We start from the raw sequence: 72,089 nt of genomic DNA, 5'->3' as shown, positions 1-72,089 counted from the left end.
CCTTAAAAGTATCACTAACATTATAATGAAGTCATTAATCAATGATTTCATCCTTATACCATATATTTATAACAACGAAATTAATCCACAACTTCAACTATCCTCAATTAGTAACTTTATTCACTAGTTCATATCTAGTCCATCTATTTAACTTAATCAACATCAAGATAACCTTAGGCACATGCAATAACACAATATATATACCTAATATAGTAGCTTTAAGTTAAAATACAAGTTATATTTATCTCACAACAGCCCTCAATGGCAATACAACTCCATAGAAGTGACTTAAGCTAATCCAAGTATTATCTTGTAGTATCTTGCTCAAATAATGCAACCAACATACAAAAAACTTCAACAGAATGTAGTAGAGTATTATACATGCCTAAAACAGCAGTAACAATGTGAAAATACAGCCAAACACCTCCCACAGCTATCCTCAAGGACAACACAACCTCAAAGAGGTGTTATTCTTCACTAGAACTAACTTTTGATGTTGAAATATGGTGTAATCCATTTGCAAGACTTGAAATAACCTAGGGTTGATATAAAAACCATGGGGGAGTATTTTACAGAACTTAAACCACTTAAAACAACCTCCCACATGAGCTGGAACCACCCAAAAATCAGCAACAATAAGAAGAACAAGAAACTTACTAGCGCGACAGGATTCCCGATACTTGATTTGCGTTGTTTGCCCTTTGTTTGGGTCTTGGATCTGAGAGAACCTTGAGAGAGTGTTTTTAGGTGTCTAGGGTCTGAATATACTGTAAAAGAATGAGTTAAAATGGGGTTGAGGCTTCTTATATATATCCATATATCTAAACTGCCTATGTGGGTCCCATAGGGAGCTGTTTGGCGCAGTCTCACAAAAACGCGAATATATCTCTACTCCGATGTCGTATTGACAAACGGTTTAATGCGTTAGAAGCTAGACTCGTAGATATTCAATTTGGTAGGTAGATCACCCCATAATTCCAAGTATATTTGGAGAAAAACTTAGCTATATTTGGCCTAATTTTCAGCACATTTATGAATATAACTTGTGATGACCTTTGCTAACTTTTGTTCCACGGCTTGCTTGCCTTCAAAACGTAGAAAATGACTATCATACGACTAAAATAACTCATAGAATAACCTCTTTATCATGTTAATAACCCTAGTCTTACCCCAAAGTACATGTTATAACATTCCAAACTTGTCGACTTTCGACGAAACTTATTTTCTTCAATTGGTTTAGCTTCTAAGTTTTCCAATCCTCCTGGTACTCGTTATTCATGATCTAAAATATTTGTAACCTCAAAGGTAACATAATTATCTTAATTTATTTGCTTCCAAATATAATCTTATTTCTGAGCTTACATCAATTGATTTATGGCATACTCTTACATACGAAAATATGGGGTATATCATCATTCTCCCCTCTGGAACATTCGTCCTCGAATATTGACTGATGCACTTATCGTCTCTTAAACAATATCTTTTACGAATACTTGAATATTGTATTTTCCATCTAGGAAGCTGTTTGGTGAATAAATCCAAAGGCTTGGGCATTCCCCCCTTTAGCCCTCTTTCTCACACCGTGACTTGTGGTCAAAATTCTTCCAATCTTGTAACTATTTCTACCTTTTTTCATGCATCCTGTACGATTCTGACCTTGTATGTGTGCCTATGCGACTCTTCTCTCCTTTTTCCTCCAGCTTTCAGCCAATTTCTAGGCCTCACTTCGGGAACATATATAGAACTTGACAAGCTGTCCCTCTGGACATCTATAGGTATACTGAAGTTCTTCGCTCGGTACTTTGTCGAACTTACGAATATTGATATATCTTGTTTGATAGCCTCGGTTATCTATCCTTATGGCTTTATTACGTCTAGGTGGGTCATACTACACCATAATACTTACTTCGGTTTATTATTACCGAGGTATCCCACCCAACTCCAGGTTACTCTCTCACCGCTTATCCTATATGTATAAATCTAAGCCATTTAATGCTTCCTTATTACTGTTCATCTAAAGAACGTCATCATAATCTCCTCTCAGGGAACATCTGAAGTGGTTTTCCTGATCCACATAGGGATAATATTATACTTCAATAACTATATTTCACAGCATCCCAATGTGATTCATCTTATGGGGGTATTCTAGTCCCGCCCAATTCATGAAATCCCTTTCTCGTTAAATCATTACTCAATCAAAAGCCTAAAGGTCATCCACTTATCTATCACAATTACACCCTTGTTCTACTACCAGGGCAGCATTTCATCTCTTCTAATTTCTCCTAGCAACTCCTCTGAGTTCATTCAGGATGTACCAAGCTTTCCATAACTTACGGAAACCATAAACTCTCTTGTTTGATGGGCTTAATCCCGAGGTCCTACCTATTCTTGTCCCCTTCTAACTCACCTTTTCGTATCCTTACTCCCATATACCTCAAACCTTGTCACTCTACCATACTTTAGCTTGCGACCTACACATATCTATTTATTCTACTCACAAACTTCCTTTAACTTGCTAGAACCATAGATTTTTGCTCGTTACTATCGCAAGCATACAACAACAACAATAACAACAACTCAGTATAATCCCACAAGTGGGGTTTGGGGAGGGTAATATGTACGCAAACCTTACCCCTACCCCAAAGGGTAGAGAGGCTGTTTCCAGGAGACCCTCGGCTCAAAAAAGCAACAGGAGCCGATATATTAGTACCATAAAAATGCATAATAAAATAAAAGCAATATAAGAGATATGAAATACAGAATACGAAATACGAAATAGATAGCTGGTATAGTAAAACTAGCAGGTAAAGCCCTGCATCAATAGACGACCAATGACATTCTTAGTCTAACTCCTAACTGGCTAGTCTCACTCTATTGTGCTGTAGAAATATTCACAAGTTTTCCCTAACCTACAACCTTAATGCTCGACCTCCATAATTCCCTGTCAAGGGCCATGTCCTCAGTAATCCTTAGTCACGCCATGTCCTGTCTGATCACCTCTCCCCAATACTTCTTAGGTCGCCCTCTACCTCTCCGTGTGCCCACTACAGCCAGTCGCTCACACCTCCTCACTAGTGCATCAGTTCTCCTCCTCTAAATGTGCCCGAACCATCTGAGTCTTACTTCCCGCATCTTGTCCTCCATGGGGGCCATGCCCACCTTCTCTAGAATATCTTCATTCCTAATCTTATCCATCCTTGTATGCCCGCACATCCACCTCAACATCATCATCTCTGCTACTTTCATCTTCTGGATGTGTGAGTTCTTTACCGGCCAACATTCAGTTCCATATAACATGGCAGGCCTAACCACTGCTCTATAAAACTTACCTTTCATGCCTTCTTAGTTGTCTTTAAATGTAAGCAATCACTTTTCCTGGTCGTTATGCCACTTGTTGCATGAATCCTTGGCTTATCTTATTGCCCACCAATACTTGAATTTCCTATAACTCATATGATCTCAAATATCACTTTTGACTTACTGTTCATTAGTCACGATAGGTGCCACTTTCTTATGGAGTGTATACCATATTCTAGTGAGACTGTTGTTACAAGACCATTTCTTCTTTATATCGTTATACTTAAGTTGAAGCCTTCTTCCTTATTTCCTCAGCTAGTCTATTTTTGTAGTCCTTAAGGAGACCTTCTGGATCTTCTAAAGTTACGATCTTGTTATACTGTATATCTGAAGGAACTTTCGATGTTCTTACTCACCTACAAACATCCTTAGTTACATACCTTTATGCCCTTGTGCTCGTAGGGTTACTTCTAAACTCAGATTTTGATTGTCTCATTAGTGGTACTCTCCATTATTTCCGTAACACTTATACGGTACCTTTAGTAACCTAACTCCTATCTGAATATTTCTCAAGGTTACGACGTCATATCTGCGAGACTGAATTCACTAGATTAGGATTCACTACGTTTATCTTGCATGATCTACTGATTTGTCTATATCATCTTGTCTAGCCATAACTAGGCTCTTCCTGAATCAACTACTAACTACTCGTTGGTCCATTTCATATCTATATTACTGCGTAATCTCTCTTTATTTATGTCCTTGTCTTAACTTGCCTCTCGCATTGGCTCCTTATGTATCAAGTGTTTATTCGCACTTATTTATCAATAACATTCCGAGCGGGAACCCTTACTTCCTCTCCCCGGTGTCGTTCTTGCATAATGTTCTGGAGTCGTAGTATATATGTATGATCTGAATAAATTCAATCTCATTCCTTTCGCCTTTTTACCGCATTACCCCTTTACTATTCCGTAGCTACCTGAACCACTTAAATCCGACTTAATACCATATCACCCCATCTTTCCCCCTTTAGGGGAGTAATAACATTAATGCTATGAAGATTCACCTACAAGTATTTTACCTCTTCATCTTCGGCGCCTTTTCACGTCCTCACTAACTCTTACTCGCCTTACGATAGCCCTTCTCTACCAGGGACAACTAAATTTCTTACGTGCGAGGGTGACACCTAATGTAACTGACATAGTTAGTCCCTTAAGCTTAACACTGTTCTCAGTGATTGTAGACATGTAATTTTTGACCCTCCCTAAGATTTTACACATTTTAGCATTTAAATACTTAGTTTAGGTCTAATATAGTTATTTCAACTAATTTTGACTCTCTTACTTTATTTTTATCACAAAAATAAAAATTACAAAAGAAACATAGTTTCATTAATATTTTGTAGTCATACTATTTTACTATGAATTGTTTTTTACATAATCTTGAAAAATACCAAAATAGTTTCATAATATAATAGTGTTTGTTTTAATTAATTAGGATTAGTTTATATTTTAATTATATAAATTTTATATCATTCAGAAGGAAGAGTGAGTTTTTGAGTTAGTTTATCACATTTTTAGTGAGAGAGGTCCATTTTTAGTCTTTTGGCCCAATTTTTAAGCCCAACAAGAACTAACCCATTACCCCTTCTTCTTTAACCCTTACACCCTAACATTTCTTCTTAACCAAGACATAAACCAAGAAAACCATAGACCTAAGGGCACCTTCCAGCCGTTACCCAAAACAACACCAATGAGATCCTCTTCTTCTTCAACCTAGAACACAAGAGACCTTCAGCCGCCCACCATACCGGTAGACCCCATCGCCAGACACACTTCTTCTTCTGCCTAATCTCAAAACACCTAGCTGAACCTTAATTGGAAGATACCCAAAAAGACTCCTAGCCGTCCCCTTCTTCTTCATATCTAACAGAGCCTCCCACCCCATCTCTGGACTTCCAATGCCACCAACAAGAGCAGTTGCACCGTCCTCCATACCTCTAGCAACCACTGCTCTGCCTCTCACCATCGTTCTCTCTCTCCCCCTCATTTCTCTCACTCCTTTTCTCAGTTGTTGTCGTGCGCCATATCCACCACAATAACCCGCCGAAAACCTCCCTTCACATGTCCGTCCACCACCACCCAAAACACCTCACCACACACACACACATATAAGAGCAGAAAAACGGTTAGAAAGAAAATAAAAAATTAAAGCTGAAAACAGAAAACAATCCAAAGCTCATTTAACATCCTTTTCCGGCAAGTTTCGAGTTTTCCAATTGAGTTTTGATGACTGTTTCTATTGGTTCCTTGTTGAAGTCCGTTTGAGGTTTAGTTTGAGATGGATTGAATCCATCGTCGCTGGCTATCCGAGGTTCTATTCCAGTTTTAGACAGTTCGTCGCTTATCAAGGTCCTATCTGTTTGATTCGAATTCACGAAATTGAGGTCAAAATTCTTTCCCAGTTTTGTTCCTTTAAAGCTTATGTTGGTTATATGATTCTGCGAATTCATCAATGTTTGACTATTGAATAGAACATTTGCCTTAATGTGAAACTGATTTTAGTTATGTAAGTTGAATGGCTAATCTGTTATTTGACCTCAATTTCGTGGAGAAGAAATTGCTATTGAATAGAAATAGAAACATTTGCTATTGAATAGAAATTGAACAGGGAGAAGAAATTGGACCTTAAACATCTAACTACTTTTATTTAATCATTTTTTGACATCGCTAGTATCATGTTTAGTCCGGCCACACTTGGGTAGGCAAGCCTTAGGATTTTCGTTAGTTTCGAGGCGAGAGGCGAGAGGTCGTTCCCTTAGTTAAATTTATCCGGGGAATGCCTTGAAGGACTTGTAGATATTTTATTCTGGGGAATGCCTCGAAGAACTTTGTAAATATTTTGGAGGTCTTGATGAGCATTGTGGAGAAATCATAGAATAGGCTAGTTTAGGATTTTTCTTTTGTTTTTTCGTTATACTTTCTTTTATTAGGTGGGGACGACCTCGAGCCTCTTTGATTGTTTATTTTATTTTTTTGCGTGTTTTTACCTCAATTTGAATATTTTAAAAGCCAACTAGATCGAGTACGCAACCGTGACCTTCACGGGACTTGGGGAGTGCCTAACACTTTATCCCCGGGTCAAATGAACCCCCTTACCCTAATCTCTGGTGCAGATTTAGTTTTGAAGTCCATGTATTTTGAAAGGAGAAATTGCTTTTGAACGGTTATCTGGCACACCGGAACCCAATGCTAGGTGGCGACTCAAGAAAAATCCTTTTTAACACAATTATTTTGTCACTTTCTAATTGGAAACCCTTTTGAGCTTCAAAAATCACTTTTATTATTTTAAGAGTTGTTAATGAGGTTTAAAAAAAGGGGTGTGACATCCCTGGCGACTCTGCTGGTAGTTGCAGGTTCAAGTTGATACTTGATCTTGTTGGCTTTTAGGATATTCGGTTGAGGTGTTTGTTTTCTTTATTTGCTTTGTTTAGTTGGTTTGTTTGTCTTATTCCTGTTTTGTTGGTTGTTTGGTTATCGTTTTTCCTTATGTGTTACTACTTTATAAATTGTCATCATTTGCATAACCATGGGTCTTCTTTCTGTAACAAGTCTTCTGGAGTACGTTTGAGCGTACACGGCCCTTTTGTGAGTCACCCGTGTCTTTAGGGGGGTGGCATGGGAGCATGGAGTAGGCGGACAGCTAGAGCAGCCACCATCTACCACGTGTTGCCCCGAATTTCCTTGTTAGTGAACCCCAAACTTAGGTTAGCATTTAGGTCATTTTTATTTGTATCATGTCATTTACATCTAGTAGGACTCGGCCCCAGGCACCGTGTCCCTTTGTAGGAAGCCTATCCAAATTTTGTCAAAAATGGGCCCGTGGACCAAAAAGACATTCAATCATCCCTATGTGATACATGTTGCATCTTTGAGGGTAAAAAGGTCATTTGGCGGACCGATGCTTGGGAAAGAAGGGTGAAAATGAAGCAAGTAGGGCCCAGTTATATTTTTCTTTCACAATTTTAAAAAAAAGACCAAAAAAAATTAAAATGAAAAAAATCCCAAAAAAAAAAAAGATTGACACTTTCCCATCATTTCCCAAAAAATCAAAAAAAGAAAGAAAAAGAAAATCCAAAAAGATTTTACACTTTACCATCATTTTCCGAAAATTCAAAGAAAAAGAGAAAAAGAAAATCCAAAAAGATTTTACAGTTTCCATCATTTTTCAAAAAGACAAAATATATTTTTTCCAAATTAGTGTCGTTTTTAAGCTTTCTCCCATATCCAATCTTCCCGAACTACGCGAACCTGATTCTTGTCTTTCGGAACGTGATACGTAGGCAACCCACATATGGTCCGGTCTTCCTAGTGAGTCTTAGGTTCTTGGCTTTGCGGGGTCTTAGCCAAATCTTGCATGTCTAGCTACTATTGGTCACATCGGCCATTCTTGCAAAATGGGATTATTTTCGCAAAAATGGTTCAATTACCCATGTCTTAGGATCTTAAGTCCACAACTAGGTGTCATATTACTTTAAGGTCCGTCCTTATTGAGTTTGCATCTTTAGCCACTTCTGGCCATATCAGTCGTTTCTGCAAAATGGGTCATTTCTGCAAATTAATTTTGGGCTATGATTATTGGGAGTTTGAATCCATACAAGCTTTAGTGATATATTTCCATATCTTTGAGGTCACCTTTGTAGAGTTTGCACTTCTAGCCACTCTTGGCCACGTAGATTAATTTTCAAAAATAGCCCAATCATGTCTTACATGTGTCTAATAGGAGGTGTTGTGGTGTCGCATAGTGTCTTGAGTCACTAATCTATTTGGTCTTATTTTTATCATTCAGGTATGGATTAGTGTATCAGAGCTCGAGCATGACAAATACCTCAGGACCACTACATTCAGAAGTTGCTTAAAGATAGTTTTATGTTTTGAGTCTGTCATTTATGTTGTCTTTTACTTTCTAGTCTTTACAGCAATATCGAGTCTTTTGTTATATTACTTCCCATTTTTTTATTTGAAAAAGCAAAAAAAAAATTAAATAAAAAATCCAAAAGATTTTTATTTTTTTTTAGTTTATTTTGTCCATTACTTTTCCAGAACTACGCTTGATCTGATTCATAAGGGACATGATACATAGGCAGCCTACATAGGGTTCGATCGAACCATCATTAAAAAAACAAAAAAAACAAGGAAAAAAAAGGAAAAAAGAGAGAATGAAGTTGTGGGACGTGAGGCATGAGAGAAAGAAAATAGTGACAATTAGAAAGAAAAGAGAGGAAGGAAAATGACCAAGCCAAGAACTGCTACAAAAGAAAGAAAAGAGAAGATTGAAATGAACAAAAATAGGATGATGCCAAATGACCTTGTGACCCTTGAAGTCATTCTAGAACCGTTAATTGTTGCTAGGTGCATTGCACGCAATATGATATTTCTATCTGATAAATGCCATAACGCTAACATGTTGGCTTTGTTTTGCTCCTTTTTGTTACTTTCATTGTTATCATAACAGAGGGTGGTTAGTTTTTGGTACTTTGGCGATTCATCCATACAACACAAGGTCAAAGAGCAAGGAAGCCATTGTTATCAAAGACTTGGATACAGGAGTTGTCGACCCCTCGAGGGAGATTGTGGAGTCAGAATCTGAATTGAACGAGGAGGTCCAAAGGCTGAAACAACAAATGTTTGAAATGTGTCAAGCATGGGCCAATGGTCAAGGACCACCTCTTTCTTATGCTTTCCCAGAGTTTACACCCATATTGGCTACTACCACTACGATTTCATTGTCTGATCAATTCTATCCATTTAGGTTCAGTCTTTATCCCAATTGCACGATTATAGCTAGAACTTCTGTTGCTCACTCCCAAAGTGTGTCATTGATAACCAATCAGAACACCACTATAGTTATACCTGTCTTCACCATCCCACAGCCAGCGGTGGTGTAGAGGAAAACTCATGAGTCATAATTTGCTACCCAGCAAGAACAATACCACTCTCCTGAGTACCACTCGTACCTATTTGATCTTCCTGCAAAGATTGAGAAGCCTACCTGAAAGATAGCACCAGAAGAAATAACCGAAAGACCAAAAATATTAGAATAAGTTGAAAAATATACAAGGGTTGGCAAGTCTGAAAAGTATTGCCTTCAAGGATCTATGTATGTTCCCGATGTTCGTTTGCCACTTGGTTTCAAGACTTCCAAATTTGAAAAGTATAATGGACATGGAGACCCCATAGCCCACCTGAAAAGGTATTGCAATCAACTAAGAGGTGTGGGAGGAAATGAAGAATTACTGATGGTTTATTTTGGGGAAAGCCTTACAGGTATAGCCTCTGAATGGTTTATGTCAAGATACATCTTGCTGGTATCTCTGGGATGACATGGCCTAGGACTTTGTCAAACGGTTCCAATATAACATTGACATCGCCCGGACCGTAATTCTCTTTCAAATCTGAAGAAGAAACCAACTGAATGTTTCAGGGAATATGCCATTAAATGGAGAGAACAAGCAGCTAGAGTTAAGCCACCCATGGATGACCACGAGCTAATCGTTGTCTTCCTTCAGGCTCAAGAGCCCGATTACTTTCAAAACATGATGTCCGCAGTTGGCAAATCATTCTGGGAAGCAATCAAAATGGGATAAATGGTAGAGAATGGCCTTAAGACAGGCAAAATTGTTAGTCAAGCAGCTCTCAAAGTTGCAACTCAGGTTGTCCAAATTGAATTTGGTAATTTTCGTGGCACGAGTGAGAAGGTTGAAGAAATCATGATGACATCAAGGCCGAGAAGAGGTCCTAGAAGAACATCTCGAAGGCATGACCAGCCTCGTTTATTTTTTGATGATTCTCTTAAGAACCCACAATACTTTGTTGATCCACCCCAGTATGTTGTCCAGCCACCAAGACATCCCAGAAGGCGAGCACCAGCACCGCAAAATCTCCACCAGCCTCCACAAAATTTTCAGGTGTCTCATAACCCACATCCAAGCCAGGGGTATATAGGTAAACAAATATTGAAAGACAATTTTACACCGATAGGAGAGTCCTATGCAAGCTTGTTTGAGAAATTAAAGCATTATGACCTGATTGCACTTATTCCTTCGAATCATGTGGACCTGTGTGCAAGAAGCTTTGACCCTTCTAAAAGGTCTGAATACCATTCCAATGCTTAGGGGCACAATGTCGAAAGTTGTTGGGATTTGAAAAGATAAATAGAAAGAATAATTCAAGAGGGGATAATTGTGATCCAGGATAGTGACACCCAGAACATCGCGCAGAATTCTTTACCTGCACATGATGATGTACGCTTTGTGGGGGAGGATGCATGTTGATAAGGAGTATGAGAATCCTCTTGGAAACTTGCTGACTGAAGTTAATGATATTGAGATTGGTGAAGGTCCCAGTAATTTCGATGTGCAACCCAGCGGCTAAGATGTAAAGCTTAATTAATGGAAAGACACTCCTTTCCTAGCTAGCCAGGGAGGAGTTTTGGTAGTTTATTTTATTGTCATTTTTGTTTGTCCGGGTTATTTTAGGGTCATAATCCGAACATTGTCTTGTTGGCTCAAACCTTTCTGCTTCTTATTTTCCTAGTTCTTTTAGTGGTAGTAACTCGTCTAGTGTTATCTAGGATTGTTCCAGGGTTGTAACCCATGTCTATTTTGCTTGTTTTTTCAAACCCTTTCCACCATCTGTCTAATGCAATCTCATGTTTTCTTTTAGTTTTGGTCAGTTTTTGTTTAGGTTACTTTTCCTTTTTTATAGTTCTTTTTATCCTGATTCTAGTGACATGACACACACACATAATTCTCAGCATGGTTTTGAAAGTTAGTCTAATCATGAAGCAATGACACAGTTTTGAATATGATAAAAAGATGCATTTGAGGAAACAAGTAAAGATTCACGCATTCTGAGATAAACTGAAGATTGAATTGAGTGAAACTGAGGCAATTAGTTTAGAAAATTAAGAGGTTGATGAGAGCATACAACAAGGGAATATCTCTCAAGCAGTTTGAGGTAGACCAGTCAGTGTTGAAATGTATTCTTCCACATCAAGATAAGGTTGAGTCAAGTCTGCTTCGAACTGGCAAGGGTCATTCATTGGGACAACGGTATTGCCCATTGGCACTTTTTGTTTGTGTTGATGCCATCAATAGATATTATGTATGATTTCTTTATCTTCAATTGCATGTTTGTACTTGGCATTTTTAAAATTTGGTATGACGAATGCATTTTATTCTGCTACCTAAACACTTTCATCTTTTGCTACCCCTTTTGAGCCCTAATTTATTTTATTTCAAATCCCTCTTTTGGAATTAGAGGTAAAGTCAGGAATTAGAAAAAAGAGGAAAAGAAGAAAAAGAAAGGAAAAGAGAAAACAAAAAAAGAAAGAAAAAAAAGGGAAAAAAGAAGACAAGAAAGAAGAAAAAAACACAACAACAACTTTGTTTGAACTACGTTCGACCTGATTCTTGTCACCTCAAGATACGTAGGCAGCCTTACGGTTCGGTCACACCAAATAAAATATTTCATAATCCCTCTAAGTTAAGAGTGGGGCAGTCTTTCTTAGAAATTCCCATCAAAGCAAAAATCCAAAAAAAAAGTAGTTCCTCAGACCCCAGGAAACTGGGGTAGAAGTTTTAATTTTGCCAAAAGGCCTAATTCCAAAAGTTATAATTTTGAACTATTTCATCTTAAATTATTTTGAGCGTTCATGCCACTCTTTCTTTCCAACCCTGTCCAAAAGCCTACATTATGGTCCAAAGAAAGACCTTCCGACCAATATTTGAGGATGTCAAATCAAATGTGTGGTGAAAGTATGATATTCTTGCATCATGGTTAATACTTTGTTCTTCAGCACAAAGAGAGAAAATGGTTAAATGAGAGAGTCTTATCGGTGAAAACCCTCATGGGAACCGTAAGGCAACGGTGAGTTGAGAAAAGAACAAAATGAGAGAGGCTTGATGGTGAAAACCTTCAGGGCACTATAAGTCGATTGAGAATTGTGGATCAGATGAGACAATTGAAGCGCTGAAACCCAGTTTCACAGCAAAGAGGTACAACAAGAGTTGAATATTAGACTTGCTTGAGAGATTAGGACACTTAATCCAAATGTTCATGTCATGGTCATTAGAGTTGGTATCCACATTTGATAAGTTTCTACTTTGTAATTTTCTTGTTAGGTATCATCTCTTTTCATTGTCCCTTATTTTGTTCCTCTTGATTTGTTTGAGTCCCTTCTTGAACCTATTTGGTCAGAACAAGTGAGAAATGACTTCAAAATTTGCTACCAGCTTTCCAATTGCACAAAATGGATTTGGCTAGCACATCAAAGTGGCATAAGTCAGGGAAAAGTCGTATGCGTACTGAGTTGGTAACAATCAATATGCTTTGGGATTCATGTGAAATGCAAAGGTTCGGTAAATGTCAATTCATGAGCAAATGCAACAAATAGAGGATATTGTGATCGAATGGAGCCGAGGTGTTTTTTGTGATAAGGGTTGAAAGAAAATGGGTAGTCGATAACAGGCAGGGTCTTCCAAGTTGAAATCAAAGTTATCTTGGCAAGTGCAGAAGCAACCGCCTTCAAGGTCAAGGCCACAAACTAACCACCACATTTAAACTCACAAGTTTTCTTTGTTTGAAATAGGAACAAAGCAGTGCAAGCAAGTTGGTTCAAAAATAAGAAAAAAAAGAAAGAAAAGAAAAGAAAGAAAAAGGAAAATAAGAAGAAGAGAAGAGTCGACAAAGGGAAATTTCTCAAATCTTTTCCCTTACCTATCTTGCTAGTGTGCATAAAATGTTGTCATTGCTCTTCACATTTTTCCTCTTAGGATAAAAGTCCTAGTCTGATGGATATTCTCCTAATCAAATCTTAGTCTGATGAACTCCTAAGATAGAAAACCTAGTCCGATGAATTTTCTCCTAGGATCAACGTCTTAGTCTGATAAATTTTTCTCCTAAGATAGAAGACCTAGTCTAATGAACTTTTTCCTAGGATCAAAATCTTAGTAAGATGAATCTTTCTTCTAAGATAGAAGACCTAGTCCGATGAACTCTCTCCTAGGATCAAAATCTTAGTCTGACGAATCTTTCTCCTAAGATAAGAGACCTAGTCTGATGAACTTTCTTCTAGGATCAAAATCTTAGTCTGATGAATTTTTCTCCTAAAATAGAAGACCTAGTTTGATGAACTTTCTCCTAGGATCAAAATCTTAGTCTGATGAATCTTTCTCCTAAGATAGAAGACCTAGTCTGATGAACTTTCTCCTAGGATCAAAATCTTAGTCTGATGAATTTTTCTCCTAAGATAGAAGACCTAGTCTGATGAACTTTCTCCTAGGATAGAAATCTTAGTTGGATGAATCTTTCTCCTAAGATAACAAAAGGGATCTAGTCGATGAACTTTCTCCTAGGATCAATCTTTAGTTTTCTTAAGTTATTAATCTTTAGTTTTCTTGAAATTAGGGGTCCCTCCTGAAGAATAGGGTCAGTTTTTACTTTAGTCAAGCTTAGTTTATAGTTTTCCTCAAGCTCAATCTTAAATCTAGGAGATGCACTTCCTAGTCTGGGTCATTCAGGTTTTATTCTTAGCAGAAGCACTTGCTAGTCAAATATTCTTGGTTTTATTCACAGGAGACGCACATCCCAGTCAAATCTTTAGTTTTACTCTCATCATTGCATCAATAGCATAGGTGATTTACAGTTTTGCGAGCAACTCACAAATTTTTCTAGTGCAAACTGGGGCAGAAAATTTTATTTGTTTTGTTGTTTTGATTGCAGGCACCCACCTGGAGAATGAGGGAATTCGTTTTGGAATTATTTCGAGTTTCGGCAATCAGGCACCCACCTGGAGAACAAGGGGATACAGTTCAAGTTTTAGCAATCAGGCGCCCACCTGGAGAACAAGGGAATACAGTTCAAGTTTTGACAATCAGGCGCCCACCTGGAGAACAAGGGAACACAATTCAAGTTTTTGCAATCAAGCGTCCACCTGGAGAACAAGGGAATACAGTTCAAGTTTTAGAAATCAGGCGTCCACCTGGAGAACAAAGGAAGTCATTTCAGAATCCAATTCAAGTTAGAAGTAGCAGAAGCTCATAGCAAGAATGCGAGTCAACAGTCTGAGATGATCAACAGAAGTAATCTCAATCCAGAATAAAAAAACAAAAAGAAAAGAAAAAAAAAGGGAAGTGAATCCAAAATGCAGAAGCTGAGACAAGAGGTGGATTGCTCAAGACATGACTAAAGTCACAAGCATGGTGTGTCCCGTTTTGATCCGAAAAGCTGAAGAAGAACAAACTTGCACCTGCAACTAGCAAGCGTCAAGGTTCAAATCTAAAGTCTGCATGAAGAACCATTCAAGACTCAAGATCAAGCTTCAGAAGACTTATAGATAGGAATCTTGTAACTCATAGTTGACAGGCTTAGGTAGTCTTTTTTATTTTTTGATTTTGATGTAATAACAGGATCGCAGACCGGAACCTCGATAGAATGGCACCTCGACTGTCTCTCCACCTCAGTATACTTCATCACCTCATTCACTTCTAAACTACACGTGGCTTGATTCCTTTATTCCCAAGGATATGTAGGCAGCTCAGATACCAGGGCTCGGTCACATTCTCTTCCTTTCTTTTAGTTTTTGGTCTCTTTAAATAACGGTCGGGTCAAAAAACCTGTCTTGTCGTTCTTTGTCTGAAAACTCTTCGTGTTTTCAGTCAAAGAGGGGCAGCTGTAGACATGTAATTTTGACCCTCCCCAAGATTTTACATATTTTAACATTTAAATACTTAGTTTAGGTCTAATATACTTATTTCAGCTAATTTTGACTCTCTTACTTTATTTTTATCACAAAAATAAAAATTACAAAAGAAACATAGTTTCATTAATATTTTGTAATCATACTATTTTACTAGAATTTTTATTTTTACATAATCTTGAAAAATACCAAAATAGTTTTATAATATAATATTGTTTGTTTTATTTAATTAGGATTAGTTTTATATTTTTATTTTATAAATTTTAATTTTTAGAAGGAAGAGTGAGTTTTTGGGTTAGTTTATCACATTTTTAATGAAAGAGGTCCATTTTTAGTCATTTGGCCCAATTTTTAAGCCCAACAAGACCTAACCCATTATCCCTTCTTCTTTAACCTTTCTTCTTAACCAACCCCTAAACCAAGAAAACCCTAGACTTAAGGGCACCTTCCAGCCGTCACCCAAAACAACACCCATGAGATCCTTTTCTTCTTCAACCTAGAACACAAGAGACCTTCAGCCGCCCACCACATCAGCAGGCCTCATCGCTAGACACCCTTCTTCTTCTTCCTAATCTCAAAACACCTAGCTGAACCCTAATTGAAAGACACCCAAAAAGACTCCTAGCCGTCCCCTTCTTCTTCACATCTAACCGAGCCGCCCACCCCATCTTTGGACTTCCAACGCCACCAACAAGAGCAACTACACCATCCTCCACACCTCTAGCAACCACTACTCCGCCTCTCACCCTTGTTCTCTCTCTCCCCCTCGTTTCTCTCACTCCTTTTCTTAGTTGCTGTCGTGCACCGTACCAACCACAATAACCCGCCAAAAACCTCCCTTCACATGTCCCTCCACCACCACCCTAAACATCTCACCACACACACACATACAAGATCAGAAAAATGGTCAGAAAGAAAACAAAAAATAAAAGCTGAAAATAGTAAAGAATCCAAAGCTCGTTTAGCATCTTTTTCCGGTGAGTTTCGAGTTTTCCAATTGAATTTCGATGACTGTTTCTATTGGTTCCTTGTTGAAGGCTGTCCGAGGTTCTGTTCCAGTTCTAGCCAGTCCGTCGCTTATCAAGGTCCTATCCGTTTGATTCGAATTCACGAAATTGAGGACAAACTTTCCCAGTTTTGTTCCTTTAAAGCTTATGTGTGGTTATTGTAAGCACGTGATTTTTGCCCTATATGAGAATTACTCCCAAAAATTCAAAAATAAAATAATTTTTCTTGGTGTGCAATTTTGTGATATTTTTGTGATATTTTGAATATTTATTTGTATTTGTCTGTGCATGTTTATTTGCTAAATTAATAAAAAATACAAAAATATGTCACATTTTGCATGTGTGATTTAATTACACAATTGTTAGTAATTAAGTTTGTTTTACAAAAAAATAAAAAATTACAAAAATAGGCATCGTTTGCATTTTTAGCATTTAATGTCCAAATATACAATTTTATGCTTAATTACTACTTAATTATGCGTTAATTGTTATTGGGAATTAATTTGCGCTTTTATAACTTAATTTAGTTCTTAATAATAATTTAAGTATTTTTATAATTTAGTTTTAGAAAATAAAAGAAGAAAAGAGAACAAAAATACAAAGAAAAATCGGATTGGGCCACTTCTTCAATTTTCAAACCATAGGCCCAAATAATTGCCCAATCTTCCCATGACCCAGTCCACTTCAGACCAGGTCGACCCGGTCCGCCCCATTAACCCAACACCCACTCTTCATTTTTGTCCTAACACAAAACAAAAAAAGGAAAAACAAGACAAAAAACCCTAAAAACTAAAAAAAGTCATCCGCCTCCCTAAGCTTGGCTCCTTCTTCTCCAAGCATCCATGGCTGCCCTCCCTTACGACCAACTGCTGCTCCTCCTCCTTCGTTCTTGTCCATCAAACTACCAAACAATGCAACCACCTTCGCGTTCAAACGACCCCCCTTCATCCGCCATTAAAGCCAAACAAGCATCTTCAAGCCTCATCGACCATGACCACCTAACCATCGACCAACTCGTCACCACCAGTTGCTTCTGCTTGCTGCGTCGACCAGCTTTACTGCTTCATCTTCCCCATCCAAACGACCTCCATTACTGCTTCGTCTTCGACTGCGAACAGCTCGAACAACCACTGCCTGTTTCGCGAGCTGCTGCCCCACTGCGTCGTCTGCTCCGAGCTGCTGCTGCTTCACTCCGTCTTCCTCCTCGACGGACTGCTGCTGCTCATGTTTCTGGTAGTTTAATCTGCTGACCAGGGCAGCATCGTCGTTAGTTGCTCCTGCTTCATCGTTGTCATTCTACGTCAAGCTCAAATTCGAGCTCGACGTCCATGGATGACCCTATGGCCGCTGCCGTATCGACGAGTTCTGCTTCTGTCTTCCACTTCATCTTCTTCGTCGAAACACCCGAACGCACCCCAGCTGCTTCTGTTTCCTTCCAGGATCCAGCCACTGACTTTGCTCGAGGCTGTCCATCGCTGCTTCTGCTCTATCACGTCCAAACAGTTGCTACGTCCATGGCGTTTGATGCCTTTTCCTCGACGATCTTTCCTCGTCCAGCTTCTACCTTCATCTGCTTCAGTTACTTCTTAATCGTGTTCGTCATCATTGGTTCGAGCTTTGGTCGATGGTCGTCAAAACAGTCCCCACCTAGTCGAGTTCGTCGTTGGTTAGTACGTATTTCGTTTCAATCCGGTTAGTAGTTTTTGAGTTTTATTTTTGTCCGTATTTCGTTTGGATATTTTTTGAATCTAAAATCGGCGAATGTTTGTTTTGTTCATGTCTATGGTTAGATATTTGATTTTTTGTTTTGTTCATGTTCATATGTTTTGTTAAATTAATTTTCAGATTTCAAAATGGAAGTTTAATTAGTTGTTTTTCATGTTTATTTCATGTTTGTATTATTGTTTAGATAAATATTTGTTAGTTTAATGTTTGTTAGATTCAAATTGAAATTTAATTAATTATTTCTTCAATTTGTTTCATGTGTTATGTATTTTCCAAAAATTATTAATGTTGTTTGAATCATATGAATCCGTCATGTTTGTTGTTTAAAAAATAGATTTAGTTCGTGTTCATCTTTGTTTGAAGTTCATGTTTAATCCAGTGATTTAATGTGAGTTTATGTTTGTTTGTGATTTGTTGATTTAATTTGAATCATGCATATTGTTGTTTGTATTGTTGTCTCTTTGTTCATCCATTGATGGTCTAAATTAACCAGGATTGGTTCCCGATATGGTTGATTTATTCCCATTAATTTGGAGTTGTGTTGTTCATCGTGTTCATATAATTTGTTGTTGAAGATTGTTGAGAAATTGGTCATCTTGGCTATATTTTGGTTGAGTTATGATTAATTGAATGTTTAGAGCTGATGGGGGTAATTTGGTAAATCGTAGTACATTTGGGGATAAAATAGTAATTGCAATAAGGTCGGAGGATTAGTTTAGGAATTGTACATTTTGTAATTTTTTATGTGAAGCATGGGGGACGAAATGAAATGAGGTGGGTTGTGATATAATTGTTTAATATAAAGGGGGGACAAGACAAAATTTAGTGGGGGGAATCTTGTATTTGTTTATGTTAGGCATGAGGGACAAAATATAATGGGGTGGTGTGATATATTTATTTAATGTAATGGGGATGAGTGGGAAGATAATGAGTTTGGTAGAGAAAATATGTTGATTTTAATTGATTAAAAGATTTATGGGATGTGATATATATAGGAGGTCTTGGACAGATATAAAAGAGGAGAGATAGAGAATAGGAGAGAAAACACAGAAGAAAATAACAGAGAGAGAGGAAAAAATCTGACAGAAAGAGAATAAGAGAGAGAAAAAAAGGGCTGAACATTTAAGAGAGAGAAAATTCCGAAAAAATATTTAAACTTTCAAATAAAAAAAACTAAAAAAAACATTCTGCTTTCTTTCATTGTTTGAAATTAACATTAATTGTTGTTGTGTCATCAAAGCTTGAAGTTTTTGTTTTGGGATTAATACTTCACCGGTTTGCAAACTCTGTTCCTGGGTTGTTACTGTTGCTGGATTGTTGCTGTTGTGCTGTATTGTTATTACTGCTGTTGATTCTCATCTTCATTTTCTTTTGCTTCCAAATCAGGTACACAACTGACACGCTGGTTATTGTAATCCGAAATATGAAACATGAATACGAAAAATGAAGAGTTGAAATTCTGAATTATATTTAATTATATTCTGAATTTTATTTGTATGTATAAATTATTTAGCTTGCAAAAAATCAGAATCATGTAGATATTTAATACATATAGTGAAACATCGGATGATAGCTTAACGGACGAACTGCCTATATATTGCCTAAAAATAAATAAATGGTGTAGTAACTTCGTCTAGTTAAGTCGCTATTGTTGGATGATTATCATGTCTCAAAAAGCACGTTAGTTTATCAAAATAGACCATTTTGGAACTTGGAAGAATGTTGTTTAATTAAATAATATTGGTTAATTTCAGCATGTAAATGGTCTAGGATTAAAATTAGATTGCTATATTTTTTTTAATTTGATAAACTGAGAACATGCCTAGTATAATGTAACTAGGTAATAACATGTAAATAAATTAAAACATTTTCTCTTTTATTTTGTAGAGACAAAGTTAATAGAAGAAATGTAGGCACTTTAGGATTATCCTTTTAAAATAAATGAGACGAGCCTCGCCAAATAAAACACACAAATTGCGGGGCCCTCGATAAAAATTTAATTGATTACTTAAACTTCGGGATGGGCCGTTTAGCAAATTTCACGGCCTTCCCCAAGGTAATAAAGCGCTAATCGCTTTAAGCGCGATATAATAATAATACATTCTTAAACACGGGTACGCATTTATGCGACCCAAATTCAAATCCCAAAACATTGAATAAAAATATGTTCCGGATCATGGATGCATTTTATGTGACGCAATCCAAAGACATCTTTTTAAACAATGTTCACATTCTTGTAAAAATAAAAAAAAAATAATGATAAAAGCGGTAAAAAGATAAAACTTGCACATAAGTTCATATTTGTATAAAAATCAGACAATCAAGCCGAATATAACAGTTGAGCGACCGTGCTAGAACCACGGAACTCGGGAATGACTAACACCTTCTCCCGGGTTAACAGAATTCCTTATCCGGATTTCTGGTGCGCAGACTGTTAAACAGAGTCATTCTTTTCCTCGATTCGGGATTAAAATTGGTGACTTGGGACACCCTAAATCTCCCAAGTGGCGACTCTGAAATAAATAAATAAATCCCGTTTCGATTGTCCTTTAATTGGAAAAAACTCCCTTGTACCCCCGCGGGGGCGGAAAAAAGAGGTGTGACAGCTCTGGCGACTCTGCTGGGGAATTCTGACCCAGAACCACTGGTTCAGGGTTCAAGAATTCGAGCTTAGAATAATTGTTATATTTGGCTTTATTATCTGATATATATTGCATGTTCTGACATAACATACTAAATGTTGTCTTTTACCGCTTTGATATTATCTGAACTGTATATAAACTGTGCCGAAACCCTTCTCTTCTTACCTCCGGGGAGAAGCTCGCCGGTCGAGGCTCCCTATTCTGTTAGTGTCAATACCTGAAATAAGAAAGAGGACGGATAAGTTACGAAGCCGGATGGTCTTTTGGTTCCCGGTAAGTTGCCCCCTCCTCGACTCGAGTTGTCCGCTCGGGTACACAGTCTAGAACATATACCCAGGTTATAAACCTAGTATAACGAAACCTCATGCTGGATCCCTAGTAGGAACGCTTATTTGCATCACGTTGCATTTGACTTAGGGGACTCAACATAGGGGTTGGGTCCGTCTAGGACTAGCAACCTGAAATGAAAAGACCATTCTGATGCATCCTACTTGCTCTGTACATATATTTGTTTCGAACTTGCATGTTGACCGGTTTCTGAATCTCGGGAATGTTGGAAAATTGAAGAAAAAAAAAAGAAAAAAAGGGAAAAAGAATATATCAGTTAGGGAGTTAATTGATAATTTTAGAAAAAATCAATGACCAATTACTGGCGAAACTCTGAAAAAAAAGGAATATTTTATTTTGTTTTACTAAAAAATATAGAAAAAAAAAAGAGAGTTTTTTATTTTTTGGAAAAATAGATTGTTGTATTGTTTGTTGAAAATGGAAAAAATCGTTATTTTGTCTTTTTCAAAAATAGAAAAGGAAAATAGATTGTCTTGCCAGGAAAAAATAAAATGGAAAAGAGTCATGTTAATAGTTCGGTTAATTTGCCCGAACTACGCGGATTTGATACTCACCGGATGTGAGATACGTAGGCAACCCTCATCGGGTCCAACCCCTTTTTTTGCTAAAAATAGCCAAAACCAATAAATAAATAAATAAATAAATAAAAAACGTGTCAAAATTTTAATTTTTGTCATAAATAAGTCGGGCGGTGTCCAACCTCCCCTTTTGCTAAAAAATAGCCAAAAAAAATATGTCAAATTTTAATTTTGTCATAAAGAAGTCGGGTGACGCTGTTTTATCAAAACATAGCCGAATATTCCTGAAAGGGACGCCGGAAGGCTGACTTTGCATAAACAACCACCTTTGGGTCATTTTATAAGATTTGGTCCAGTTGACCCACACAGCCTTAAAAATCTTCGTCCCCGAGATGTTGAAAGGTTGTGTTTGCAATATTGAGTTTTTTAATTTGAAAAATGATAAAAAAAAAAGTCATAAATAAGTCAGGTGATGTTATTTTGTCATAAATAGCCGAATGTTCACAAAAGGAACGCCGAAAGGCTGACTTTGCATAAACAGCCACCTTCGGGTCATTTTGTAGATTTGGTTCAGTTGACCCTCACAACCTTAAAAATATTCGTCCCCGAGGCGCTGAAGGGCCGTGTTTGCAACACCACGTTTTCATTGAAATTTGAAAAAAAAAGAGTCAGCGGTCAGGTGAATACCGTTTGAATTTTTAGTCCAAAAATAAGTCGAGCCAGCTTCGGCCGCGTCTTAAACCGTTCTTGCCGAAATAGCTTTAACGTATCTTTCAGTTGTCGAAAGGCTATTTTCGTAAAAGAACGGACAAGTTTGTAAAGTATCAAAATAATCCTCCCCGACCTCAAAATTCATGTGAGATTTGGAAGGGACTACATTTGCAAAAATAGCCGTCTGGTTGCATTTGTCAAACGGGGAAAGGAAGCTGGTTTTTTTTTTCAAGGTTATAAATCTGTAATTAGAATATGTGGGTTGTTTGATTTTCTAGTTTGTAGGTCATCTTCAAACCTTTAAAACCCTGTTTATTTTAATATGAAAATTGAAAAAAAATGATTAGGATTGTTTATCTTTATTGGTCACAAATTACGCTCGGTCTGATTCATGCGGGGTCATGATACGTAGGCAATCTCCATAAGATTCAACCACGACAAAAAAAATGAAAAAAAATCGAAAAAAAAGAAGAAGAAAAAAAAAGAAATCGAAAAAAAAGAAAAAAAATGTTGCTAATAATGAGGACCGACTGAGTCCATTCTAACCTGTTTTGTTTCGCAGAGAAAGTTAAGGTGGTTGGTTTGTGGTAAGCCGGACAATGACACCCAGAATCCTTTACTTGCATCTCATGATACACACTCTGCGGGGATCAGGCCTGATAACAGAAGCACTCGAATCCTATTGGGAACTTGTTGACGGAGGTTGATGATATTGAAGCTGGTAATGGTCTTGGCAGTATTGATGCGAAGCTCAGTGGCTAAGATGCCAGTTTTGATAAAGTGGGAGGACGCTCCGTTCCTTGGTTAGCAAGAGAGAAGTTTGTGGTGGCTTATTTTGTTGTCATTTCTGTTGTCCGGATTATTCTTAGGGTTGTATTCCGAATATGGTCTTGTGTCAAACCTTCCTATCTTTCCATTTTGTCATATCAGTTTGTTTAAGTTTTGTCGAGGCTGTGTTAGGATTTTATCCTGGTTGTTTTGTTTGTTTTATTATTCAAACCATTTTGCCGGTAGTCTAACACAAAAGCCGGTCTTTCATTATTTCCAGTCATCTTTTTGTTTAGTCCTTTTATCATTTTGTTCAATGTCGATTCTAGGGACATGACATGCACACACAATTTGGGCCTAATCTTAAAGTTAATCATAAAACCCTAGGAAGGTGATCAAAGCATTTAAAGGAAATAAGAACGGTTTGAGTTTATTTGAAGCCCGAGTCATGTGGAACTGGGGCAAGTAAAACATAAAGAAAACTGTTAAATTCAAGATTCGCCAAATTGGCATGAGGGTCGTGCATGAGAGTGAGAGTGTCGCCCGACAGTGCTTTAGAAAATGACAAATGAAAAAGCAGGTGTTTTAACACAATTGTCAAGTCCAGCACCATCGGAAGAGACTATAAATCTATGTTCAATTGTGTTGTTTGCACTTGGCATGTTTTGAAGACTGGAATGACGAAGGCATTTTGTTTTGCTACCTAAACACTTTATCCTTCGTTACCCCTTTTGAGCCTTATTTATTTTCTTTCATACCCCTCGTTTGGAATCAATAATAATGACTAGGAAATACGAGCCTGGAAGGTAAAGAAAAAAAAACAAAAGAAAGTCAGAAGAAAACAGAGGAATTGGGAACTACGTTTGACCTGATTCCTCAAAGAGGATACGTAGGCGCTTCACGGCTCGGTCATAGTTTTGAAAAATGAAAAAAAATCAATTAAAATATCCCCAAGCAAGAAACTGGGGAAAATATTGCGTTTGTTGTAAACAAATCTAGTTCCGAAGGTTGTAATTAATAACCCAAAATCGATGCATTTTTGAGCTTTTAATACCCGTTCTTTCTAGCCTGTCCAAAAACCCACATTACGGTCCAAGAGAAAGACCTTCTGACCAGTCTGCAAAAGTTGCCAAGTCAGACAAATGAGAGTCTTACAGGCGAACATAACATTCTGTTCCACAGCAGAAAGGACTCTAATCTCCAGCAGAGAGAGTCATACCGGCAACACTCCAAATCCCCAGCTGGAAAGTGATACAAATGAGACAGTCTTATCGGTGAAAATCTTCACGGACACCATAAGGCGATGAAAGCTGAGAGAAAAACCAAAATGAGGGAGACTTGATAGTGAAAACCCTTCGGGCACTACAAGTCGAATAAGATTAAGAATCAGATGGGGAATTGCCAATTGAAGGTCTTGAAAGATGATTGACGACGGAGAATAGGCCACATATGCATGTCCTGGCCATTAGAGTCGGTGTCTGCGTTTGATAGGTTTTTATTTATAGTTTCTTTTGTTACAGAGTCATCTTTTTCATTTGTCTTTTATTCTGTTCCCTTTTATCTTTTCCTTTCATAGAAAATTCCCCAGTAGAGTCTGTTTGGTCAGAACCAGTGGGAAATGATTTCAAAATAGGCCATCAGCTTTCCAATCATGCAAGATGAGATCTGGCTAGTACATCCAAGTGGTATAGTCAGCAAGGAACAAGCGCAAGGGCAGTGTCAAGAAAGATATCCCCAACAAAAGGGAATTGTCAAAAGGATCGACGAGTGTCAAGAGGGATACCCTTGCCGAAATCAAAGGTTATAAACCTCAAGGCCAAGGCCTGTGGACAAATTAAGGAGAGCAATGAGCATGATTTGGGAAATTCATACGATACTAAAAGATCGGTGAAGTGTAAGTTTCCAGGCTATGTCACAAAAGAAGAGAGATATCCTCAGCAGAAAGGGATTATCCCCAGCAAATAATATCATCCCCAACAAGTTGTGGAGCGCAAAGCAAGGAAGGAGAAAGGGAAAACCATCCCAGTAGGAGTATCACAACCAACCACCATGTTTTAAACTAACAAATTTTGTTTGATTTGAAACAGGTAAAGGAATGGGCATTGACGCCAGAAATGCATGCCACAAGGGATATTATCCATTTAGAAAATTTTCTGGAAGTCAGGTACCCATTTGGGGAAGAATAAATATAACACCAGTCTCAAGGGAAGTGGTCTTTGAACCAGTGTTGCCCCCAACATAATAAGTTTCAATGGAGGAAGTTGTTCCCCAGCAAAGGGATGAAACTTGAGCTCAGAAAAAGCAAGAGGCCAGCATCATTCCCAACAACCTTCCGAAGAGTGAAGCACTAGTTCTGAAGGAATCAGAATCCCTCAGCAGTGTTATCCTTGACAGCGTTATCCCCAGCTGATAACATTTTACCCCCCAACAGGTAAGTAAATAATTCCCCAACAGTGTTATCCCCAGCAGTTTCGAGGAGTCCAACACAAGTTTGGTGAAAATCGGTGTCCTCAGCGGTTCCTTTCGGGGAAAGGGAAAACGAGTCTTAAGGGACTTAGTCTTCGAAGGAAGAAGCTAAAAAAAAGAGAAAAAAAAAAGAAAAGAAAAATAAGGGAAGTAGTTTGCAGAGGAATGAAGCATCCTACTTAAAAGGAGGTAATTTTGGAAGGAGTAAAATAACATATTTACTCAGCAGAGTTATCCACAGCAGTGTTATCCCCAGTGGATCATCGAGATGTAGAAGCATCCTCGACAGAGGGTCCGACAACCCAAAGTGGGTAAGGAAGAAAAGGAAAAGTCATCCCCATCAAAATAATCCCCAGCAGTTTCGAGGGAAGACAACACAGGTAAGTAAATAATTCAGGAAGAAGGAAATGGTTCGCGTATAGGAGATGCATTTCCTCCTAAGTTTAGTTTCACGCATAGGAGATGCATTTCCTCCTAAGTTCAGTTTCCCCCATAGGAGATGCATTTCCTCCTAAGTTTGTTTTACCCATAGGAGAGGCATTTCCTCTTAAGTTTGTATTACTCATAGGAGATGCATTTCCTCCTAAGTTTAGTTTCACCCATAGGAGATGCATTTCCTCCTAAGTTTGTTTCACCCATAGAACAGAGACATACATTTCAGTCTTTATATTTCAAGTGTTGAAGTTGGGAGCCCGCCCATATAACAGAGGAATACATTTCAGTCTTTTCATTTCAAATGTTGAAGTTGGGAGCCCGCCCATAGAACAGAGGCATACATTTCAGTCTTTACATTTCAGAGTTGAAGTTGGGAGCCCGCCCATATAACAGAGGAATACATTTCAGTCTTTTCATTTCAAGTGTTGAAGTTGGGAGTCCGCCCATAGAACAGAGGCATACATTTCAGTCTTTACATTTCAGAGTTGAAGTTGGGAGCCCGCCCATAGAACAGAGGCATACATTTCAGTCTTTACATTTCAGTGTTGAAGTTGGGAGCCCGCCCATAGAACAGAGGCATACATTCAGTCTTTAATTTCAAGTGTTGAAGTTGGGAGCCCGCCCATAGAACAGAGGCATACATTCAGTCTTTACATTTCAAGTGTTGAAGTTGGGAGCCCGCCCATATAACAGAGGAATACATTTCAGTCTTTTCATTTCAAGTGTTGAAGTTGGGAGCCCGCCCATAGATCAGAGGCATACATTTCAGTCTTTTCATTTCAAGCGTTGAAGTTGGGAGCCCGCCCATATAACAGAGGAATACATTCAGCATTAATTTTCAAATATTGAAGTTGGGAGCCCGCCCATACAACAGAGGCATACATTTCAAGATCAAGTCATAGGACAATAAAACAGAGGGTTACAACAGAAATCCCCAGCAGGAAACAATAAAAATCCCCAGCATCAGGAAGCAGAAGGTTGCAACAAGAGGTCCCAGCACAAACTCAAGTGCATGTGTCAAAAGGTAGAAAAATATCGGAAGAAAAGCACCGTAAGAAATGCAAGCAGACAAGAAAACAAGGCAACAAGAACCAATTGCAGTCTAGCCTAGCTTCTTGTTTTCTCTTAAGCACGGTGTAACAAGGAGATCGGTAAGCAGTGGTAATAGCATGCAACAACAGTAACATTGCAGTTCGACGGTAGTCCCAGCTACCAAAACTTCCCGAACTACATTGACCTGATTCCTGTTTAGCCCAGGATATGTAGGAAACCTTTGAAGCAAAGGTTCGGTCAAATCTTTTTAAAAAAAATGCTTCACACGGAGTACTCGGATGGGCAAAAAATCGCTCGCTTTATCTTTGCACGAAAACCCTTCGTGTCTTCGGGCAAAGAGGGGCAGCTGTAAGCACGTGATTTTTGCACTATATGAGAATTACTCCCAAAAATTCAAAAATAAAATAATTTTTCTTGGTGTGCAATTTTGTGATATTTTTGTGATATTTTGAATATTTATTTGTATTTGTCTGTGCATGTTTATTTGCTAAATTAATAAAAAATACAAAAATATGTCACATTTTGCATGTGTGATTTAATTACACAATTGTTAGTAATTAAGTTTGTTTTACAAAAAACAAAAATTACAAAAATAGGCATCGTTTGCATTTTTAGCATTTAATGTCCAAATATACAATTTTATGCTTAATTACTACTTAATTATGCGTTAATTGTTATTGGGAATTAATTTGCGCTTTTATAACTTAATTTAGTTCTTAATAATAATTTAAGTATTTTTATAATTTAGTTTTAGAAAATAAAAGAAGAAAAGAGAACAAAAATACAAAGAAAAATCGGATTGGGCCACTTCTTCAATTTTCAAACCATAGGCCCAAATAATTGCCCAATCTTCCCATGACCCAGTCCACTTTAGACCAGGTCGACCCGGTCCGCCCCATTAACCCAACACCCACTCTTCATTTTTGTCCTAACACAAAACAAAAAAAAAAGGAAAAACAAGACAAAAAACCCTAAAAACTAAAAAAAGTCATCCGCCTCCCTAAGCTTGGCTCCTTCTTCTCCAAGCATCCATGGCTGCCCTCCCTTCCGACCAACTGCTGCTCCTCCTCCTTCGTTCTTGTCCATCAATCCACCAAACGATGCAACCACCTTCGCGTTCAAACGACCCCCCTTCATCCGCCATTAAAGCCAAACAAGCATCTTCAAGCCTCGTCGACCATGACCACCTAACCATCGACCAGCCCGTCACCACCAGTTGCTTCTGCTTGCTGCGTCGACCATCTTTACTGCTTCATATTCCCCATCCGAACGACCTCCATTACTGCTTCGTCTTCGACTGCGAACAGCTCGAACAACCACTGCCTGTTTCGCGAGCTGCTGCCCTACTGCGTCGTCTGCTCCGAGCTGCTGCTGCTTCACTCCATCTTCCTCCTTGACGGACTGCTGCTGCTCACGTTTCTGGTAGTTTAATCTGCTGGCCAGGGCAGCATCATCGTTAGTTGCTCCTGCTTCATCGTTGTCATTCTACGTCAAGCTCAAATTCGAGCTCGACGTCCATGGATGACCCTATGGCCGCTGCCGTATCGACGAGTTCTGCTTCTGCCTTCCACTTCATCTTCTTCGTCCAAACACCCGAACGCACCCCAGCTGCTTCTGTTTCCTTCCAAGATCCAGCCACTGACTTTTCTCGACGTTGTCCATCGCTGCTTCTGCTCTATCACGTCCAAACAGTTGCTACGTCCATGGCGTTTGATTCCTTTTCCTCGACGATCTTTCCTCGTCCAGCTTCTGCCTTCATCTGCTTCAGTTACTTCTTAATCGTGTTCGTCATCGTTGGTTCGAGCTTTGGTCGAGCTTTGGTCGATGGTCGTCAAAACAGTCCCCACCTAGTCGAGTTCGTCGTTGGTTAGTACGTATTTCGTTTCAATCCGGTTAGTAGTTTTTGAGTTTTATTTTTGTCCGTATTTCGTTTGGATATTTTTCGAATCTAAAATCGGCGAATGTTTGTTTTGTTCATGTCTATGGTTAGATATTTGATTTTTTGTTTTGTTCATGTTCATATGTTTTGTTAGATTAATTTTCAGATTTCAAAATGGAAGTTTAATTAGTTGTTTTTCATGTTTATTTCATGTTTGTATTATTGTTTAGGTAAATATTTGTTAGTTTAATGTTTGTTAGATTCAAATTGAAATTTAATTAATTATTTCTTCAATTTGTTTCATGTGTTATGTATTTTCCAAAAATTATTAATGTTGTTTGAATCATATGAATCCGTCATGTTTGTTGTTTAAAAAATAGATTTAGTTCGTGTTCATCTTTGTTTGAAGTTCATGTTTAATCCAGTGATTTAATGTGAGTTTATGTTTGTTTGTGATTTGTTGATTTAATTTGAATCATGCATATTGTTGTTTGTATTGTTGTCTCTTTGTTCATCCATTGATGGTCTAATTAACCAGGATTGGTTCCCGATATGGTTGATTTATTCCCATTAATTTGGAGTTGTGTTGTTCATCGTGTTCATATAATTTGTTGTTGAAGATTGTTGAGAAATTGGTCATCTTGGCTATATTTTGGTTGAGTTATGATTAATTGAATGTTTAGAGCTGATGGGGGTAATTTGGTAAATCGTAGTACATTTGGGGATAAAATAGTAATTGCAATAAGGTCGGAGGATTAGTTTAGGAATTGTACATTTTGTAATTTTTTATGTGAAGCATGGGGGACGAAATGAAATGAGGTGGGTTGTGATATAATTGTTTAATATAAAGGGGGACAAGACAAAATTTAGTGGGGGGAATCTTGTATTTGTTTATGTTAGGCATGAGGGACAAAATATAATGGGGTGGTGTGATATATTTATTTAATGTAATGGGGATGAGTGGGAAGATAATGAGTTTGGTAGAGAAAATATGTTGATTTTAATTGATTAAAAGATTTATGGGATGTGATATATGTAGGAGGTCTTGGACAGATATAAAAGAGGAGAGATAGAGAATAGGAGAGAAAACACAGAAGAAAATAACAGAGAGAGAGGAAAAAATCTGACAGAAAGAGAATAAGAGAGAGAAAAAAAGGGCTGAACATTTAAGAGAGAGAAAATTCCGAAAAAATATTTAAACTTTCAAATAAAAAAAACTAAAAAAAACATTCTGCTTTCTTTCATTGTTTGAAATTAACATTAATTATTGTTGTGTCATCAAAGCTTGAAGTTTTTGTTTTGGGATTAATACTTCACCGGTTTGCAAACTCTGTTCCTGGGTTGTTACTGTTGCTGGATTGTTGCTGCTGTGCTGTATTGTTATTACTGCTGTTGATTCTCATCTTCATTTTCTTTTGCTTCCAAATCAGGTACACAACTGACACGCTGGTTATTGTAATCCGAAATATGAAACATGAATACGAAAAATGAAGAGTTGAAATTCTGAATTATATTTAATTATATTCTGAATTTTATTTGTATGTATAAATTATTTAGCTTGCAAAAATCAGAATCATGTAGATATTTAATACATATAGTGAAACATCGGATGATAGCTTAACGGACGAACTACCTATATATTGGTTAAAAATAAATAAATGGTGTAGTAACTTCGTCTAGTTAATTCGCTATTGTTGGATGATTATCATGTCTCAAAAAGCACGTTAGTTTATCAAAATAGACCATTTTGGAACTTGGAAGAATGTTGTTTAATTAAATAATATTGGTTAATTTCAGCATGTAAATGGTCTAGGATTAAAATTAGATTGCTATATTTTTTTTTAATTTGATAAACTGAGAACATGCCTAGTATAATGTAACTAGGTAATAACATGTAAATAAATTAAAACATTTTCTCTTTTATTTTGTAGAGACAAAGTTAATAGAAGAAATGTAGGCACTTTAGGATTATCCTTTTAAAATAAATGAGACGAGCCTCGCTAAATAAAACACACAAATTGCGGGGCCCTCGATAAAAATTTAATTGATTACTTAAACTTCGGGATGGGCCGTTTAGCAAATTTCACGGCCTTCCCCAAGGTAATAAAACGCTAATCGCTTTAGGCGCGATATAATAATAATACATTCTTAAACACGGGTACGCATTTATGCGACCCAAATTCAAATCCCAAAACATTGAATAAAAATATGTTCCGGATCGTGGATGCATTTTATGTGACGCAATCCAAAGACATGTTTTTAAACAATGTTCACATTCTTGTAAAAATAAAAAAAAATAATGATAAAAGCGGTAAAAAGATAAAATTTGCACATAAGTTCATATTTGTATAAAAATCAGATAATCAAGCCGAATATAACAGTTGAGCGACCGTGCTAGAACCACGGAACTCGGGAATGACTAACACCTTCTCCCGGGTTAACAGAATTCCTTATCCGGATTTCTGGTGCGCAGACTGTTAAACAGAGTCATTCTTTTCCTCGATTCGGGATTAAAATTGGTGACTTGGGACACCCTAAATCTCCCAAGTGGCGACTCTGAAATAAATAAATAAATCCCGTTTCGATTGTCCTTTAATTGGAAAAAACTCCCTTGTACCCCCTCGGGTATGTAAAAAGGAGCTGTGACACTTTCTATTTCAGGAATCAACGTGTCAAACTCTCAGGAAGTACCTCACATTAATACCGGCCTTGGTCTTCATGTAAGTTGAATGGCTAATCTGTTGTTTGACCTCAATTTCGTGGAGAAGAAATTGCTATTGAATAGAAATAGAAATAGAAACATTTGCTATTATATAGAAATTGAACAGGGAGAAAAAATTGGACCTTAAACATCTAACTACTTTATTTAATCATTTTTTAAGATCGCTAGTATCATGTTTAGGCCGGCCACACTTGGGTAGGCAAGCCTTAAGATTTTCGTTAGTTTCGAGGCGAGAGGTTGTTCCATTAGTTAAATTTATTCGGGGAATGACCTGAAGGATTTGTAGATATTTTATTCCGGGGAATGCCCCCGAAGAACTTTGTAAATATTTTGGAGGTCTTGATGAGCATTGTGGAGAAATCATAGAATAGGCTAGTTTAGGATTTTTCTTTTCTTTTTTCGTTATACTTTCTTTTATTAGGTGGGGACGACCTCGAGCCTCTTTGATTGTTTATTTTCTTTTTTGTGTATTTTTACCTCAATTTGAATGTTTTAAAATCCAAATAGATCGAGTACGCAATTGTGACCTTCACGGAACTTGGGGAGTGACTAACACCTTCTCCCCGGGTCAAATGAACCCCCTTACTCGAGTCTCTGGTGCAGACTTAGTTTTGAAGTCCATGTGTTTTGAAAGGAGAAATTGCTTTTGAACGGTGACCTGGCACACCGGAACCTAATGCTAGGTGGAGACTCTAGAAAAATCCTTTTTAACACAATCATTTTGTCACTTTCTAATTGGAAAACCCTTTTGAGCTTCAAAAATCACTTTTATTATTTTGAGAGGGGTTAATGAGGTTTAAAAAAAGGGTGTGATAGTGATTGCTTTAGGGAAGCGTCTTCCTAAATGACCTTTAAAGGTTATTCTTCTATTGTCCATTCTATTATTGCCGGAATGTGATATCTAAAATTCTCACGATGTCGACTATTATCAAATCTTCCGATCCCTAATTCATGTTTAGTGTATCTTGTTCACTAGCCTATACCGATTTCTATTACTCCGAGGTCTACCTTTTCCTTCTGGTAATCACGTTGGAGTTGCCAACTTATTTCTTGAAATGAAGATATGACTTTATGGCTTATATTCTTTTATTGTTTCAACGCATGTCTCCTCTTGTCTTTCCCTTCACTTGACTGTAGACTCTGTCGTCCTGCCATAATTTTATTTACCATTATCACCCTTTTATCGCATTTTACTCCTAATGCTTCATTTATACTCTTCTTATTCTCCGGCTAATATTTCTGTCTATCACGTTATTATGAAAGCTTCAACAAAACATTCTTTCATTTTTTAGCTCCCATTGCTTCATATCACTGGCTCTTCGGGATGCCTAACTTTTTCTCTTTACTAGGAACGGGAGCCATACAAAAGTAAATATTTATCTCTTCTAGCATTCCAGTGCCAATCTTCTAAAATTTTTCGGACATTCTAGTATTTATATCTAAATGCACTATTCTAGATTACACCATCGGGGTGTCTCGCAAGGAGAACTATTACCACATTTGCAATATCCTTCGAAAATTTCATCTAATGCTAACAATCATTCCACCATTTTGGGTTACTCTAACCCCATCTTAATCCTGATATCCTATATTCCCTTAAACTATATCTGTTAGCTCCCATAGGGCATAACTGAGATGGGTGTGGCCAGTTGGATATATCTCTATTACTATTGAAAGTTATTTAGAATGCTTATATTTCTCTGCCTGAATGGTAAATACCGATAATCTTCACTAGTTGGGTACCTCGTATCCATCTTACCTTGCTTCTTTTACTTGTTAAAACTTGTATCTACCTTCTGATTCTCTCCTTGCTTTTTACCATATGGGTGGATTGACATTCATTCCTTAGGGCTCCTTATCAAGAAGCTTATACGTCTTAGTACACACATGATCTACTGAAGACTTTACATTTACTCATCGTAAGCATGATGCAAAATCGAGTTCCTCTGACTCAACTCTTCCATAGTCACATTCAATCTCTTATAAATCGTCTTTCTGGATGTAGGTATCATTTTATTACGAATAAAATACAATTTAGGAGTTTGAATTCTTATAATTGAGCTTTACAACACGGTCTAAAGTAAGAAGAAAGAGTGACAGTCCTAAATGCCCTGTAGCCTCCTACTTATAAGTATGGTGCATAACACACCCATAAACAAGACTCTACTAGACATGGCTTATAGACTCCCTTAGATAGAACTGCTCTGATACCACTTCTGTCACGACCCAAATTGGAGGGCCACAACGGGCACCCATTGCCTTACCTAACCGAGTACCGACGTAATGTATCTTTCTTATCATACCATCATGGGTAAATGGGCTGGAAGGGCCGTCATGATATAAGCAGAATAAAACATAAGGGAACACTTGACATAGGACAACCCAACATGTAATACAAACTTATACATGTGACATACGGTCCTATAAGACCAAAATGAACACTCGTACACTGAACATTGGCCGACAAGGCCATACAATCTTTCATATATATGACATTTGTCTACAAGCCTCTAAGAGTACATAAACGTCATAAAGGTCGGGACAGGGCCCCGCCATACCAATCAATACATGTCCAAATTATACTGACCAAATAGGCAACTCCGGAGCAAGTGGAGTGCACCAACACCTTCCACTGAGCTGATAGCCTACTAGGAGGAATGTCAACCTGTCTATCGGGACCTGCGGGCATGAAATGCATTGTCCCCAGGCAAAAGGGACGTCAATATGAATATAGTATCGAGTAAGTAAGGCAGGAAAGCATAAACAAGAATAGTAATGTAAAAAGAGATAGGGGAGATACAACCTGTAACATCTGAGTGCCTCTGGAGGCTACTGACATGAAATGCATAATACATATATATACATAAACTTTTAAAAACACATGCCTCAAACATACGCCTTTATGGGCATCATCATCATTATATCGTACACGGCCTAAAAGAAGACTCGGTAAAAATGTACACGGCCATCATAAGGCTCAGTAGAATCGTACCCGGCCACGTGGAGCTTGCTAAAACCCAACTGATCAATGGTTGCATAATAGGTTTCGTACCCGGCCGACTATAGCGCGGCTCGGTAGAGTAAAATAGATATTATATATAATGCATGCTAGACTTATGGAATCACATTCTAAACCTTTCGGAGTGACTTAAGGTCGTTGCACCTTCAATTAACATTATGGACATCCACACCCTCAATATGAACCTCAGTAGGATTCAAGGATCATACACACTTGCTTAAAATAATTTATAAGGAAAGAACAACATGGACAACCTTAGTTGCTAGGAGTAGATCCGTTATGAAATAGCGTATTCATTTCACTTTAGATCATGTCAAAAGAAAGAAGGAAGTGCCTTAGCATACCTTAACTCCTTTGAGTCCTTAATACATTCCAAGCTATTCTTCAAACAACTCAACTCAATCTACCATAGCATACGGAGATTCAAAATCATTTTTGAGTAAAGGCTAAGTCTGCAACTTAAACTAGTAGTTTGTTTATGTAAATCTGGACAGCATCTCCCCTGTAACAAGAGCCTCCTCCAATACAATATACCAACAACAACAACAACCAGAGAAATCCAGCAACATATAAATATCAATAACAAGACACCATATAGCAACAACAAGTCACAACTACTTCACGACGAGCGGCAAGCTCCGATTGGAATCCGTATACCCTATATCACCCCTTATAGACTTCTTAATTTGCCTTAACAGTATCATTAACATGATAATAAAGTCATTAATCAATGATTTCTGCCTTATACCATATATTTATAACAATGAAATTAATCTACAACCTCAACTATCCTCAATTAGCAACTTTATTCACTAGTTCATATCTAGTCCATACATTTAACTTAATCAACATCAAGATAACCTTAGGCACATGCAAGAACACAATATATATACCTCCTACAGTAGCTTCAAGTTAAAATCCAAGTTAAATTTAGCTCACAACAGCCCTCAATGGCAATACAACACCATAAAAGTGACTTAAGCTAATCCAAGTATTATCTTTTAGTATCTTGCTCAAATAATAAAACCAACATACAAACAACTTCAAGAGCATGTAGTAGAGTATTATACATGCCTAAACCAACATCAACCACGTGAAAATACAGCCAAACACCTCCCACAGCTATCCTCAAGGACAACACAACCTCAAAGAGGTGTTATTCTTCACTAGAACTAACTTTTGATGTTGAAATATGGTGTAATCCATTTGCAAGACTTGAAATAACCTAGGGTTGATATAAAAACCATGGGGGAGTATTTTACAGAACTTAAACCACTTAAAAAAACCTCCCACATGAGCTGGAACCACCCAAAAATCAGCAACAATAAGAAGAACAAGAAACTTACTAGCGCGACAGGATTCCCGATACTTGATTTGCGTTGTTTGCCCTTTGTTTGGGTCTTGGATCTGAGAGAACCTTGAGAGAGTGTTTTTAGGTGTCTAGGGTTTGAATATACTGTAAAAGAATGAGTTAAAATGGGGTTGAGGCTTCTTATATATACATATATCTAAACTGCCTATGTGGGTCCCATAGGGAGCTGTTTGGCGCAGTCTCACAAAAACGCGAATATATCTCTACTCCGATGTCGTATTGACAAACGGTTTAATGCGTTAGAAGCTAGACTCGTAGATATTCAATTTGGTAGGTAGATCACCCCATAATTCCAAGTATATTTGGAGAAAAACTTAGCTATATTTGGCCTAATTTTCAGCACATTTATGAATATAACTTGTGATGACCTTTGCTAACTTTTGTTCCACGGCTTGCTTGCCTTCAAAAAGTAGAAAATGACTATCATATGACTAAAATAACTCATAGTATAACCTACTTATCATGTTAATAACCCTAGTCTCACCCCAAAATACATGTTATAACATTCCAAACTTGTCGACTTTCGACGAAACTTATTTTCTTCAATTGGTTTAGCTTCTAAGTTTTTCAATCATCCTGGTACTCGCTATTTATGATCTTAAATATTTGTAACCTCCAAGGTAACATGATTAACTTAATTTATTTGCTTCCAAATATAATCTTATTTCTGAGCTTACATCAATTGACTTATGACGTACTCTCACGTACGAATATATGGGGTGTAATAGGAGGGTCGTGTCACAACCCAAACTGGAGGGCCATGACTAGCACCCGACCACACTTGCCGAGCACCAACGTACATTTCATCTAACCTTCATTATTATCTTTTAGGGCTGACGAGATCAATATAAATGGTAGACCTGGATCATGGACAACCAACAATAAAATATGACAGCATGAAATACATAGCAGGGGATGACCAGACAATCAAGAAACTACATATAATGTATGAGCTACCATGCTACTATGAAAAACTATACAACAAAAACTAGCCGACAAGGCATACCAAACTATACATGAGTCGACACCTCTCTATGAGCCTCTAAAGGAACATAAGGGCTGCAACATAGCCGAAACAGGGCCCCGACATACCCATAATATCTATAACAAAAATGCATACCAAGACCAAGGCAAGTCCGGAGAAGGGATCTCGCCAATCGCCGCTGAACTGGACAGACTACTGTGGTGGGGGAGCTGCACCTGCCTGTCTATCAGGACCTGCAACACGACATGCAGCGTCCATAAATGTAAGGTAGGGAACCATAAATACGATCAGTAATGTAAGCAAGGATAGAGAATATACAACCTGTAACATCTTAGTACCTTTGAGGGCTACTGACATGAAATGCATGATACATATGTATAAATACATAAACCTTTAAAACATTCGCCTCTGTGGGCATCATCATCATCATATCGTACCCGGCCATAATAGGCTCGGTAAAAAAACATACCCGGCCATCATAAGGCTCGGTAGAATCGTACCCGGCCACGTGGAGCTCGGTAAAACCCAACTGATCAGTGGTTGCACAATAGGTGCCGTACCCGGACAACTATAGCGTGGCTCGGTAGAGTAAAATAGATACATATATATAATGCATGCTCGACTCATGGAATCACATTCTAAACCTTTCGGAGTGACGTAAGGTCGGTATCCTCTGTACACGTTATTAGGACTAACTCTTCACTATGAACCTTATAAGAATTAGGAAGTACCAACAACATTGATAACATAAGAATAAGAGAAGCAACATTAACATCAATCATTCCATAAGAGGGAAAACAATGTAAGTACTGCTAGCTTCTAAGAGTAGAGTATCTTGGAAGCTCGTTCATTACATTATGTACAATCAGAGTCGTGCAAAAGAAGGAAAGGGATAGCCTCACATACCTTGTATATACTGCCCCAATCTCAAGCTATGCAATTGTCAAAACTCCTTAGTCTACAATAAGAGAAACGATACTATCGTTATCATTTAAGCGTCATAACTATTATGTATCGACCACAACCTATTTTATGATGAAACGGACAGCACCTCCCCTATATATATGACCTCACACCATTCAAAACAGTCACCAAATAGCCCAAAACAACATCAATAATAAACATATTGAGCCTCCCAAAATAGTCCACACACAGCCTAATCACTCCATACATACGACGACCACCGTAGTCGTGTCAAACAACCTGGAAATGTTACGAATAACTATCAGCCCATAACCCTACATATATATATGGTGTTTCTCCACACCCTTCCTCCTACAAAACTCCACAAGATAGTAGTAAAATATGCAGCCCAACAACAACGCAAAATAGTCCACAAAACAATAACATTACTACCAAGCCTTTCGATATATATTTCACAAGTTCTAGCTTCAATGGCTTAGCCGCAACTTGGGTAATCTTAAATACATATAGAGTAAGAGGTTCCTTACCTTTATACAGAAACAACAACTCCAATTTGACCTTAAATTTCCATGAAATATCCCTCCAATGCTGCCACAACAACAAAAAAGCGAAACTAGCGATCAATTAGTGTTTTTCGGCACTAGAATCACTTTAGAAGGCTTGAAATCACCTAGGATTGATATTAAGATCATGAGGGAGTATTTACAGAACATAAACCCTTTAAAACAACCTCCCACACGAGCTGGAACGACACAAAAATGAGCAACAACAAGAAGAACAAGAGACTTACTAGCGCCACGGAATTCCCGACACTTGATTTGTGTTGTTTGCCCCTTTTTTGGGTCTTGAATCTTGAGAGAACCTTGAGATGATGTTCCTAGGGTTCTAAGATCTGAAAATAGTGAGAAGAAATGACTTAAAATGGGTTGGAGGCATCCTATATAGGTCCAAATATCTTAAACCGCCTTAGTGGGCCCCATAGAGAGGTGTTTGGCGCAGTCTCGCGAAAAACGCGAATATCTCTCTACTCCGAGATCGTATCGATGAACGGTTTAATGCATTGGAATCTAGACTCATAGATATTTAATTAGGTTGGTAGATCACCCTGTAATTCCTTGTAAATTATGAGAAAAGATTAGAAACATTTGACCTAATGTTTAAGTAAAATTATGAACCTAAGTTGCGACAACTTTTGTCGACTTTTGTTTCATAACTCGTTTGACTTCAAGACTTATGATACGGATATTATATGATTAAAATACCTTAATAAATGACCTCTTGAGTGTATTAAGCACCGCTAGATTACCTGAAAATATGAGTTACAACATCCTTGATTCATTTAACTTCTAATACTTGTTAATCACCCTTATACACTCTTGTATCACTTAAGACCAATAGGATTGACTTCTTATCATCTCAAAGATAATTCCTTATTGGATTTATGTTAACTAATATATGGCATGAACTAACACATGTGGATATGGGTTGAAACACCCTCCCCCCCTTAGGAACATTCGTCCTCGAATGTAAGGGTTTATAGGGAGTTTAAATCATCGTGGATTCCAATGGAAATTTCCGATCAATTTTCCCCTATAAAATGGTCACTAGCAAAACTTGCAAGTAATTAAGCCCAACATATGGCTTCACAAGGCTACACAAAGCATTATGCGTATTTACATTATCTACATATCACCATTTTGTATTAAGGAGGAGTATTCTCAAATTATTGCTTACCTTATAGAGCCGTTTCACCTTCCAATGTATCCTTTCTTCCACCAGCATCCTTGTTATCTTCATTCTGGAATAAGTAAGGGTATTTAGACTTCATCTCCTCTTCTGTTTCCCATGTCATTTCTTCCATATTTTTGTTCCTCCACAATACTTTGACAGAAGCTACATCTTTTGTTCTCAGCTTGCGGACTTGCCGATCTAATATAGCCACTGGCACTTCTTCATATGATAGGTCCTCTGTAACTTGTACATCTTTGATAGGGACGACTCGAGAAGGGTCTCCAATACATTTTCTCAACATAGATACATGGAATACCGGGTGGACAAATTCCAATTCGAATGGCAATTCTAACTTATAAGCAACCTGTCCAATTCGCCGAAGAATTTTATACGGCCCGATATACCTTGGACTCAGCTTACGTTTCTTCCCAAAACGCATAATACCCTTCATTGGTGAGATCCTCAGGAAAACCCAATCACCAACCTCAAACTCTAGATCACGACATCGGACATCAGAATAAGATTTTTGCCTGCTTTGTGCCGTCCTCAATCGCTCCTGTATCACTTTCACCTTCTCAATAGCTTGGTGAATCAAATCTGGCCCATATAATTCTGTTTCACCGACTTCGAACCATCCAACTGGTGATCTACATCTCCTCCTGTATAGTGCCTCGTATGGGGCCATTTTAATACTGGAATGGTAGCTATTATTGTAGGCGAATTCTATGAGTGGAAGATGATCATCCCAATTCCCCTTAAAATCTAGAACACATGCTCGTAGCATATCTTCCAGTGTCTGAATGGTACGTTCAGCCTGTTCGTCAGTCTGCGGATGAAATGCAGTGCTGAGATTTACTTGTGTGCCTAAACCCTTCTGGAAAGACCTCCAAAAGTTAGCCTTAAATTGAGCTCCTCGGTCTGATATAATAGATACGGGCACACCATGAAGCCTAACAATCTCCTTGATATACAACTTCGCATAATCTTCAGCCGTGTAAGTTGTCTTCACTGGTAGAAAATGGGCACATTTTGTAAGTCGATCAATTATCACCCAGATGGAGTCAAACTTATGATAAGAGCGAGGTAATCCAATAATGAAGTCCATATTAATCACCTCCCACTTCCAGGTCGGAATCTCTATATTTTGAAGCAATCCACCGGGTTTCTGATGTTCTATCTTTACTTGTTGACAATTGGGACACTGGTCTATAAATTCTGCAATAGACTTCTTCATATTATCCCACCAATACTGCTCCTTGACATCATGATACATCTTTGTCGAGCCGGGATGGATGGAATATCGGGATTGATGAATCTCATTCATAATCTTCTCTCGCAACCCTGCCACATTAGGCACACACAATCGACTCTGGTATCTCAGTGCCCCGTCTTTTCCGATCCAAAAAGCCATACGTTTACACTGTTGAATGCTTTCTCTTAATCGTACTAAGATAGGATCTTCATATTGTCGTGCTTTTACCTCGGCTACCAAAGATGATTCTGATGTATTCTGTACAGTAACACCTCTGTCATCAGAGTCTAACAATCTGATTCTCATATTGCTAGCTGATGAAGCTCTTTAATCAACCCCCATCTACCTGCCTCAATATGTACTAAGCTTCCCATTGATTTACGGCTGAGAGCGTCTGCCACAACATTGGCTTTACCGGGATGATACAATATCTCGACGTCGTAGTCTTTCAATAATTCAAGCCACCTACGCTGCCTCAAATTCAACTCTTTCTGCTTGAAGATGTATTGTAAACTCTTGTGATCTGTGTAGATGTCAACATAGACGCCGTATAAGTAGTGCCGCCATATCTTCAAAGCATATATTACTGCAGCCAATTCCAAATCATGGGTTGGATAATTCTTTTCATGCTTCTTCAATTGTCTTGATGCATAAGCAATCACATTCCCACACTGCATCAATACGCACCCCAAACCTATACCTGAGGCATCACAATATACCACATAACCTTCTGTTCCTTCAGGAAGAGTGAGCACTGGTGCAGATGTCAATCTATTTTTCAGCTTCTGAAAACTACGTTCACAAGTGTCAGACCACTGGAATTTGGTAGCTTTCTGTGTTAACGTAGTAAATGGTGATGATATAGAGGAAAATCCTTCTACAAACCGCCTATAATATCCTGCTAGCCCTAGGAAGCTGCGGACTTCTGATGGTGCTGTAGGTCTCGGCCAATTCTTTACTGCATCGATCTTCTGAGTGTCGACACTAATACCCTCATCAGATATCACATGGCCAAGGAATGCTACTGAGTTCAGCCAGAATTCACATTTGGAGAGCTTAGCATATAACTTACGATCTTGAAGCATCTGTAATACTATCCGCAAGTGGCCCGCATGTTCCGCCTCCGAATGAGAATACACTAGAATGTCATCAATGAATACAATCACGAACACATCAAGATAGGGCATGAATATAGTATTCATGAGATCCATAAAAGCTGTTGGGGCATTTGTTAGCCCAAACGACATCACCAAGAACTCAAAGTGCCCATATCTTGTCCGGAAGGCCGTCTTTGGAATATCCTTCTCCCTAACCCTCACCTGATGATACCCTGAACGTAAATCAATCTTGGAGAAATACTTGGCACCCTAGAGTTGGTCAAACAGGTCATCAATTCTTGGAAGTGGATACTTGTTCTTTATAGTAGACTTATTCAACTGTCGATAGTCGATACACATCCGTAACGACCCGTCTTTCTTCCGCACGAATAGGACTGGTGCACCCCAAGGTGAAGTGCTAGGCCTAATAAAGCCCTTATCCAGCAAGTCCTTCAACTGCACCTTCAACTCTCGCAACTCTGCCGGGGCCATTCTGTATGGAGGAATAGAGATCGGTTGAGTGTCAGGCAATACATCAATGCTAAACTCAATCTCCCTTTCAGGAGGAAGGCCTAGGAGTTCATCTGGGAAAATATCTGGGAATTCGTTGACCACAGGGATTGATTGTAAAGTAGGCGATTTCGCCTCCACATCCCTAACGCGAACGAGATGATAAATGTAACCTTTTGAGATCATTTTCCTTGCCTTAATATAGGAAATAAATCTACCTTTCGGTGTAGCAATGTTCCCTTTCCATTCAATGACGGGTTCACCCAGAAATTGGAACCTAACCATCTTCTTACGATAGTCAACATTTGCATAGCATGAGGCCAACCAGTCCATTCTCATTATCACATCAAAATCAACCATTTCTAACTCAAATAAATTTGCCGAGGTTTGACGACTACAAATCATCACAGTGCAACCTCTATATACCCTTCTAGCAATCACAGAATCTCCTATCGGAGTAGATACCACAAGGGGTTTACTTATCAATTCAGGTTCAATGCCAAACTTATTAGCCACAAAGGGTGTAACATATGATAATGTAGATCCCGGATCAATCAGCGCATATACATCATAAGAAAACACAGATATAATACCTGTAACAACATCTGGAGACGACTCGAGATCCTATCGACCTACTAGAGCATAGGTTTGATTTTGAGCACCACTCGAACTCGGCACTGCACCTCTACCCCTACCATGACATGTCGACTGCTGAAAACCCCGTGCTGGAGGTCGAACTGATGAGGAAAAACCAGACACAGATCCAGTCGGCTGAACCATACCATCACCTCCTCTATTAGGACAATCCTGCATCATATGGCCAGGTTGCCCGCACGAATAGCATGCATCAGAACCTCGACGACACAGTCCAAAGTGGGCCTTGCCGCACTGATCACAATGTGGTGTTGGGGGTCTCATCTGACTAGTATCCCTGTGATGTTGCGAGCCAGATGCCCGCAAACTCTGACCTGGACCAGAATAGGATCGATCATATCGAGGCCTCTGAAACTGTGGAGGAGCACTAGCTACAGGTGGCGCCGAACTCCTCAAAAACTGTGGCCTGATGCTGCCTCTGAAGTCATCAGAATACCCTGCAAATCTCGCCCTCTTATGCTAGCCCCTATCCTGCTCCCTAACTGCCCTCTGCTGGCACTTACGATCCTTTAGGGTCTGGGCATAAGCTTGAATACGGGAAATATCCATGCCCTCCACCAAGGAGGCTGTCGTACACTCATTTATCAGATGTGGTCCCAACCCATTCACGAACATATGCACCCTATCACTCATCTAGGCCACCATATGGGGAGCATACCTTGCCAAAGAATCAAACTGCATACTGTACTCTCGCACACTCATATTACCTTGTCTAAGGTTCAAGAACTTATCAGCTCTAGCTCGTCGTATCTCAACTGGAAAGTAGTGACGAAGAAAGGCCTCAGAAAATTCTTTCCACACAGCTGGAGGAGGGTTCGGACCCCTGGATCTCTCCCAACTATCATACCAGAGAACCGCTAAATCCCGTAGCCGATAAGAAGCCAACTCTACTGCCTCTGTATCACTAACATGCATAACCGGAAGTGTACGATGAACCTGGTCAATAAAAGTCTGTGGGTCCTCCTTGGGGTCTGATCCGGTAAATACTGGAGGGTCTAAATTAATAAAATCACGAACTCTTGTACTAACTGGTTTCTCAGCAGCACCTGTATTCTGCCTCTGAGCCTGAGCAGCTACCAAGCTAGTCAATAACTACAAAGCACTCCGCATATCCTGGTCTGGAGTGCCAGACGGAGGAACTGGAGGCGCTGGGTGCCTTCTAATATCCTCTGGAGGAGATGGAGTAGATGAGGTATGAGAGGGCATCTCACTCTGAGCCTCACTTTGTCCTGCTCTGACTTGGGGCACCTGACTGATACCCTCTCCCGCTGCTGTATCAAGTCGTCTACTAATCGTTTGCTTCCTAGTTGAAGGCATCACTGAAAAAACAAGGTGAATATTAGAGACGAACACTTACGACTCAACTCTATGGCACGATCTAGATTCAGGAAGAAGGTAACAACCCTAGATGTCATGTAGCCTCCTGATTATAAATGTGGCGCGCTACACATCCATAATCAAGAATCTACTAGACACGGCTCATAGAAAACCCCTAGAACAGACTTGCTCTGATACCAAGTTTGTCACGACCCAAACTGGAGGGCCATGACTAGCACCCGACCACACTTGCCGAGCACCAACGTACATTTCATCTAACCTTCATTATTATCTTTTAGGGCTGACGAGATCAATATAAATGGTAGACCTGGATCATGGACAACCAGCAATAAAATATGACAGCATGAACATACATAGCAGGGGATGACCAGACAATCAAGAAACTACATATAAGGTATGAGCTACCACGCTACTATGAAAGACTATACAACAAAAACTAGCCGACAAGGCATACCAAACTATACATGAGTCGACACCTGTCTATGAGCCTCTAAAGGAACATAAGGGCTGCAACATAGCCGGAACAGGGCCCCGACATACCCATAATGTCTATAACAAAAATGCATACCAAGACCAAGGCAAGTCCGGAGAAGGTATCTCGCCAATCACCGCTAAACTGGACAGCCTACTGTGGTGGGGGAGCTGCACCTGCCTGACTATCAGGACCTGCAGCACGACATGCAGCGTCCACAAATAAAAGGACGTCAATACGAATAAAGTACTGAGTATGTAAGGTAGGGAACCATAAATACGATCAGTAATGTAAGCAAGGATAGAGAATATACAACCTGTAACATCTTAGTACCTTTGAGGGCTACTGACATGAAATGCATGATACATATGTATATATACATAAACCTTTAAAACATTCGCCTCTGTGGGCATCATCATCATCATATCGTACCCGGCCATAATAGGCTCGGTAAAAAAATGTACCCGGCCATCATAAGGCTTGGTAGAATCGTACCCGGCCACGTGGAGCTCGGTAAAACCCAACTGATCAGTAGTTGCACAATAGGTGTCGTACCCGGCCAACTATAGCATGGCTCGGTAGAGTAAAATAGATACATATATATAATGCATGCTCGACTCATGGAATCACATTCTAAACCTTTCGGAGTGACGTAAGGTCGGCATCCTCTGTACACGTTATTAGGACTAACTCTTCACTATGAACCTTATAAGAATTAGGAAGTACAAACAACATTGATAACACAAGAATAAGAGAAAAAACATTAACATCAATCGTTCCATATGAGGGAAAACAATGTAAGTATTGCTAGCTTCTAAGAGTAGAGTATCTTGGAAGCTCGTTCATTACATTATGTACAATCGGAGTCGTGAAAAAAAAGGAAAGGGATAGCCTCACATACCTTGTATATACTGCCCCAATCTCAAGCTATGCAATTGTCAAAACTCCTTAGTCTACAATAAGAGAAACGATACTATCGTTATCATTTAAGCGTCATAACTACTATGTATCGACCACAACCTATTTTACGATGAAACGGACAGCACCTCCCCTATATATATGACCTCACACCATTCAAAACAGTCACCAAACAGCCCAAACAACATCAATAATAAATATATTGAGCCTCCCAAAATAGTCCACACACAGCCTAATCACTCCATACATACGACGACCACCGTAGTCGTGTCAAACAACCTGGAAATGTTACGAATAACTATCAGCCCATAACCCTACATATATATGGTGTTTCTCCACACCCTTCCTCCTCCAAAACTCCACAAGATAGTAGTAAAATACGCAGCCCAACAGCAACGCAAAACAGTCCACAAAACAATAACATTACTACCAAGCCTTTCGATATATATTTCACAAGTTCTAGCTTCAATGGCTTAGCCGCAACTTGGATAATCTTAAATACATATAGAGTAAGAGGTTCCTTACCTTTATACAGAAAGAAAAACTCCAATTTGACCTTAAATTTCCATGAAATATCCCTCCAATGCTGCCACAACAACAAAAAGCGAAACTAGCGATCAATTAGTGTTTTTCGGCACTAGAATCACTTTAGAAGGCTTGAAATCACCTAGGATTGATATTAAGAACATGAGGGAGTATTTACAGAACATAAACCCTTTAAAACAACCTCCCACACGAGCTGGAACGACACAAAAATGAGCAACAACAAGAAGAACAAGAGACTTACTAGCGCCACGGAATTCCCGACACTTGATTTGTGTTGTTTGCCCTTTTTTTGGGTCTTGAATCTTGAGAGAACCTTGAAAGGATGTTCCTAGGGTTCTAAGGTCTGAAAATAGTGAGAAGAAATGACTTAAATGGGTTGGAGGCATCCTATATAGGTCCAAATATCTTAAACCGCCTTAGTGGGCCCCATAGAGAGGTGTTTGGCGCAGTCTCGCGAAAACGCGAATATCTCTCTACTCAGAGATCGTATCGATGAACGGTTTAATGCGTTGGAAACTAGACTCATAGATCTTTAATTTTGTTGGTAGATCACCCCGTAATTCCTTGTAAATTATGAGAAAAGATTAGAAATATTTGACCTAATGTTTAAGTAAAATTATGAACCTAAGTTGCGACAACTTTTGTCGACTTTTGTTTCATAACTCGTTTGACTTCAAGACTTATGATACGGATATTATATGATTAAAATACCTTAATAAATGACCTCTTGAGTGTATTAAGCACCGCTAGATTACCTGAAAATACGAGTTACAACATCTTTGATTCGTTTAACTTCTAATACTTGTTAATCACCCTTATACACTCTTGTATCACTTAAGACCAATATGATAGACTTCTTATCATCTCAAAGATAATTCCTTCTTGGATTTATGTTAACTAATATATGGCATGAACTAACACATGTGGATATGGGTTGTAACAAGTGAGCGTGGAATATTGTTGAGGGATGGATTTCCCTGGACATGGATTGTCTGAAGTTTTGATATATATGGAGAGGGAAATTGAAACATTATTTGTTCATGAAAATTGATTAGTTTTTGAAACAAAATTGATTTCTTTTTTCAAGTTTCAAAAATTCTTTTACTTATAAAACTTTAATATCTTTTCATGGAAAATTCATGTCCGAATACAACTTTAAACTTTTAAAAATTATTTTTCAACATAACCGTTAGGATTCTCTTTCCCCTAATTTCAACCAAATCTATATACTCTATAAATCTTCCAAGAATAACATTTCAATGTTACGTCACTTTATAAGGTTACCCATCATTGTAAAAAAACATAGTATCTTTTACACGGTACATTGAACTTAAACATAGATAAATGATGCTTGCTCAATTGGTAAAAGTACAACCACCCATGACCATTAAATCTTATATTTGAGTCACATCGGAGGGAAAGTGTGAAAACACGATATATCTTTTGGAGAGGTTTAAAAAAAAGGATAATGCATAAAATCCTCCCCGACCTATGACCATATTACAAACTACACATTTTTTCTTTTCGGGGGTCCTATTACCCCTGAACTATTTTAAAGTGTAATAAACACCAACCTAAGTGCTGACGTGGCATAGAGAGTGTGCACACTCTCTTAAAGGCAAGTGGAAGCTACAAAAATAATTTTAAAATTGGGTAACAGGTACAAATGTCATCTTTTGAATGAACATTACATAATTAATTACATCTAATTAATTAGTCTCCTTCGTCTTCTAAACCTCTTCTTGCACGAACAAGGGGGACATCGTTTCAACGGCGAAATGCCGGAGCAAAAATCCAATACAACGCAAAATCAATACAGAAATCAAAAGCTGTTATGTTTAATAACAGAAACAGAGCTACAACTAGAGGGAGCAACGATCATGACTTAGTAAGAACCTACGAACAGCCAAAACGGTCAACAACAATGGAGTTTCGCCGGAGCAAGGGTCTTTGTCGCAGTATCGTTCTCTAGCCAGATCTGACAATATCAAACAAGTATAATATAAAATCCATTAAAAACTCAGTTCACCGGAGAATAAAGATCTCGTCATATACGGCAAGTCGTGATAAAAACAGAGATCGGTAGGGACATCTAGTGTCTAACAAGTTCTGTCCATTGAAATGAAAAATGATTGAAAAATTAGAAAAGAGAAAAAAGAATGCTTTAAGAAGTTTAATAGTGGAGCTCAGATGAGGCTTTTGCCTTTTGGTCGGATATGATAATGAAAGTGTGCAAATAGAAAAATAAGGAAGGAGGAGAAAACGGTGAAAAAAAGTTTTTAAGTAAGAAATACACATTTTAAGCGCGTGTATTTCATCACTTTGCACGCATCTGGCTGTAGTTTTTTAAGGGTTAAATAATTTTACTTTAAAATAGTTCAGGGGAGCAATAGGACCCCCGAAAAGAAAAAGTGTGTAGTCAGTTGTAGATCCAGAATTTTAAAGTGATGGGTGCTCGCCGATAAAAAATCCGAAAGAAGAGGGGAAAAAAGTTTAGTTATAGGTACTCACTCTATATTTATCTAACTACTTTTATAATTGCCTATGCAAATTTACTAAATCCGGTTAAAAATAATGGGTGCTTAAATAACCATAAGTATCCATGTACATCTGTAGTTCGTAATATGGTTATATGTCAAGGAGGATTTTATGTATTATCCCAAAAAAAAAATAAAGTAGTCCATTTCTCATTTGCTGGGAGCTCAATAGTCAAAAGCCTTCTCTTTTGTTCTTCAATTCTAGCAATAACAAAAAAAAAAAAAAAAAAAAAACACACACACACACACCAAACATGGAGAAAATACAGCACAAGAATCTCAGTGTAAACGGCATAAATATGCACATAGCTGAAATTGGTGAAGGTCCAACAGCAATATTATTCCTCCATGGATTCCCTGAGCTCTGGTACACGTGGCGCCACCAATTGATTTCTCTCTCTTCCAGAGGTTACCGTGCAATAGCTCCTGACCTACGTGGCTATGGCGACACAGATGCGCCTCCTTCTCCTTCTAGTTATACGGTTTTCCATATCGTTGGTGACCTTATTGCCCTTCTTGATACTTTGGGTCTCGATCAGGTCAGAGCCGAATCTAGAATTTAAAGTATGGAGCCATTTAATATTGAGTTCAGCTTATATATGCTGACAGTATAAATAATTTTGCACTATCAGAGTATCAGCTAATTTATTTGCTATATTAAATTAGGATTATTATAGACAATTATATGTTCTTATAAGTCATCTTAACCTGATAGTGTAAAAAACTACTCATTGTTAGTGTGCAAAAGTTGAATTCTTTATTGTTACACATATAAAAATTGTTTGAATTTTCTTTATAAATATATATAGTTCATATTAACCTGTGTTAGAGGCGAATGTATAATTTAATGTATGCACCACTTAATATGTAGACAGTTATGCACTATTTAATACTCCATTGGATTTAACTTATATATATTGTCGGTATAAATAACTTTTGTACTATCAGTATTTAAATCGATATAACATTTGTTGCAGGTCGTCTTAACCTGATAGTTTAAAAAAATATTGTGCGTTGTCAGCGTACAAAAGTTAAATATTACATGTAAACATTTTGTTTAAATTTTCTGTATACATATAGATAGTTCAACTGGTGGCCAATCTAGAATCTGAAGATAGTGGTGCACAACTTATAATATATAGATTGGGGATGCATCAGTTAATGGTTCGAGTTTCAAGCAGTGAATGCAAGTGCATCATTGCATCTGCTACTTAAATGTTGAATTTACCTGTATGAATTTGTCCTTCTTCATAATTGTTGCCCTTTTTGGTACTTGGGTCTCGATCAGGCTAGCGACGTATCTAGAATTTAATATGGAGCACTTAATATCATACAAATAGAGCCTTCTTAGACTTTCTATGTACCTAATAGTAGTTCGAGTAATCAGACGCTAATCTAGGATCCAGAGATGATGGTGTCCAGCTAATATATAGACAGTGGATGCGCCACTTAATATATATACAGATTTACAAAGCTTTTTGTTTAGAATTTTGAATATACATATATATATTTCGAGTTAAAATACTGGAAGCACATTATTACTTACATGCTGGATTTGCTTATGATTATTCAGGTGTTCCTTGTTGGACATGACTGGGGTGCTATTATAGCTTGGTACTTATGCCTTCTTCGACCTGATAGGATCAAGGCACTGGTTAACATGAGCGTCGTCTTCCACCCTAGGCATCCGAAGAGAAAGCCTATTGAATCTATGCGTGCTGTTCTCGGGGATGATTACTATATTTGCAGATTTCAGGTTCACCTTCCTCTCCTATTTTGTTTTCTTTTAACTGTTATATGATCCTCCAATAGGTACAAATAATGTGGAAATGGATTGAGGTTTAGTTATTGTTCAATGATATTTTTAACTCTTCCCATGTGATGCTTCACAAAGTATATCTGGTTCCAAATTTGGATAGAAGAGGATGGTTTCCATAGATTGACAGCGAGCTTAAGAATAGTCCAACTTTAACGAATTCTCTGTATAGAATACAAATGATCTATATGGCTAACTCCAATTATTTTGGGATTTTGAGAAGTTGATTAATGTTGATTGTTGTATAATCTTCCTTGCTGCACTAGGGATAAAGTCAGGATTTTGGTGATACAATCACTTTCAATTTCTCTGTTTGAATGATTTTGCTGGACTTGGGTGTTCATATTGCATTGGTTGTGATCGAAATGAGTTTTGGGATTCAAGTCCCTGTATTTGGCGTTCGCTATCCAAGCTGGTGTATCATTTCTCTATTTAAATCGACTTACATTCCTTGGATTTTGTGACTGCTGTACTATTGCTTGGTTATTAGTCCAAAAGCAGTAAACTTTTGGGTGGATAGACCATGAGTAAGAAAATTTGTTAGAATGCACTCTGCGCAAAACTTAGTACGGTACTTGCCATGGCGTAAGCGAAGCTAGTGAATGTCATTATTTTATTCTGTTAAAAGAATTTGTTGGCAAATCACAGATCCTACTGGTTATTGGCAGAGTCTAATGTTGGTATGATGTCCGCAGACTCCCAGTTTTCACCATCCGGCTTTCTTATAAACATTTCTTATAGAGTTTCTTACTTACTAAATATTGTGACGGATGGTATTGTATTCATTGACATGTCGATTGCTTACTCCATATTCATTGTATTCCTATGTCGTGCACTTATGTTTGATATCAAAATAGAAAAACGGAAAAGATACATCTTGACCATGTCATTTTGTGGTTTGCATGCTAGAGCATTATCCGCTCTTACACTGGTTAGCATGTGCTTGGGTTCTTCCAATGTGAATTTATATCGCCGGGATTGCTCTTAGCCCTTCTTTTTTTTTTACACCATTAATATAGTTGTATTGCTCTTAGCCCTTCTGTTTTTTAATACCATTGATATAGTTGTATTGCTGTTGGCCCTTCTGTTTTTTTACACCATTGATATAGTTGTATTGCTCTTAGCGCTTCTGTTTTTTTACACCATTGATATAGTTGTTCTTAGTTGTGATGATATTCGGCTTCTGGTTTTGTGAATACTGATGTTCATTTTGGTTACTTATTTTTTAGGATCCGCTTCATTATCTTTTTTATGGTTGGTTTGTTCTTTTGTTTTGTGATGCCCCACATCAGTGAAATCTGATGTTTCTCTTTTATTCTATTTATTATCTAACATCTCTTATTTCCCTTAAAGCCTGTTGGATAACAAATGAGATTGCTTCCCCTAGGAAAGAAATGATCTTAATATTTCTTTAGGCTGTTTCAGAATATTACTTAGTTACCCTCATCTCATTGACATGACAATTCTGATTTTTCAACATTGTAGCTACAGAGTTGTAGTTGGCTTTTATTGTGAATAGGGTTCTTATGCTAGAATTTAGTATTAGGCAAAAGATAGGCAAATTTGATGAAATTGCAGTGTTTATGAGGTGCTAATGTGAATCCTTTCTTCATGCTGAAGACGTCATTTAATCATTATTGGCTTATCAAAGAAGAAAAAATACATCATTTTATAATCGTTGCTGAAGACATAATTTTGAATTTTTTTGTTTTCTTAGGAATATGGACAGGTGGAAGAGGAGTTTGCTCGTGTTGATACTGCGAGACTAATCGCAAAGTTCTTAATATCTCGTAATCCAGCCCCCCTTCGTGTATCTAAAGAGAAAGGATTTGGGGGTTCAAGTCATACTCCAATCAAATTGCCATCTTGGTTGTCAGAAGAGGATATCGACTACTACGCAAATAAGTTCAGCCAGAAAGGTTTTACTGGTGGATTAAACTATTATCGCGCTATGGACCTGTGAGTTGCCTTGTCACTTTCTTCACCAAATGAGCTATTTCTCCATGAACACTTAGGTTATTTTGTTCTTATATATTGTGTAGAATTGGTGCTTACATGAACCAAGAATTGTGCTGCATATGTGATGCTGGTTCTTAACAGAGAGATGTTTAGAGATGGCACAAAAAAATGACATCCTTAATTAGTTGATTTATTGATCTGCTATCATTGATCAACTTAATTGTTATATGTCTGACACCAGTTCATAAGCAATGTTGCTTTAAGAGGCAGATGCAGCCTAATATAGTGACTTCAACTGAACCCAGTATTTTCAACGCGAATCATAGAGATATATGCGTAGAACCACAAAATTTTCAAAAAATATTAATTTTGAACCCGCAATTTCAAAAGTACGTTGTGTTTGGTGCTGAGTACATTATAGGTTGAATATTCTGGATCCTCCTCTAGTTGCTTTGACTCTGAAACTCTTAAGTTTGCTGCAGATACGATTATATATGGTGTTAGCTGTTTGTGTGGCCATTTTATTAATGTTTTGCTTTTAATTGTTGCAGAAACTGGGAGCTGACCGCGCCATGGACAGGGATGCAAATAAAGGTCCCGGTTAAGTTTATCGTAGGGGATCTTGACCTAACTTACAATACACCTGGTGTAAAGGAATATATCCACAAAGGTGGCTTCCAAAAGATGGTGCCATTTTTGCAGGAAGTAGTTATCATGGAAGGAGTTGGACACTTCATCAATGAAGAAAGACCAGAAGAAATTAATGACCACATTTATGACTTTATCCAGAAGTTCTGATGTGCTTGTTTTATCACGGGTACCCTCGCAATCTTACTAAGTGTTTTTTAAGTTTGGAAATCAGAATAAAAGGCTACTCCTGGGGTTTGAAGATCATTTGCCTACTAGTAGCAAATATTATGTATCTTTAACTTCAAAGCTTATTCTAAAGAAATTCAGTTTTCTGGACTTTTCGTGACTACTGTTAATTGTCCGCTATGGAAGAATCAAATGGACTGAAATGGAGCACTTCTAAGAAATAAAAAGAACGGGAAGCCTGAATGAGATGATTATTCAATCAGTCAATCAACTATGTTTCAACCAGATACTAGTTGAGGTCTATTATATGAATCTTTCGTCTCTATTCTGCTCTAGTCAAGAGCGCGTGTTTAAGTGGTAACAAAATAGAGTACCCTGTTCTGGTCTACTTTGTGGTTCTTAGAAGGTGACAAACGACAATAGTATGTAGTTGAGCGTTTCCCTTTGTCTTCCTTAGTTCAATAGCATTAGTGTTAGTTTGGTATCCCCGTTACCCTTAGTTTGCTATTTCCGCATATCTTGTATTGTTAGTACTTGCCATCAATATCTCTTTAGTTTGATATCACTATATATCTTGCACTATTATTACTTGTGATCAGTACTTCTTTCATCTTCTCATTTGCTATCTTGGTTTTAGTTTTATAAATATCGTGTATTATTACTACTTGCTATCAGAGCATCTTCCATCTTTTCTTTAGCCGAGGGTCTTCCGGAAACAGTGACTTTGCCCTTCCAGGGTAAGGGTAAGGCTGCGTACATCCTACCTTCTTTAAATAGATCAGCAAAGGAAAAGAAAAAAGAATTCACATTTAACTATAAACTTTTAAGTTGTTCATTGAGAATTCTGTTTACAGTGCAGCTTATTAATTCAAATAATATCAATTAACTTCGCCTCGATACCAAATTAGTCAGAATCTAGGTAATTCTTACAAATATAAAGTAAAGAAAAAGACTAGGGGTTGAGGGAGGAATAAATTGATGCTGATCATGTTCATATAACGATCCCAATTTTTTTGGGACTGAGACATTGTTGTTGATCATGCTTCTAATAAACTATCAAAGTATGGCACTCCAGTCCGTGGCAACCAATCCTCTCCAAGTAGAAATTCAGAAACTGTGAAATTAGCGGCATCAGTAGCATCGATAACATGAAAACCAGGCCAAGTGACTCTATCACTAGTGTTAGAACCTGGTCCTGTGTTATTAAACTCTGCATAATAACTTGTATTAAGTGCAAAATCCCCTGACCATTCTTTCCAACCTAATGGATTAATAAATCCATCGATAAAATTTTGCGCATAAATAGTCCTCGAGTACTCCTTCGAAGGCCTACCAAGATATGTTTGTGTACTACTGTTGCTAAATCTCAAGTCATCTGCTGGATTTATGGTGCAATTTTGAATTGATATTCCTGTGTTTTGGTTTGGATCTGTTCTGCCTTGTGCTGTTATTGCATTGAACTGATTTTCTAAAGGGAGTTTTGGATATAAGTTACAGTTTTGAAAAACAGCAGCAGCGTTACCAAATATGAAATCTACTGTGCCATAAATGTCGCACTCTCTGTAAAATTGTCTGAGGGAGTGCACATATAGTGTGTCTTGGTACCCCTCGAAGCTGCAGCTGTAGAACGCGGATAAATCTGCACTATTTCGGACTGCAACTGCTTGGTGGTTGATTGCTCCTGCTGTGTTTTGGAATGTAATGTTAACTGCTACAAATCCTTGGCCGTGCGCTGCTGCAGAAAAAAGGTTAGACATTGTAAGATAACCGTTTCTTTCTCGGGACTAGGTTCAGTCAAATAAATAGATGGATCTCCATTTCCTGTTCTGAAAGTTGATCTTGTTGCCCAAGTTGATATATCAATTTAAATTATGTGCACTGACAACATCAAGATATTTGCACGATCAGTAATTTAACATGTGATCGTAAGTTAGTCACGATTTTAATTGTCAGGTTTTATTTTAGTCGGGATTTTAATTATCAGGTTATGTCGGCTAATGCTTATCATAGGAATTTGACCATAGTTACCTTATGAGTGAACTAACTGTATAAATTTTTATACTATCATTGCACAAAACGTAAACATAAGATTTAGGTTATATACGCTGCTAGTGTAAAGAATTTTTTCACCATCAGTTTAAATTATCCTGATATAACAAGTTATTACTCTATCTTTTAACTTAATTAAATCCACTGATATTGTGGAGAATATTTACTATCAATGTATTTTGACATGTTGCAGCACATAATCTTCTCATTTTAAAGGTTACTAATCTCACTTTTTATGGATGGTTACATGAAATTATCCTTTAGGGGACCTGAAGTGTATAAATTCTTATACAGTGTTAGCATATAGAAGTTAAACTCATCACCTGCTATAACCGGTTCAATTGCACAACTACTATAAAGATTCTTTGCACTATCTGTGTATATTAATTAAGCTCAAAGTTTCTTATTGTTTCTAAAACAAGATAGGAGTAAAGGAGGTACTGACCAAATGTAGAAGAATTATATGTTGTGAAGTTATCAACACCATAGCTATGATTTCCTGTGATAATTGTTTGGTTGATACCATCACCAATCATCATCAAATACTTCTTGTTCTTGGAAATGTGAACATACTCCTCATACACACCAGCACCGATATATACGAGAAAGTAGCCTGTAGTACTATCAGTTTTGTTTGGAGCAACAGCCACAGCTTCATTTATGGTGCTAAAATTCCCACTTCCATCTTGGTTTACAATCACAATGTCACTCACCAAAACCTGGTCATCATCTTCCTGCTCCAAGTTCAAATAGAGAATTAGCTTCAGTGGCTACAACATTTTGTGTCAATTTGTAACTTTTACTATTGTTAAAGTAAATATATGGAAAGAACTTATGATTAGCTAGGAATTTTATTCATAAGCAATAATTTTTTTGCTATTTAGGAAATTATTTGACTATAGCATGAACGAGGAATCAGCTTCGCCAATTTATAATAGCCATGAAATCATTTGATTTACTATTGTTAGGTACTAACCACAATCTTCATATTTGTAGCTAAAGATTTGTAGATGTATATGCATAATGTTGTAGGATAGCTCTCCTTATCTAGTCTAGTATTGTGACGTGGAAAATAGATGTATAACCTACAATAACCGAACATATACTGATGGTATACAAAAAATTTATACTGTCATATATATATATATATATAACTCACCAAAGCCTGATCATCATCTTGCTGCTGGAGCAGCTTTCTCCTGCTGATGCTCTCAAATATCTCCCTGTTTCTTGCAGACATTTTCAAAGGCAAATGGCCATTTCTGAAAGCTGACTGCTTTTGGCTAATTGGGTGAGATTTGGATCTTTTTTTCTTGTTGGGAACCCACCCTTTTATGAACAAAGCTAAAGAAACACTATAAAGCTTTTTGTCATCTATGAGAGGGGTTAAAATGCCATTTCTCAAACTCCAAGGAAAATCAGTTTCTTGGAGACCATCTAAACAAGTTTGTGTATTTGTCAAAATAGCACTTAGCAAAGTTTGCACATCCTCTGCTTCCAAGATTGGTAAAATCTTGCAAGTTTCATTAACAGTCTTGAAAGTGCTTGATAGATAGTCAATGTTTAGCTCAGCCAAAACTTGACAATCTTCTAAAGCGCGAGTGGCGGTAAGTGTTAAACTTTTGGATTTTCTAAGGTATTTGTGAATCAGGGAAAGGAACTTATGAGCTGAAGATAAGGATTTATGAACAGAAAATCGACCGTAGTCATAGACATTAGTATTGGATGTGACATTCTCAGTTGTTGGGAGCATGGATTTACAGAAATTAGGAAAGGGAGTGAACTTGCAAATGGTGTAAGGAGAGACAGGGTTGATAATTGGAAGAATATCAGCAGCAGAAGATTGAGAAAATGAAAACAGAACAAGTAGTATTAGAGTGAAAGAAAGGCTGTAATAAGCCATGAAAAGCTTAGAAATATTGTTATCCATGAGTTAGATCTCTAAACTAAATGGTGAATGTGAAATGTACTACTTGATACTAGTACTATATATAACAAAGTATTCAGAGGCAGCTTAAGTAATAGAGAAGAATAGCACTTAGTAAAATAATTGTTTATGGTACATTAATGGAGAGTCAACCAATTAATTTGCATGGTCATTTTCTGCAAAGTGCATTGATCTTGATTAGGATTTAACTTATATCGACTGATAATATAATTGATTTTTACACTATCAGTTCACTTTAGCTAGTTATAGCAGGTTTTTGCTTTTCGTCAGCCTTATTGTCGAGAGCTACATATTGATGTAGGTCATCTTAACTTGACGACGTAAAACTTTATACACTGTCAGTGCACAGAAGCTAAACGAAAATGACTATAGCACATTGATTATGAAGGCATTCATTAGACTCAAACAAGCTATAGCACATTATTATAGTATTTGTATGTGAAGTATACGCAACTTGCTGATCAGTTTGTTTGTGCATAGATTGTGAATACAGTAAGCACATGCAAACTGTGATTCTCACGTACCATGTGTATGAGATACGATAACCTTCCCTATTTGAGCTTGCTTACATTGTCAGTCTTAAGCCTAGATGAAGAAGTTGTAGGCAGATAGCCAATGTAAAACTAGTCAATTTCATGATGAATCCTCAGAGTATAATACGATCCCAACATTTTTGGAACTTGGTAGTTTTGTTGTTGTAATAACCTTCTAATATGAGAAAGGAGGAGGAGCACCATTAGGGCTATTCAAAACCGAACCGAAATCCTTAAGCGAACAAAATTGATGACTTATTGGCTTATTGGTATCGTTTATTGGGGTAATGAATAGTGAACGGATTGAGATTTTATAATTACCGGTTTAACGATTTTCTTATCAGGTAAACCGTTAACTCGTTAAGAATATTTATATTTATACTTTTATCCCTAAGTATATAAACTTGTTACTACATTGTTGCATAAGTAATTGTACATAGAATGATAGAATTGTCTATTGCTAATGGCAGTCGTCTCTGGCTTCTCATGAATTATGAGTGGACGTGAATTGAATTCCTCTCAGGCCATTTTACTTAAGTGAGATTTGTTTCATTACTTCACTTACAATAAGCATCTGAAGTTTGTCTATACGCGGGGTTTTCTATTTGTTTCGTGGATAACAATGCTAATGGTATTGATTGTTCAAAAACTAACAGAAATAGTTTGAACTATGCATTTGCCCATTTGGTAAAAAAATCTATTTGCTTTAACTGATAGACCGCCCGATAACCGCCTGATAATCGTTAATCCGATACCAATCTGCCGGTTATCTTATTGGATGGCTAGCGGATTATTACATTGATAATCCGATAATCGATAAGCCGAACCATTGAGCGTAATTATTCGCTCGATCCGCTCGATAAGCACCCCTAAGCACCATATAAGCGTTTGTTTTTATTTTGCTTAAACTGAAGAAACAAAACAGTGGCCACAAGCCAAAATAATATCATAAACAAACCGAAATTCTGGTTTGAATAACAAGCTGCCAAGTGTCACACAGGGGCGGCACGACGAATTTTGTGGCTAAAGCCAAACTTTACGAGGGCTTTAATTTTTTTAATTAATTATTTATTTAAATTCTATTTTTCTATTCTTAGATACAAAGCTATTAAAATTTTTCTTATAATCAATAACTCCTAGTAATAAGTATGGCTCAATTGACAATATAATTAATCAATTTAACCTTTCTTAAGACATTGTTGGTTTTATTTTATCAATTAATTTTGAAAAGAACTCTTTGAATTCTGATGCCTAACGTCCCCTGATAACCTAGGATTAGTGGTGATAGGGCTAATGTGGTATCTCGGAACAGAGAGATGTTGTTCCCAAAATAAATAAATAAAATGAACCAATTAGATAAAACAGGAGGAAAACACGAGAGTTGCCAAGATTTTTTACTTCTTTCCACTTAAGCAACGGTAACAAGAGTTATTTAACATTATTCCATAAGTAATATAGGCATTTGAAAAAGAATCAAATCTTTTTATTTGATTGAGTGTATCAATTAAACGGCTACCTTCTAATTGTACTATTTTCTTTAATACTTTCTATTCAGAAAATTAATCTAAACCATCAATATCAAATTGATTATTATGCTTTAAGGAACATTCAATATTAAGGCAATATTTTTTCAAATTTTCATCATCTAGTGATCTTGGTTTTTACTGCTAAATAGAAAACCAAAAATATTTTCATATACTTTGAATTGTTCAAATCTATTTTGAAGTGAAAAAATAGCCTTGTCTACTATGTATTAAAGTAATCAACATAGGAGACATCTCTATTTTTCCCCCGGGGAATCTTTAGAATTCCTACTTCTTAGCTTTCAATTTGCCTCTGACCATCAAATGAAATGTGAATAACTTGTCCTCTAAAGGACTCTTCGAAAGATTTTGAGATTTCATTATTAATATTCTCATCAAATTGTTAATTCCTATATATCACACGTTTCTTACGAAATTCGAGTTCGACATTCATTTGAAGTGCAATTTCCTTGGTAGAAATTATAGCAGTTGCAAATCCTTCTTCTCTATAGTTGTTAAACAAAGAAAATCAAATATTTTCACTTCAAATAACTTTTTTTTAAACTTATACACAACCTATTAGGTATAACAAAAAATGGCACCCGAAAAAATGTGGGGTCTAAAACAGTTACTTTATTTGCTTATGGAAGGGACACCAAACTGTCAAGAGGGTCATAACTCATATATACGTCTGAAATAAGTTATATATGCAGACAAGTGATGTTTTTCATGAGTTGAAGTTCATAGGAAACGAAACTCAATTTTTGTATATGATATTATAACAAGTGTGTGATCATGCCCAACTATGCCTTATAAAAAGGACTAAGCGGTCGTTGTAAATATAATCCGGTTTACAAGTCCAGAATCGAATCCCACAGGGAATTAATGTACTAATCGTAACTGCTAGTCTCGCAAGAAATCAAGTAATCAACTTCCAAAATATTGAATAATGAGTTGAGTGTTTACTAAGTTACAACTGGGTAATTAAAAAGTTGTAATTTTACTACTAACAAAGCAAATGTTGTAGACAAGATTGGAAAGGTCTAGGGTTACGATTTTCCCTCTTATCGGAACCCTCCCTGTTACGTCTTCTATAAATTTGCCTAGATATTCTCTACCGTTCGTGAGCACTTTAGGTGTCGTAATTCTCTTCCGAGCAAATACAACAATTTACTGAACGTATTCTTCCGAACTATGCTAGCTAGCACTAGTTTACCGCTCACTAAGATCACACCAATATTTTGTTATTCCTAATCCCGCATTAAACCCTCCGTATTGATCCCTCATATACGTTAGGAGTGATGTTGTTCAACAACTACCTAAATATGTACTCTTTTCCAAGTAATACACACTAAATAGGCATAGCCGATTGAGGTCCCTTCAATCAACTACAATAATCACGTAGTTGAACAAGTAGAGAAAATCCAATGGCAAGTTTATATTAAACGCAACAAAAATTCATCCTCCAAGAGGTTCATCAAACCCTAGCATAAAGAGTTTAGCTACTCATAATTGTTTTCACAATTACAATATAAAAATTCATCACCAATAATAGAAAAAGGGAAGAAGAAGAAAGATAAAAACTTGTTTTCGAATCTTCCGTCTTGCTCTTTGCTTGTTCTTGCCTTCAAAGTTCTCCTAAAATCCAAGATACCCTCTTTTTTGACGAGCTGGGCTTCATATAGGTCAATGGAAGTCGCCTCCGTAATTAAAATTTTAGCCCTAGAATATTATTTTCTCGAAGGGACGTGTGCGGCCGCGTACCTGGACAGGTGACCATGCATCTGGCCGCGCACTTTGGCCAGTTTCTGCTTGGCTTGCGCGGCCCAGTGCGCTGCCGCGCACATGGGCAATCTTATGCACTATTCTTCATTCTTCTTTTTGAGTGTGCTAACTTCCTTTGATCATCGAACGAACTCTCAATTTACTCTATAAGATTTTACTTGGCCTTCAACTCTCCATATTAGTTCAAAAATGCTCCCTAACCTCATTGTAGCCCGGAATTGCTCCTTCAAAGCATAAAGTACTCAGTCATAGCAATTTACTACCATTTTATACTCAAACATCAGTAAAGTGCAGCAAATTAGAGTGCAAATAGTGGCCAAAATACATAGTTATAGCCTACCATCAACACCATATACTTAAACCATTGTCGTCCTCGAGCAATCAAACCACACTTTACATAGCTCAACCTCTCTAAGCGACTTTCCTAACTCATCACACTAAGAATATTTAAAATAGACTAAGCACAATAGTGTAACATCTTCACCTCAAGAATTGACTCACAAGTACCATGCATTTTTCACAACCTACTCACTTACTCTAACACGGAGGTCAAAAATTACCTTTCCTTCATGAATCAAGTTCCCTCCCAAAACAAAAGAGAATAGTTCCACATTCAATAAAATTCAAGAATAATTAGGAAATCAAGATAGAAAGAATTCACTCACTCTCAGAAACGACATTCATGTGCCACAAAAGATGCACCATAGGCTTTCCCGTAGTGTACTACTCTACTAATTGAGCTCATTCAGTCAATGATCAAGTAGGACTTTTAACTGATTGTAATGTAGGCTGCGAGATGGGTAGGATATATTTGGATATAAGATTGACTATACCTCTCTAAGCACTTTAATACATACATTTAGCAATTGAAACCCCACTTATGTCAAACCATAACTCCACCTTCACATCAATATACATTAACTCCCAACTATTTAAGCACCTTTACATCAAGAGTCATCACTATTTTCACAACAATACAACTCTCTTTATTCCAGTACAGGTGACTCTTACTTTTTTCAAAACATTGCACCCTTCTCTTTATTTCACTAGTTCCACTCAAAACCCAAACCAACCACCTCATACTTCAACTTTTACAAAGTTCATAATAATTTTAAGTGCTCATAGGAGGTAAATGATTCAAATAGATGGTTAAAGGCTTGATATGTGGTTGCCAACAAAATAGGATTACAGGCTCAAAGAGGGTTTACTAAGATACATAATAATTAGGTAGTAAAAGCATATCACTGGCTCAATAAAAAAATGCCTATGTCATTTCCTAAATTGAACAAAATTACTAATTCGCTTTTCAAACACACGGGGCAAGTTCTAGACATCAAATGCAATGCACAGAATACAACAAACCTCACACGCACATGGTACATGACTCACTCAAGATTGGATCATCAAGACACTCTAGTCAAAACAGTTAAGCAAGTTAAGAACATACAATTTAAAGCACATATACAAGAGTCAAAAACTGAGCCTAAGCGTCATATTAAAGCACTCACTATTCTAAAGGCGTAACGAAGTCAAGAGAACTTGTTTTCATTTTAACCCATAACACAAGGTTTCCAACTTTCTCTAAAAAAATAAAACTAACTAAACCTGGTTCAAACGAAATGTTTGAAAAAGAACCGCGATCCAAAGAAAAACCAAGGGGGAATTGATACACTACCAACAAAAAAAAATATTTTTATCGTTTTCTTTCGACTTTAATCCCTCAAGAAACCCATCGAATGATATCCATCGTCGAGAAAAGTCAAAATTTTTAAGTTTTCACATTTTTTATCTCTATTACTCAAACTAACAAAAGAAACTAAAACTAATATACATCACTACATATATACAACATAAATACAACATATCCCCCACCCCACACTTTAAGTGGTGGCATGTCTCTATGTCACACAAAGAAAAATGTAAGGTAAATGAAACTTCTCTGATAGAGTCAGTCCGGGTAGAAGACAGTGCCAGGGTATAGATGGCAAGCGCTGCCAAGCGCACGCAGCCATGCCATGGCCTTTCTCTCAGACTTGGCATTTTGGTTAGCAAGGGCATCCACTCGAGCTCCCAAGTCTGTGACAGAAGTACGCATCCCCACCATTTGCTGCTCTAAGGCGCTCATTCTTGTGTCCCATCTGACAACTGAGGTTCCCTCAACAAAAAGCTTGTGTGGGATGAAGCAGCCACATCCTCAGCTTGCACTTCATTACCCTCTTCTAGTGCATCAGGCTCATCGCTATTTGCCTCAACAGGTCCAACAGGGTCCTTCCGAATTACCACTTTATCAGCCTCAAACTTTCGTTCCCTTTTTACTTTCCCATCCAAGTCCCTGTATTTCGGTACACGTGCCATACGGCATAACCGAGTGATTAAGGATGGAAAGAAGAACCCATACCTTTGCACATGACAACAAATGAACATCTCGTCGTGAATAACCTTAGCCACATCAAAATCATGGCCATTGATAAAACACTAGATCAGTGCAGCCTGGGGACCATTCAGCTCAGTGGTATTGGAGGAAGGAAGCAGGCGGCTATTTATGACGTAGAGCCAACACTTCCCTTTAAAGGTAAGCGATGCTGAATGAAACTTCATCCACAGTGTAACCCACACTACCTCTTTGTTGGGCACACATTGTTCTAAAGAACAATTGCCACGAGGCTGGTTCTCTACTATATGTGTCATAGTAGTCCTCGTTTTAGGATCTTTCCCAAATACTGGAAAATGGTAGGCCCTCTGATAGGTTGCATGTACTTTGGTTATAAGTACTTTACTTTATGTTTTGATGATCTAACAGACTTACTATCCAGAACCAGATAAGGAACCTGTTACACATTTATAAAACCTTAAGTTCACAAGATTCCAGGTTGGGATTCAGCGTGGAATATGATTCAACTCCTCAGAGTGGAAGGAACAACTGAGGGACCAGGTCCCTACCAATTCCCGAGGAGGCTGTACGAAGTCAACTCTGCAGCTGGAAAGTTGCTGCATGCACACGCTGCTGTGCAGAACAGTGCTGCAGTCAACTTTCCAGGGAAGACTTTTTACTTACCTTGCTCGCATCATTGTAAGTGATGTCACACATGTATATATGCATTCAAGGGAGGTAAAACAAACTTACTTGAACACTTAGAGATCTTACACAAGTTCACTCATGTGACATTCAGCTAGCAAGTTTTAAGTGCCTCAAGAACAAAGCAACTATGGACCAGTTCCCACGTCGAGTTATTGCGTGTCCTTAGTTGAGTTGTAACTTGGTAATAGTTCTTCAAATTGTAATTTCTATCCAGCTTATTTAGAATCACTTTATAGGAACATCTTTGTAAACCTTAAACCTGCGTGTTTAAGTCTTGGCTAGAGTTAGTCAAGTTTTAAAGTGTTTGAAATATAGTTATTGCAAAGTGGCTTGTAATAGGTGTATTACAAGTTAGTGAGGGATTAAGAGTTTAATTCCTAGGTTGCATAGGTTGTAATCTGAAAGTTGCTCAGTAGTGAAGTTGAAATCCTACAAGGGTAGGTCATGGTTTTAATCCCGTTGAGCTGGGAATTTTCCACGTAAAATTCCTCTTGTCATTTAACTTTTGTTCTATGTGTGTATAACTGTCGAACCTGATAGAGAACCTGGTTCTTTATAGAAGTTGGTGGACCCATATATTCTATCACCCTCCGAATGGCCTCTATGGATGCGTCCACACTCTTCTTTCAAACCGTGCAGACACGGTTAACATGTTCCGAGCAATTCGCATAAAAATCCTGAACAACCATTAAATTGGCTTCGTCAGGTTCTTCAAAAAATATCCCCAGCCCTCGCCGGACCAATTCACGATTTATATTGGGGCAGTCATTTTGGAGGGACCCCATATCAATTCCCCTCTCCGGTATGGGTTACTTGGGTGCTTTATTACTGAAGCGTTCCTGGGATGCACTGGATACGAACTTGTTATTATCAAACTGATAAGCAATGGTAGAAAATCGCGGCCGGGACGATCCAGCGTGACCACTGGAGGAGGCACCTATGGTTATTCGTTTCTTTGATGGTATCATAATACCTGAGGGAACTTGTGAGGATTTGGGTTGGGGAGAAAAGAAAGGAAAGCAGAAAAGAAGAGATGAGAGAAGGGGGAGCTATGAAAGAGAAGAGATGAGAGAAGGGGGTAGGGCTGGATTTTGAAATTGGGGGTGTTTAGGAAGCGGGGTTCGAATTTAGGTTAAGTAGAAAGGGAAGGTTATCGGTATTTCTTAAAGAGAAAAAGAAGAAAGAAAAACAAAATACATAAATAAATAAATAACCTACAAAACAGGTGCCCAGTGCGCGGTCGGTGTGCGGCCGTGCATATGTGGCAGTGAGGGGCTGAAAAACGCGACCTTGTGCGCGACCACGCACGTTTTTTTTTTCTTCTCAGCTTTTCAAATTTAGCCATTTTTGTCCTTTTTCATGATTTCTTCACCCCGAATCATTCCAATCCGCACAATTTCTTCCCTGCAACATTGATAAACATGTCAATACTTCCATAATTCAAAATCAAACACGAAAAATAAAAAAAAAAACATAAAAAATTAGGTTGCCTCCCAAGAAGCGCTTGATTTAACGTCGTGGCACGACAAATTACCACAAAACTATGGGTTGTCTCCCAAGAAGCGCCTGATTTAATGTCGCGGTACGAATCGAGCTATCCCTTATCAAGGATCTTTCAAGTACAAGGTTGAGATCACTTTATCTTCCTCAACCATGCCATGATAATGTTATAGTCTTTGCCCATTAACTTTGAACTTGCGGGAGCCATCTTCCGATGTAATCTCGACGGCTCCTGTTGAATGCATCTCTACCCCACGAAATGGTCCTGACCATCTTGACTTGCCCGGAAACAACCTCAATCTTGAATTGTATAGCAATATCATATCTCCAGGTTTAAAGCTCCGCTCATGAATATTTTTGTCATGCATCATCTTCATTCTCTCCTTGTATAGTCTTGTGCTCTCAAAAGCATCATAGAAAAACTCATCAAGCTCGTGTAACTCTGTGACTCTACTTGTACCCGCCCTTTCTATATCGAGATTCAACTGCCGAAATTCCCACAAAGCGCTATGCTCCAACTCTACTGGTAAGTGATACGGCTTCCCAAATACCAATTTACATGGTAACATGCCAATCAGAGTTTTGAAAGCGGTACGATTGGCCCAGAGTGCATCATCTAACTTTCTTGCCCAATCCATTCTTGTAGCATTCACGGTCTTTTTCAAAATGCTATTTATTTCTCTGTTCGAAACTTCCAGTTGTCCACTCGTTTGTGGGTGATATGGGGTGGAAACTTTTTGTGCACACCATATTTTTCTAACAACTTTGCGAAGGCTCGGTTGTAGAAGTGAGTGCCTCAAACACTGATTATTGCCCTTGGAGTGCCAAAGGGTGAATATATTCTTTCTAAAAAAATCCAATGACCCTCTTTGCATCATTTGTAGGAAGCGTTGCAGCCTCCACCCATTTTGACACATAGTCCATAGCTATGAGTATGTACTTGTTGCCATATGAGCTGACAAAAGGCCCTATGAAATTGATTCCAAATACATCAAGCACTTCTACCTCCTGAATTGGGTTCATAGGAATCTCATATCGGCGGGAAATATTCACGGTTCATTGGCATTCATCACAACTCTTCACCTAGAAATGTGCATCTTTGAACAATGTCGTCCAGTAAAAGCCTGACTCTAACACTTTAGCAGCTATCCTTACACCCCCGAAATGGTCACCATATGGGGATGAGTGACAAGCCTGCAAAATAGAAGATTGGTCAATCTCAGGGATACATCTCCGGATCATGTTATCAACACAAATCCTGAACAGATAAGGCTCATCCCAATAATACATACGATAGTCACGAAAGAACTTTTTCTTTTGGACAGAGAAAAGGTCATAGGGGACAATACCGCTTGCCAGGTAGTTTGCAATGTCTGTATACCATGGCGCTACCTCAAGGCTCGTGGCCAACAGTTGTTTATCCGGAAAAATCTCCACAATCTTTTCCACCTCAACCTTCTTCTCTATTCCTTCCAGCCTAGACAAGTGACCAGCCACTTGGTTCTCCGTTCTCTTTCAGTCACGGATTTCTAAGTCAAATTCTTGCAGCAGTAGCACCCATCGAATCAGGAGCGGCTTTGACTCCTTCTCAATTAGGTACCTAAGAGCAACATGGTCAGTATAAACAATTACCTTAGAGCCTATCAGGTATGACCTGAATTTGTCAAATGCGAACACCACTGCTAGCATCTCCTTCTCGGTCACCGTGTAATTTAGTTGGGCACCACTCAAACTTCTACTTGCGTAATATATTAGATGCATGACTTTATCTTTTTGCTGCCCAAGAACTGCTCCCACAGCATAGTCGCTTGCATCACACATCAGCTCAAATGGTTGCTCCCAATTGGGTGCAACTATGATAGGTGCAAACACCAGCCTCTTCTTTAATTCCTCAAAAGCTACCCTGCAGTCATTAGAAAACACAAAAGAGTGATCTTTTTCAAGCAATTTATACAAAGGGTTAGCAGTTTTGAAAAAATCTTTTATAAACCGCCTGTATAAACCGGCGTGGCCAAGGAAACTTCTTATGCTTTGACGGAAGTGGGTTGTGGCAACTTTTCTATTACATCAACCTTTGCGTGATCCACTTCAATGCCCTTACTCGACACTAGTTCCCCAAGATATACCTTCATGTACCATGAAATGACATTTTTCTCAGTATAATACCATATTAGTCTCCATATACCTCTTCAATACTCTTTTCAAGTTCATAAGGCAATCATCGAATGAGTTCCCCACCACTGAGAAGTCATCCATGAAAACCTCCATATTTTGCTCTACCATATCTGTAAAGATGGCCATCATGCACCTTTAGAATGTGGCGGGTGCATTGCATAGTCCAAACGGCATTCTTCGAAAGGCATAGATGCCATATGGACAGGTGAACGACGTTTTCTCTTTATCTTCTGAGGTAATAGAGATCTGATTATACCCCGAGTATCTATCCAAAAAGCAAAAGTGGGACCTCCATGCCAATCTATCTAGCATCTGATCAATGAATGGCAGTGGGAAATGGTCTTTCCGGGTGGCCTTATTCAACCTTCTGTAATCCATACAGATTCCCCTTCCTGTGACTGTTCTTGTTGAGATCAACTCGTTATTCTCATTTTGCACTATAGTCATTCCACCCTTCTTTGGCACACACTGAACTGGGCTAAGCCAATTATTGTCAGAGATGGGGAAGATGATTCCTACATCTAACCGCTTGATTACTTCTTTCTTCACCACTTCTTTCATGTTGGGGTTCAACCTTCTTTGATGTTCTCTGGAAGGTTTATGCTCATCTTCCACTAGAATCTTATGCATACAAAATGCCATGCTGATACCCTTAACATCTGCAATGGTCCAACCAATTGCAGTCTTGCACTCCATTAACATCTGCAAAAGTTGTTCTGCCTGCACATCTAACAAACTAGATGTAATAATAACATATAAGGTTGAGTTAGGTCCCAAGAAAGCATACCTGAGGTGAGACGCTAATGGTTTTAGCTCCAACTGTAGTGGTTCTTCAATTGATGGCTTAGATGGAAGGGTCTTTCTTTTTTCTAAGTGTAAAGGCTCGAATTCGAGCTCTCTTTTCTAGTACCCTTGGCCTTCAAGGGCCAAAACCCACTCCGCCAAGTCCTCACCATTTACCTCTTCTAAGTTTATGATGCAGGCTGCTAGAGGGTCTTTTGCATTCAGTGCCTCATCTTCCTCCTCCAAAATCACATCCACAGCTTCTATTAGAGAGCAGTTAACAAACTCATTGGGTCGCTGCATAGACTTTTACACATTGAACGTTATCTCTTCATCGTTCATTCTCATCTTTAGATCCCCAGTTTCATAATCAATTAGAGCTCTCCCAGTGGCCAAGAAAGGCTTTCCCAAAATTATGGGAATCTCCTCGTCAACCCGGCAGTCCAGAATGACAAAATCTACCGAAAATACAAACTTTCCAACCTGCACCAATACATCATCAAGTATACCTGATAGCCTCTTCACCGTTTAGTTGGCTAGCTGTAGTAACATGGATGTGGGTCTTGCTCTTCTAATGCCTAAACTTTTATAGATAGCCGAGGACATCAAGTTTATGCTCGTCCCCAAATCACACAATGTTTTAGCAAAAACATGGTTGCCTATTGTGCGTGGGATTGTGAAACTCCCTGGGTCGGACAACTTCTCAACTATGGGTCTCGTCACGATAGCACTACATGTCTGAGTGTGTAACAGTGGCCAAGTCTTGAAAGTCAAACTTACAAGACATTAAGTCCTTCATCATTTTCTCATAACCACGCATCTCCTTCAAGGCGTCAATCAATGGAATGTTCACTTGGATTTGTTTCAACATCTCCATGAATTTATTATACTGCTTATCTTTTTTATATTTGGCCAATCTCTATGGGAAGGGTGCTGGAGGTCGCTTCTTTCATGTGATTTGAGTTTGATCCTGCTCGGGCACTGTTTCTAATGCCTTCTCTTGCACTAACTCAGTCTCCTTAGCAACCTCTTTTTCTTTGCTTGTTTTTGCTGGTCCATGTTGTACTGTCACCTCCGTTAACCCTGCTGAATCATCTACCTTTATTGGTACTGGCACAAGTATCTCAGTTGGTCAGCTTTCGCGAGCAATTTCTTGCTCTAGATCAAGATCTCTACCATTGCTTAGACTCACCGCTATAAGCTACTTCGGGCCCTGCTCTTTTGGATTTACATACGTGTCTGCAGGTAACATCCTTTAGGGACGATTATTCAGAGTCATGGATAACTGACCTAATTGAATCTTAATACCTTTTATCGCTGAGTCATGTGCTTCGACTTTCTCTTGTATTTTTCCATTAGACCCAATCAGTTGTTGCAGCATTCCTTTAATTTCAGACAACCCATCCTCTTATCTCACTATCTGTTGTTGTTGAGGCTGTTGATAAGCTAGCTGCTGATTTTGTCTCACTATCTGGTTGTCACTTTCACCACTCCACGAGCATATATATGGTTAGTTAATACATGGCGTACATAAGCCTCCATTAGTCGTGTCAACTATGTGTACCTGCTTCTGGCCTGGTTCGCCAATCTTTTTGGTGAGGATACTCATTCGAGTCATCAGAGTGCCTATATTCTCGACTATGGAGTTGTTTGGGTCCAAATCCATTGAGTGAACTACAGGAGTAATTGTAGAGTCTCTTGTCATCCATCCTGAATTTTGAGCAATTTTATCAAGTAAGACCTTGCATTCCCTGAATGATTTGCTCAAAAATGCTCCACCCGTTGAAGCATCAACATTGGCCTACAAACTGTTTGCCAATCCCATGTAGAACCTTTGCCCCAATATCTGATCTAAAATGCCATGGTGTAAACACTTAACCAGCATACTTTTTAATCTCTCCCCCATTTCTTGCATTGTTTTAGCTGGTTTCTGCCTGAAGCTCAATATCTCATCAACTTGTTTGCAGTCTTATTGGGTGGGTAGAACTTGTTCAAAAATAGCTTGACTAATTCCTCTCAAGTGGTAATGGAGTTTATGGGGAGCGAATTAAGCCAAGTCTGAGCCTCTCCAGTCACTGAGAATGGAAACAACAACAGCTTTATTGCTTCCGGTGTCACATTTGGTTGCCTTTGCGTGACACATATCGACAGAAAATTTTTCAGATGCTTCTGAGGATCTTCAATGTAAGACCCCAAGAACAGTCCCTTGTTCTGCAACAAATATAACATGTTGTTTGTGATTTGAAATGATTTCGCTTGTATGAGGGACTGCAATTGCGGTTGCCAGATTTTCAACGGTGGGTTTTGCCCAATCATACAAGGCTGCTTCTGGAACAAGAGATGCCACACCATGGTTGTTTAGGTCATTCCCATTGTTTCTGTTGTTTGGGTTGTCTATCACGTCACCCATGTCTAGTTCGATTCGTTCTATTAAGTTTTGTTGTTGTTTGTCCTTCTTGTTTACTCGATTTAGTGCCTTGAAAGCTTTTTCAGGGTCCAGTAATGCTTCGTACAAGTGGCCAGTTCTTGAGGAGTTTCTAGGCATGTACCTGGTACACACAAGACTACAAACGTTAGAGTTTCAATATAATGAAATTCAAGTCGAGAAAGTTGAATAAAATACGAATTCTAACAATTCTTTTAGTTGTAATTAGTAACACCATTGATTCCCGACAACGGCACCAAAAGTTGATCACGCCCAATTATGCCTTATAAAAAGGACTAAGCGGTCGTTACAAATATAATCCGGTTTACAAGTCCGGAGTCGAATCTCATAGGAAATTAACGTACTAATCACAACTGCTACTCTTGCAAGAATTCAAGTAATCAACTTCCAAAAATATTGAATAATGAGTTGAGTGTTTACTAACTAACAATGAGGTAATTAAAAAGTTGTAATTTTACTACCAACAAAGCAAATATTGTAGACAAGAATGGAAAGGTTTAGGGTTACGGTTTTTCCTTTTATTGGAACCCTTTCTGTTACGTCTCCTATAAATTAGCCTAGATACTCTCGACCAATCGTGAGTACTTTAGGTGTCGTAATTATCTTCCGAGCAAAAAAAATAATTTACTAAACGTATTCTTCCAAACTACGCTAGCTAGCACTAGTTTACCACTCACTAAGATTGCACTAAGGTTTCGTTATTCCTAATCCCACCTTTAAACCCTCTGTATTGATCCTTCATATATATTAGGAGTGATGTTATTCAACAACTGCCTTAATATGTACTCTTTTCCAAGTAACACACACTAAATAGGCATAGACGATTAAGGGCTCTTCAATCAATCACAATAATCACGTAGTTGAACAAGTAGAGAAAATTCAATGGCAAATTTATATTAAACACAACAAAAATTCATCCTCCAAGAGGTTCCATCAAACCCTAGAATAAAGAGTTTATCTACTCATAACTGTTTTCACAACTACAATATAA

General features: G+C 38.0%; 3 protein-coding genes across 3 annotated transcripts; 1 reads left to right on the top strand and 2 right to left on the bottom strand.

Moving 5' to 3' along the window:
- Window positions 1-48,832: 48,832 nt before the first annotated feature.
- On the top strand, window positions 48,833-53,857 carry LOC142179339 (epoxide hydrolase 2-like). Its single transcript, XM_075249041.1, has 4 exons — window positions 48,833-49,225; window positions 50,260-50,442; window positions 52,220-52,461; window positions 53,013-53,857. The coding sequence occupies exons 1-4, from the start codon at window positions 48,941-48,943 to the stop codon at window positions 53,257-53,259; spliced, it is 957 nt and encodes a 318-aa protein (XP_075105142.1). The 5' UTR covers window positions 48,833-48,940; the 3' UTR covers window positions 53,260-53,857.
- Window positions 53,858-54,174: 317 nt separating this feature from the next.
- LOC142179340 (putative pectinesterase/pectinesterase inhibitor 41) lies at window positions 54,175-57,272 on the bottom strand. The gene is made up of 3 exons (XM_075249042.1): window positions 56,486-57,272; window positions 55,772-56,045; window positions 54,175-55,012 (listed from the first exon to the last, which is right to left on the bottom strand). Exons 1-3 carry the CDS (start codon window positions 57,254-57,256, stop codon window positions 54,315-54,317), a joined length of 1,743 nt encoding a protein of 580 aa, XP_075105143.1. The 5' UTR covers window positions 57,257-57,272; the 3' UTR covers window positions 54,175-54,314.
- Window positions 57,273-65,861: 8,589 nt separating this feature from the next.
- On the bottom strand, window positions 65,862-66,332 carry LOC142179622 (uncharacterized). The gene has a single exon (XM_075250620.1). It carries the CDS (start codon window positions 66,330-66,332, stop codon window positions 65,862-65,864), a length of 471 nt encoding a protein of 156 aa, XP_075106721.1.
- Window positions 66,333-72,089: the final 5,757 nt, after the last annotated feature.

The sequence above is a fragment of the Nicotiana tabacum genome, chromosome 3, assembly GCF_000715075.1.
Source record: "Nicotiana tabacum cultivar K326 chromosome 3, ASM71507v2, whole genome shotgun sequence".
In the NCBI taxonomy this organism is placed as follows: Eukaryota; Viridiplantae; Streptophyta; class Magnoliopsida; order Solanales; family Solanaceae; genus Nicotiana; species Nicotiana tabacum.
Note: the sequence above shows the minus strand (reverse complement) of the source record. Positions and strands in the feature narration are given on the sequence as shown.

Coding starts and splice junctions, on each gene's coding strand:
- LOC142179339 (XM_075249041.1), top strand. CDS start 48,941: ATGGAGAAAATACAGCACAAGAATCTCAGTGTAAACGGCATAAATATG. Junction 49,226..50,259: donor ATACTTTGGGTCTCGATCAG/GTCAGAGCCGAA, acceptor ATGATTATTCAG/GTGTTCCTTGTTGGACATGA. Junction 50,443..52,219: donor ACTATATTTGCAGATTTCAG/GTTCACCTTCCT, acceptor TTGTTTTCTTAG/GAATATGGACAGGTGGAAGA.
- LOC142179340 (XM_075249042.1), bottom strand. CDS start 57,256: ATGGATAACAATATTTCTAAGCTTTTCATGGCTTATTACAGCCTTTCT. Junction 56,046..56,485: donor AAGATGATGATCAGGCTTTG/GTGAGTTATATA, acceptor GATGATGACCAG/GTTTTGGTGAGTGACATTGT. Junction 55,013..55,771: donor ATATAATTCTTCTACATTTG/GTCAGTACCTCC, acceptor TTTTTTCTGCAG/CAGCGCACGGCCAAGGATTT.
- LOC142179622 (XM_075250620.1), bottom strand. CDS start 66,332: ATGGATTGGGCAAGAAAGTTAGATGATGCACTCTGGGCCAATCGTACC.